General features: G+C 33.5%; 2 protein-coding genes across 2 annotated transcripts; one reads left to right on the top strand and one right to left on the bottom strand.

The window, feature by feature from the left end:
* Positions 1-22,044: 22,044 nt before the first annotated feature.
* LOC139863327 (uncharacterized) lies at positions 22,045-61,578 on the bottom strand. Its single transcript, XM_071851962.1, has 2 exons — positions 61,341-61,578; positions 22,045-22,310 (listed from the first exon to the last, which is right to left on the bottom strand). The coding sequence occupies exons 1-2, from the start codon at positions 61,576-61,578 to the stop codon at positions 22,045-22,047; spliced, it is 504 nt and encodes a 167-aa protein (XP_071708063.1).
* A 2,614-nt stretch (positions 61,579-64,192) lies between these two features.
* On the top strand, positions 64,193-71,384 carry LOC139863326 (uncharacterized). Its single transcript, XM_071851961.1, has 19 exons — positions 64,193-64,569; positions 65,041-65,110; positions 65,187-65,654; positions 65,733-65,906; positions 65,996-66,109; positions 66,215-66,273; positions 66,366-66,432; positions 66,550-66,601; positions 66,696-66,788; positions 66,903-66,986; positions 67,110-67,459; positions 67,639-67,700; positions 68,245-68,314; positions 68,428-68,508; positions 68,611-68,712; positions 68,836-68,960; positions 69,093-69,213; positions 69,298-69,457; positions 71,224-71,384. The coding sequence occupies exons 1-19, from the start codon at positions 64,511-64,513 to the stop codon at positions 71,382-71,384; spliced, it is 2,472 nt and encodes an 823-aa protein (XP_071708062.1). The 5' UTR covers positions 64,193-64,510.
* Positions 71,385-72,089: the final 705 nt, after the last annotated feature.

Here is a 72,089-nt window from a genome sequence, read left to right as displayed (position 1 = left end):
TGAGGGTTGTAGGGGTTGTTGAAGTTCCGGTTAAACTGGGCTCTTCCTTGAAATTGAGTATTATTTCTTTGGCTTATGAAAACCACTTCTTCTTTTTGAGCCATTGTTAAACCGGCATCACAATCTTTTCCTAAATGGAGACCACCACAGTATTCACAACCTACTTTCATACTATGAATTTCCTTGGTGATTTTGTCCATGTTTCGAGCAACACCGTATATTTTCACACTTAGGGAACTAAGGTCATCATAAGAACCGGCGCTTTGGACTTAAGCATTACGAGTAATTGGTCGTTCTTGATGCCACTCATGAGAATAATCGGCTAGCTTCTCGATTATCTCATAAGCCTCTTGCTCAGTTTTGTCCATAAGTGAACCTCCGGCCGATTGATCAATGGAAATTCGGGTTGCAACATCACAACCCTTGTAAAAGATTTGGACTTTTTGGAAGGTATCCAAACCATGGTTTGGACAACCTCTTAGCATTTTGAAAAATCGATTCCATGCTTCGTACAAGGTTTCCATCTGCTTTTGACAGAATTGGGTAATTTTGTGTTGGAGTCTCGCGGACTTAGAAGCTGGAAAATATTTCTTAAGAAATTTTTCCAACATACCATCCCAAGTTTCTATAGTAGCCTTGGCCAATGAATCTAACCAACTTCGTGCTTCCCCGTGGAGTGTCCATGGGAAAAGTCTTAAAAATATGGCTTGGTCAGTGTCTGGTTTAAGTTTGAAAAGAAGACATATCTCTTGAAAAAGACGAATATGTTCGTTTGCATCTTCATTCGGACCACCACCAAATTGACACCTGTTATTAATCATTTGAAGAATAGGTCCGTTTATTTCAAAATTTACCTCACCAGTGGGCGAAGTAATAGCACTACCTTGTCCGGTTCGGGTTGCCTTCATCTTGGCTGCCATTGATTATCTTGGTACCACCGGTCTTGCTTCTCCTTCCATTTCAAATTTTGGAGGAGGAGCGGGCTCACTAAATTCAGAATATCTCGGCTTGGTTGTACTTGATTCTTTCCTGCTTTGATGAAGATTCAAAAAGTTCAAGTACTTCTTTTGGGATCCTACCAAGCCTTCTATCAGGTTCTGTAAGCGGTGTAAGTAATGGAGAATCTGAACTTCGGGTATGTGGCATATGCAACCTAAAATCTGTCAATCACACAACTAACAAAACTATTAAATGCACCGATTCTATAAAATTAAAATCAAAGACTATTAATAATTTAAAATTATTAAGAAACTACTTAATCACAAATTAGTTAACAATTCTATTTTGACACAAAACTGTCCCCGACAGCGGCGCCAAAAACTTGATGTGCAAAACGTGGTATATGAATTGTTATATGAAATAGTATGAAAAAATACCGATTAAAGATTGTTACACACTAACGAGCAGTGTACCCGATCGTGTAGTAGTATAAATAATGGTTTAGTTCCGTGTATTGTTCCAAGGACAGTTGGATTAGTCAAACTAAAATTAGAAACTATATTGTGATTAACTAAGTAAATGAAACTTGAAGGTACAAGATATTATGTTTTTTGTGGCTATTTAACGATTTAGCCAAATCAGAGAAGATTTAAAAGTAAAAACAATATTTTTGGTCTTTTAAGTTTATATAATGAAAACAAGTGCAAAGAAAGCAAACAAGATAGTTTGATTAAGATCAAAGATACGAAATGTTCATCTAGATATTTTACCCTCGGTATTGGATGTAAGTTTTATTGTTAAGACCCGATTGAATGACTATGTGTGTGAGTTACCTAATAGATTTACCAAGAGTTCTCTTTAGTAAACACGCAAACTCGATTACAAGATCAAGGGTTCCCTTTTCTCTATAGTTCTCGTGTTTGTAACCAAATAACTATTATATATATGCTAATCACCCAAATCGACTTGCCAAGAGTTCTCTTTAGCAAGTATTCAAACTAGAATTACTAAGTGGAGGGTTCCCTATCACCTAGACCTTTTCGTTTGTGACTAGTTGATTAGCTAGATCAAAGACTCGAATAACAATTATCTTTTACGTTCGCTCTACACAATTCATTCCTATATCATCTAATCATTTTGATCTAATTTACCCCCTTGGTCCGGTTTAGTAAACAATCAATCTAAGACAAGTTGATTGTAAATCAATATGATACATCAACAAGAGTTCTCTTTATCAACAACATATCAATTAACTAGATACAAATGATTTAACATTAATAAGCATGGCTCTTTAATTCAAGCTTTAAACTATCACACATAACACATTCAATCGATAAGATTACATCCAATACCTCAGTTATTAATCTAGACAAACATTATAGCGTTTAGCCAACAATCATATTAATAAACAAAATAACAATCAATTGATAAGTAGAATTCATTGTGAAGAACAAGAAATCAACCTAATAGAGAATGAATCTTGAATGGAGAAGGTGTTGAATCTTGATTCTTGGATGTTAAGCCTCTTCCAAGAGCTTGGAATTTTCCAATTTTGCTCCTAAAATCGTCTTGGAACTCCTCTGTTTCGTAACTGTTAGAATCTGATCATATCTCTCTTTTTTAAAGTGGTGAAAGTTGGTCAACAGTAAAAAGTAGGCTGAAACCTACTTCTGGACGACATCCAGATTTCTGGACGGCGTCCAGTAAAGAAGGGTTGGACGGCGTCCAGATTTCTGGACGGCGTCCAGTTGTGCTGAATTGTTCTGTCTCGTTTTTTTGTAATCTCCCTTCATTTGGACGGCGTCCCAATCATTTTGGACGGCGTCCAACATACCTGAAGCCTTGTTTTATCATTTTAGAGCGCTAATTTGACCATAACTTGTATCGGGATCAACTATGATGAAATCACAACTTATAGAATGGTCATAATTCATCAAAACTCTTTATAAACCACTTTCCGATACACTTTTCATACCTTTGTGTATTACTTGTAGAAACTGCCTTAACTATCCTTGATTCGAGAGTATTTTACACGATATTGCAAGATATATATATGATGTAATTGAGCAATATCAAGGATCTAGAAACCACTTTTTGCTTTTTGGATTGCCAGGAAATAAGACAATTTCCTAAGAAAATACAGTACCCTGTGATTGATCTTCTAGAGATAGGACAGTTTGCCCAGTCACTCTCACAGAATGCCTTGAGTTGTAGTTGATTATCAGATGGGAAATGGAGCCCTTGACCTGGACAAAGTTTGACATATCTGAGGACCTTATAAAGAGCTGTGAGATGACTTGTTCTTGGTTGTTGACCAAATTGACTGAGAGCTTGAGCAGCATAAGAAAGATATGGCCTTGTAACTGTCAGGTAAATAAGTTTGCCAACTAAGGTCCTATAAAGAGAAGGATCTTCAAGTGGTGTACCCTCATCTGCTGACAGCTTTGTGTTTGGGTCAAGAGGAACATTGAAGGGTTTTTGATCTAAAATGCCAGCCATGTTCAAAAGTTCCAATGCATATTTTCTTTGGGACATGGTTATGCCATCTTTGTGTTTAAGAAATTCTATGCCAAGATAGTAATTAATGGTACCAAGGTCTTTGATGCTAAAAGTTGTGTGAAGATTGTCTTTGAGTTAAAGAATCGTGTTTGGATTGTTGCCGGTGATCAAGAGGGCATCTACATAGATGATAATGGCTAGAAAGGTGGAATCTTTATTGTATGTTAGCAGAGATGTATCAGAATAACTCTGTGTGAAACCTTGACCTATGAGGTAAGTGGTGAGTTTTGTAAACCATTGTCTGTTGGCTTGTTCAAGGGGTAGTGATATTTCCAAACACAAATTTGATAAATCCACTTCAATGTACTAACATGACCTTAAATGATAACCTACACAAATTTTATGTTTGAAATTATTTGAGGTTATTTTGGGAAGTTAACATCAAATTGGTGTGGATCTATCAAATATCAATTTGGAAGTATCATCTCCCTTGTTCAAGCCATATAGGGACTTGAGAAGTTTGCAGACTGAATTAGGTAGATGATTATGCTTGTAACCTGGTGGTAGGGTCATGTAAACCTCCTCATGGAGATCACCATGAAGGAAAGCATTGTTGATGTCTAGTTGAGCAATGTCCCATTGATTATGAACATCAATGGATAGAAAAACCCTAACAGTCACCATTTTTGCAACTGGTGCAAAAGTCTCATTATAGTCTATACCCTCTTGTTGTGTGAAGCCCTTAGCAACCAATCTGGCTTTATACCTTTCTATGGTACCATCTGCTTTGAGTTTGACTTTGTAGACCCATTTGCATCCAATGGCTTGCTTGTTTGGTGGTATTGTGGTGATCAGCAAAGTGTTGTTTGCTTCAAGGGCTTGAATTTTTGTGTTCATAGCCTCAGACCATTTCTCATTTTTGCATGCTTGTGTATATGAATGTGGTTCCAGGGATGTGTTAATGGAATGGATAAGATATCTTGTAGTGGGAGTCTTTATGTTTGAGTAATTGATGTATTTTGAAAAATGATATTTGGAGACAGAATTGATTGTGGGTATGGAGTGTTGATATTCTTTGAATTTAGTTGGAATGAAACGTGTTCTTTGTGATTTTATTTGTGGTGGTGGAGTATTAGATGGTGAGGTGAAGGTAGTGGATGGAGTAGATTAGACAGGAGTGGGTGCAGGGATAGAAGATGGGCTGTGAGGACAGGATAAGGGTTGGTCAGAGGTAGGATTAGTATGTATATTGGAGTGTGTTGAGGATGTAGGAGTTGTGGAAGGAGTGGCAGAAGAATGTTGAGTAGATTGAGGAGAATGTGAGTATGTTTCAGAATGTGTGATATTGACAGGAGGTGAGATTTCATAGGGCATAGTGGAATGTGTGGAAGTGGTGTTGAGTTGTTTGAAAGGAAAGATATGCTCATTGAAAGTCACATGTCTGCTGATAATGATTTTGTGAGTATGTAAGTCATAGAGGATGTATCCTTTTTGAGTGGTTGGGTATCCAAGGAGAACTGAAGGTATGGATCTTGGATGAAATTTATCAGGAGTATGTGTATGAACATTTGCTTGGCAACCAATAACTTTAGGGTGTGTGAGGTCAGGAGGATGATGATAAAGTAGTTCATAGGGACTAAGATTTTGAAGAGGCTTGGATGGGAGTCTATTGATGATGTATGTGGCAGCCAAAATGCAGTAGCCCCACAAGTGAATAGGAATGTGAGATTGAAACCTAATAGCTCTTGCTATTTCTAAAAGCTGTTTGTGTTTTCTTTCCACTCTGGAATTTTGTTGTGGTGTGTATGGACAAGAAGATTGATGAAGGATACCATTTGTTGTAAAGAAATCTGTGAGAGATTGATTCATGAACTCAGATCCATTGTCAGATCTGATGGTTTTTATGGTGATATTGAAGTGATTTTTGATATAGTTGTGAAATGATTTAATATGTGAAGTGACATGTTGTTTGCTTGGAATAATAAATGTCCAGATGGCCCTAGAGAAATCATCTACTATGGTTAGGAAATATTTGCATTTGTTCATGGTTGTGTGTTTGTAAGGCCCCCATACATCAACATGTACAAGATCAAAAGGTAAGATAGCATGTGATTGACTGGTAGAAAAAGGTAAAGCATGTTGCTTAGCTAATGGACAGATATTACAATTGTGTATGACAGAGTTATGACAGTTTATTACATCAGAAATTGACTGAATTTGTTTTAACACATTAAATGATGAGTGACCAAGTCTTGAATGCCATAGAAGAGCAGAGTTTGAAGTTGATTGAGTTGAGCTAGCTTGATTGATTGAATGAAGAGGTTGACTTGTGAGACGATCCGTCCTAATTCACCAGGACGAAGTCTTCAACAGATGGTCCCATTGCGAGGTTCTGACCTCTATATGCCATGAATGACTTCAAGTAATATCTCTAGAATGAGCAAATGCACATCGGAAGATTTCTTTCGTACATGAGAATAAACATACTTTAAAGTGTCAACCAAAAGGTTGGTGAGTTCATAGGTTTATCATAAACAATAAAATTCATCATTTTGATAGACCACAAGATTTAAATACAATACACCTATCTCGTGTACAAAACCATTTTTCATAATGCTTGGTAGAGTAGGTTCGTATCCTTTTCTCTTCCGTAGGTTGCCTCGCAATTTTTAAATAACCGTACACATATCTCGTGTACAAAATATAATACACATAACCTGTGTATAAAAATCATTCTCTCGATACATAACATTCATTTTACATTCATTGCTTGGCTTGGTAACCGACCTTAACATATAATGCGCATCAATAATATCCCCAAAACAGAACATCTCGTCTGTATAATATATAAACTTCGAAGTACTAAACACCACGCCCACTAGCTCTTCCGTCTAGTGAACATTCTGGGTGGGGGTGTTAAACCCGGTAGCTACCTTTAGGATTTGCGTGAATTAGGGCCATACCCGATTCTAATTCTTAGGTTACCAAGCAATAATAATCAGGGGAAAATATATTCATCAATTGGTGGCAATTATCATGTCCACCTAATTCAATAATAATCAACAGAACTTCTGTCTGTATAATAATTCATTCGAGGAATGTTTTGATTGTGTCTATCTCGTCAAACATTTATAAAAGCATCTCAGTCCAAAAATATAGATTTCAAAGGCATTTAATAAAGCAGTTGTAAAACAGTTATAAAGCAGCGCATGTATTCTCAGTCCCAAAAATGTAAAGAGTAAAAGGGAATCAAATGAACTCACAATACGATATTTTGTAGTAACAATATGCATACGACGGAACTGAACAATGCAAGGTTGGCCTCAGATTCACGAACCTAAATCAAGTATATATATTAACACATATAATCACATAATTCCTTCTATATAATATATATATATATACTTTTATTTATACTTTATATCTTTAGTTATATTTTGTATATAGTTATTTTGTAAAATAATCAATATTCATACATATAGTTATATTACGATATATATATATATATATATATATATATATATATATATATATATATATTCTTGTAGTTGGTATTATATCAAAATCAGTAATTTGTTATAAAAATAATACTAATGATAATAATAAAAATAATGATTCTAGTAATAATAAAAATGATGATAATAATAATAATAATAATAATAATAATAATAATAATAATAATAATAATAATAATAATAATAATAATAATAATAATAATAATAATAAGAACTACCTTAAGTAACAAGCTTTAAAAAGATATACGCTCCAGCCCGGGCTTGAACTCGCGACCACACACTAATCCGACATCTTCCCTAACCATTGAACCGTTGTTACTTTCCTTGTATTAATTCGCATCATTAATTACTTAGTTATTATTGTCATACCATCGTATATCATCATTATCTTTATGATTATATTATCATTATTAACGTATCATCATGTAACCCATCTTATCTTCATCATGTAACACATATCATCATCACGAACTAACATCGAGTCATCACCATCTTTGTCATTTGTTTCATGACTGCTCGACAGAATAGAATAAAACGCGTCAGTAGTAGCAGCTCAGCAGCTGCAATAGTGGAGTTCGAACAAGGAAATAGGATTGCGAAGTTGTAGTGGTAGTAGATCGTCAAGTAAAACAGCTCACTAGATAGACTAATTCTCGGTCCACTCAGAAAAATTGGAGCTCAGCCCAACAATGAATTAGAAGCCCACGATCAATATATTAATCCAATAGCAATTGTTTATTATTTCTATAGACCTCCCCGCCACATCATAACCATTACAGCAATAATACCATATATATTTAAACTTAAAGGGATCCTAGACGTCCCATTAATGTATCCTTTTTCATCATCATCTTTGCTTTTCATTCAGTACCATTATTTACGAATCAGGTGCTATTATTATAAACCTACACTAATTAATATTGTCGGCCCTCAACAATTCTTATTGCAATTCTATTTAAATGACCCAATCTAAAATGTCTAGATCACATATGACCCAACAACAAGGAATGGTATGTGGTCCATATTATTGTTTTTGATAGAAAGCATAAACCGAAAAATCTACTCACTTTATCATGTGGGGTTTTACGTACATAATTGAACGATTATTGGCTCCACAAACACTCGATTTCCTCCACCACAAAAAGACAGTGACACATTTTCGGCCATTTTGCAAAAAGATACAAACCTCTCTTAATCACATAAGACATTATCGATACCTTTCCTTTTTGTTATTAATTCTATTACTATAATAACAACATGTGGTAGTGCTTCGGCCCACCATAGGAGAAAGCATACACTTGGATATCATTAACGCATTATCTCATTATATGTCATCATTTTCTTCACCATTTTAATAGAAACAATCGGTGCAGCAGAAATTTCAGGTTATAGTAAGGAGTTGTGGTGGTGTTTAATCGAGGTGGAAGGTGGTTTTGTGTGTTCATGAAGTAAAAAAAAATGAAGAGAGAGAAGAAAGATAGAGAGATATGTTATGTACTGATAGTGGCGGTTTGATTATGGCTGCAACAAACGGCAGTAAACAGAGAAACAATAGTTGTTGTAGTAGTTCCTTCGTTGTTGTGGTGTTCGAATTCAAAATAGGAAGAAGTAAGAGTGGTGTCTTCGGTGACAAGAATTAAGAGAGGGAGAGAGAATGTTACCATGATGAGCTATGGTGATGGAGGTTGTTTGATCAAGATAATGAAGGTGATGATTGTTTCATAATCATAAAGAGAAATAGAACTAAAATACCAAGTGGTGGTTCAAAGTGTCTCCCATTTGAAGGTGATCGAGTTTAGTCGAGCATGTAAGGTGTATATATATGTGCATACATATAAGTTTATATATAGATTTTACAATATCATAAATTATATATCATTATCACATATAATGTTAACAAGAAAATAGTACTAGTGCAGAGACAATGAAATGAAGCAGGTTCGTACGCTATATACATCACAAGATTCGATTACAGTTTGTTTCGTAGCTTTGATTGGGTCGACAGAAGAATCAATCGGGTACAGATAAAAAATATATATATATACAAGTTGAATATGACTGGTAACAAATTCGTACACCTATTTGATATTTATTTCTAACAAATTTTGTTTTGTATCTGTGATTGAATTCGACGTGTTTATTCTTATCAGACAAGAAGGACAATTGAATCGTTGTAAAACATATTCCCTAATTTTTATTGATTTTTCTTCTTCTGTCTCTTTCTGAATTGTATCAATTATAGAATGTAAAAGAGAGAGTAATACAGTATCAAGATTCGATTTCAGTTGTATATCACTTTCTATACACAGTAATTGATTGTTTTAGTAGGTTGTTTTCTAGTAGCAATTGGAGTCAACAGAATATCACTCAGGAAAGAAAAAATATAGAAAGAGATTGCAATTTCATTCGTACGATTCTTGACTTTGATATTTAACAAACTGAAGACAGAAAACAAAAATGGATAAAGCTTGATAGGGATTCGATTGCATTGTACTGAGAATAGAGGCAGGAATCAATCTGTATAAAAGAAGAAACAATAAAAATGAAAAGCAGATAGAGACCCTAAACTGATTTTGCTTAAGTCTGTATCATTTTTTTTTATAAATAATATTATTAATTAATGACTATAATTACATTAATAATAATCAAAATACTAATAATAATAGAACTAATAATAATAATATTAATAATAATAATATCCAAATAATACTAATAATAATAATAAGAATAATGATTAGAAGTATTAGAAATAGTGATAATAATAATTTTTGAATAAAAATGATAATTTTTAGTAATAATCATGATATAACAAATTACATGTGTTAACTTTCATATATTATATATTGAAAATAATAAAATAACTAATACTAATTTTTATATTAATAATGAAAGTAAAAATAATATTAGTATAACAATTATATTTTAACTTGTAACTACATTTAATATATTAATATTACAATTTATTAATTATGTAATTGTATCATTCATTATATGATAACATTCTTTGAATATTTGATACTTATACATTTTATATATATATATATACATACATACATATACATATTTATTTACAAGTACATGTTTGTGAATCGTCGGGAATGGTCGAAGATCAATTGAATATATGAAACAGTTTAAAAATTTTGAGACTCGACCTAACAGACTTTACTTATCGTGTCGAAATCATATAAAGATTAAGTTTAAATTTGGTCAAAAATTTCCAGGTCGTCACAACTTGTGGTTTGTTGGATGATGTATAGACCATTACAAAGGGTGCCATGAGCAATCCTCTTGTTGTTGTGGTCCTGAAAATAGCAAGATAAGGGAGTAAATAGAACAGAGAGTGGTAGATGATTAGACATCTTGCTAACATATAACAGATTGTATGAGAAGGTTGGGATGTAAAGAACATCATGCAGAGTTATTTCAGAATTTATTGAGACAGATCCACATTTTGTTACTTTGGTGTTATGGCCATCAGGTAGTGTGACATAAATTGATGTGTTATAGGGTTGGATGCTGTGCATATAGTTAAGGGAGCTAGAGACATGATCTGTGGCCCCACTATCAACAACCCAAGCATGTGTTAAATGAGAAACAATGTTGGCTATGAACCTGTATTTCTGCACAGAAATATGAGATGCTATGACTTTGTGATTACCTGCAGATGAGGTAGAAGGCATGTCATTAGCTGCATAGGTAGTTTGGGATGATTTCATCATGAGAAGGACTTGATTCAATTGATTTTGGAGTTGATCCATTCTTGCATTCATGGCCATGTCTGAAAATTCATTGCTTGTGGTAAGTGAGTTTATTGCTTTGGGGAATTGTGGTTTTGGTTGAGGCTTGAATTTTCCATGTAATGGATGTCCTATACGGTATCCCACTATGATGACCCGGAAAATTTCGACTAATTTAAACCAATTCTCTATATGATTCAATATTATGTGTGTGTATATATATATATATATATATATATATATATATATATATATATATATATATATATATATATATATATATATATATATATATATATATATATTATAAGATGTACAAGTAAAACACTAGTTGCTACTGTAAAAATGACTTTGCTACATTAAAACACTATTTGCTACAGTAAAACACTATTCGCTACAGTGAAACCGTATTTTGCTACAGTGATTTGCTACAGTAAACACTATTTGCTACAGTAACACTATTTGCTACAGTAACACTATTTGCTACGGTAACACACTATTTGCTACAGTAGCACACTATTTGATGTATACGAACTAGCAAACAAAAACAGAAAAGGCGGCCATGCGATCGCATGGAAAAAACACTGAAAACTCATGCGATCGCATGAGCTACAGTAAATGGAAAAGTATTATAAATACGCCAGTTTTCTGCTCGTATCAACACATCATTTTTCTTCTTCTGTAATTAAATTTTATATTTATAATTATAATTTTAATTTTAAGTTTAATAATAATAAAGTATATTCGAGGGTATTTTTAAATCGGGTTTCAAACCGCTTTAAGCTAAGGAAATATTGGGTATTGTTCGGGGTATTGTTCTTGAATCCAAGGCCAACCATACAGTCGTCTACCATCATTACATCTACGCAATTTGCCTACAATATTGAGTCTCAATATTGAACTGTGAGTTTATAGTCTCCCTTTTTAAATACTTTAATTTTTTTTGGGCTGAGAATACATGCAATTTATTTTAAACGCAATAAGACACAAGTACATACTAAATTCTACACTGAGTTAAACCGAAAATCCCTTAGCTTTGGTAACTAGTAGCTGCCAGTACATAGGATATGGACTGGTGGATGCGAATAATTGTATATGGATCCATAGGGCTTGACATCCCCGTCCGAGCTAGAGCGCTAGCCTTTTAACGGACGTATGTTATTTGAGTTTATGACACGTTGGTTTGCGTGTATTAAAACGAATGGGGTAATTATCCTTATAGCGTTAAGTTTAGTTACCAGGGTGCTCTGTTACGTAGAATCTATTGATAAACTTTTGATGAAATCTTGTGGTCTATCTTTATATATATTTATGACTCGAGCAATTAAACCTATAACTCACCAACATTCGTGTTGACCTTTTTAGCATGTTTTATTCTCAGGTCCTTAGACTGCTTCCGCTGTGATGTGCTTGTTGCCTGCATGGAGTCTCTCATGCTTTGTACAAAGTTTATTGCATTCAAAATAAAACTGCGTTATGTAATAAATAATTGGACTGTGATGTCAACCTGTAAATTAAAGATTTATGTATTTTGGGGTTTTGCTTATACCTAAACACTCGCCCACATGTTTATAACTTTCTATGTTTAGAAAGTCACTTATTTTAATGAATGCAATATTTTATCAAAACGTATCATATAGAGGTAAAAACCTCACTGTGGAATCAATGATTAACGTGCCGTGTCAATAGTGATTTTGACAGGTCATTACAGTTGGTATCAGAGCTTGAGGTCACAGGGAACCATAAATTACATTAGTGTGTTTAACTGGTAATTGTTAGGATGCATTAGTGAGTCTGGACTATTACCATATATGTTTTTACTATTTTTACTTATCATTTGGTCAAAAACATTATATGTGATATATTTATATGCTAACATAATTGTTGTTTCAATTATGTGATAGATGACTTCTTCTAATCCTATCATTTTGTACGACTCGGAATCGGACACTGAATCTATTATATCCACAACTGAAAAGGGCATTCCAATACCTATTAAAGAAGAAATTGTGTTAGCCGGGGAATCTCAACTTCAGGTTAACCCAGAGGAGATCCCAGCTCCACCCAGCTTTAGTTTTCCGGAGGCACAGTATCGTTGGCATGGACCCATGATCCCTGGAGTAAACGAGGATCGTCCATTTCTAAACGAACATGGACATTGGGCCAGATACACCACCGACGGGCGGGTTGTGAATATTACGCCTGGCAGATTTCGGTTCATGACCATCGGTACATATTCTCGTACACATGATGCAAACAGTTCGTCATCATATTCTCCTACACATGACTCAGATAGTTTTTCATCAGACGAGATCAGTGAAGAGGAGGATTTCGCTAATGAAATAAAAGAAGTCACTAAGGAGAAATTCCAACTTGCTATAGATAATAAAAACAACCACAGTAATAAAAAGACCTTAATTATTAAAAAGGAACAGGACCATTCGATCCGTAACCACCCTTATTGTATTAAACCCACTGAGGCAACAGGTACCTCAAAACCCCAACCAAAAATTAAATACACTGCCAGAATGTCTGTCGGACCATGTGCACACAAACAATTGGCAGAGAGAACCAAATGGGAAGAAGTTTCTGATAGTTCTGAATAAACGACCTCGCAACCATAAATCTTCCATGCGCTATTCTATTGCTTATGTGTGCTACTCTATCTTGTTATGTAAAATAAGCATATGTAAAATATCGGTATTGTATGGTATTGTATTATTTTGGTTTATTAATAATAAATGCATGGAATGATTATTTGTATTATTACTACTTCTTATTATTATTATTACATAATAACGTAGTAACTCACTATAATTTTTCATAGTGGAATATTATTAGGATTTTAGTAGTTAATTCCTTGTACTAGCTATTATGTATGAACTTAACGGGTAGGTAATACCCTAGAAATAATTATAAAATGCTAATAAGAAGAAAAAGCTTTTATAATAATTGGTTCATATTATTAATATGCTACGATTAACTATTGACAACTCATTTTACCTATAATATTCTATATGATTAAATTATCTCCGTTGTGTTTATTAAAGAAACATGTCTCAAATGTCGGATGCTGAGTTTGAAGAACTAGTCGAGAAACGTGTGAATGAAAGAATTGCTGCAGCTGAGGCAGCAAAAGCAACAGCCGAAGCATCAGCCAAAGCAGCAGCCGTAAACACAAACTCATGAAACGGATGCTCATACAAAACTTTTCAAGGATGCAAACCACAGACGTTTAGTGGAACCGAGGGACCAGTCGGTCTAACCCGATGGTTTGAAAAGATGGAGTCCGTTTTCAAAATCAGTAATTGTGCGGACGGAGACAAGTCAAAGTATGCTTCGTGCACGTTGCAAGACGGTGCACTTACTTGGTGGAACAATTATGCTAAAGCAGAAGGAGTAGATACGGCATATGATATCTCTTGGGAAGAACTGAAAAAGATGCTAATCGAGGAGTACTGTCCTCGAAACGAGATCAGAAAAATGGAATCTGAGTTACGTAATCTGAAGGTTTTCGGCGCGAATCTCAATAACTATGAAAAGCGTTTCATGGAACTAGCCTTATTGTGTCCCGAATTGGTGCCAAATGAGAAACGAAAGATAGAAATGTATATTGATGGTTTATCGATCAATATCAAAGGAAATGTTACATCGTCCAAACCGAATACGATGCAGGAAGTCATGAAAATGGCATACCAACTCATGGACCAAATCACAGAGAGTTCGATTAAGGCACCAATTACCGAAGTCAAGACAACTGAAGGAAAGAGGAAATGGGAAGACTATAAGGGAAAAAGTACTCACCTGAAGAAACAAGAAACTTTTAAAGGTAAACAAGATGGGGAAACTGCAAGTCCAAACTATAAGGGACCCCATCTGTTCTGCAAAAGATGTTACACACATCATGCAGGTTATTGCCAAGTGGTCTGTGATAAGTGCAACAAGAAAGGACATGTGGAGAAAGATTGTTATGCCACCGTTTCTGAAGTAAAGACAAAACCGACCGATGTCAAGAAATGTTTTGGATGCGGGAAGTCTGGTCACTTTATAAATCAATGCCCTGATAAGGACAAGAACAAAGAACCCGCACGTGGGAGGGCATTTAATGTTAGTACCAGTGAAGCACGTGAGGATCCTAGTCTTGTCACGGGTACGTTTATCGTTAATAATCAACTAGCTTCTATTATGTTTGATACGGGTGCTGATAGAAGTTATATGTGTAAAGACTTTAGTTCTAAACTAAAATGTGCATCATTATCTCTAGATGATAAATATACTATTGAATTAGCTAATGGTAAACTGATAAAAGCCGATAAAATTTGCCACGGTTGCGAAATAAATGTCGCTGGTGAAACCTTCAAAATCGATTTGATACCGTAGAATTAGAAAGTTTTGACGTAATCGTTGGCATGGACTGGATGTCCAAAATAAGAGCGGAAATTGTTTGCGCTGAGAAAGCGATCCGCATCCCTCGAAAGGATGAAACGTCATTAATGATTTATGGGGAGAAAAGCAACTCGAAGCTGAACCTTATCAGCTGTATGAAGGCCCAGAAACTTATAAGAAAAGGTTGTTATGCTATTCTAGCACATGTAAAGAAGATCGATACTGAAGAAAGAAGCATTGATGACATGCCGGTTGTAAGAGAATATTCCGGAGTATTTCCAGAAGAATTATCGGGGCTACCTCCACACAGATGTGTAGAATTCCAGATTGATCTCATACCATGAGCTGCACCTATAGCCCGATCTCCATATAGACTTGCACCTTCAGAAATGCAAGAATTACAAGACCAGTTGCAAGAATTATCGGACCGTAGATTTATTCGTCCCAGTTTTTCACCTTGGGGTGCTCCTATTCTGTTCGTCAAGAAGAAGGATGGATCTATGAGAATGTGCATAGATTACCGAGAATTAAATAAATTAACGATCAAGAATCGGTACCCATTACCGAGGATTGATGATTTGTTTGATCAATTGCAAGGATCAAGTGTTTATTCTAAGATTGATCTACTCTCCGGATATCATCAGCTGAGAGTGAAGGAAGAAGATGTTCCTAAAACTGCGTTCAGAACCCGTTACGGTCACTATGAATTTTTAGTCATGCCTTTTGGATTAACTAATGCTCCAGCAGTATTCATGGATATAATGAATCACATCTGTAGACCGTATTTATACAAATTTGTCATTGTTTTTATCGACGACATATTGATTTACTCGAAGAACAAGGAAGAACATGAGCAACACTTAAGATTGGTACTAGAGATACTCAAGAAAGAAGAATTGTACGCAAAATTTTCGAAGTGTGATTTCTGGTTACAAGAAGTACAATTTTTGGGCCATGTTGTCAGTAAACATGGAATTAAAATCGACCATGCCAAGATCGAAGCCATTAGTAAATGGGAAACACCGAAGACTCCAACACAAATCCGCCAATTCTTAGGTCTTGATGGTTACTACCGAAGATTCATCCAAGATTTCTCTAGAATCGCCAAACCCTTAACTGCATTGACTCAAAAGGGAAAGAAGTATGATTGGTCCATGGAACAGGAATCCTCATTCCAGTTATTAAAGAAGAAGTTAACGTCTGCACCCATTTTGTCATTACCAGAAGGAAATGATGATTTCGTGATCTATTGTGACGCTTCGCGCCAAGGTTTAGGATGTGTATTAATGCAACGCACCGAAGTTATCGCATATGCCTCACGACAACTAAAAATTCATGAAAAGAACTATACGACGCACGATTTGGAACTTGGAGCAGTAGTTTTTGCACTCAAAATATGGAGACACTATCTATATGGCACCAAGTGTACAGTGTACACTGACCATAAGAGTCTTTAGCATATTTTTGATCAAAAACAACTCAATATGAGGCAACGTCGCTGGGTAGAGTTGTTAAACGATTACGATTGTGAAATACGTTACCACCCCGGAAAGGCTAATGTTGTAGCTGATGCCCTAAGTCGAAAAGAAAGAGTAAAACCTCTTAGGGTCCGAGCTTTGAATATTACAATTCGTACTGATCTCACAAAGCAAATTCAAGCAGCACATTTAGAATCTTTAAAAGAAGAAAACAAAAAAGGCAAAATGAGCAAAGGGTTAGAAAAACAACTTGAAGTAAAAGCCAATGGAACCCTGTATTTTGCTGGTAGGATATGGGTACCAAAACATGGTAACCTAAGACAACTAGTACTGGATGAAGCACACAAAACGAGGTACTCAATTCACCCAGGAAATGGGAAAATGTACCACGATCTCAAAGAGTTCTATTGGTGGCCTAATATGAAGACAAAAATTGCTACTTATGTAAGCAAATGTTTGACGTGTGCAAAGGTCAAAGCTGAGCACCAAAAGCCGTCAGGATTACTGCAACAACCGGAAATTCCACAGTGGAAATGGGAAAGAATAACCATGGATTTCATTACGAAATTGTCAAGGACTGCAAGTAGTCATGATACTATTTGGGTGATAGTTGATCGTCTAACTAAATCAGCTCACTTTCTACCAATAAAGGAGACAGACAGTATGGAGAAATTAGCACACCTATATTTGAAGGAAGTAGTTTCCAGGAATGGTGTACCATCTCCATAATATCTGATCGCGACACCCGATTCACATCATGTTTTTGGCGGTCATTACAAAAAGCATTAGGAACTCGATTAGATATGAGCACCGCTTATCACCCACAGACAGATGGTCAAAGTGAAAGAATAATACAAACATTGGAAGACATGTTACGGGCATGCATGATTGACTTTGGAACCAGTTGGGATCGACACTTACCGTTGGCAGAATTTTCATACAATAACAGCTATCATACGAGCATCAACGCAGCGCCATTTGAAGCACTTTATGGTAGAAAGTGCAGATCTCCTATATGTTGGAGTGAAGTAGGAGAAAGACAACTTACTGGACCAGAAATTATTCATGAAACCACCAAAAAGATCATTCAAATACAACAGCGATTGAAAACGGCCATGAGTCGCCAAAAGAGTTATGCTGATGTAAGAAGAAAACCGCTAGAATTTCAAGTGGGCGACAAAGTCATGTTGAAAGTGTCACCCTGAAAAGTCATAGAACGATTCGGTAAACGAGGAAAGTTAAGTCCTAGGTACGTAGGACCCTTTGAAATCACCGAAAGAATTGGAGCAGTTGCTTATCGATTAAAGCTACCGCAAGAACTTAGTAGTGTTCATGACACATTTCACGTGTCAAATTTAAAGAAATATTTAGCTGAAGAGGATGTCGTAATTCCTCTTGACGAAATACGAATCAATGATAAACTCCATTTTGTCGAAGAACCTGTTGAAATCATGGACCGTGAGGTCAAACAATTAAAACAAAGCAAAATACCGATAGTTAGGGTTCGTTGGAACGATAGACGAGGACCCGAGTTTACTTGGGAACGTGAGGATCAAATGAAGCAAAAGTATCCACATTTGTTCACTGATATCGCTCATAAAACAGGTACAACTCAAAATTTCGGGACGAAATTTTCTTTAACGGGGAGGTTATGTGATGACCCGGAAAATCTTGACTAATTTAAACCAATTCTCTATATGATTTAATATTATGTAAATATATATATATATATATATATATATATATATATATATATATATATATATATATATATATATATATATATATATATATTATAAGATGTACAAGTAAAACACTAATTGCTACTGTAAAAACGACTTTGCTACATTAAAACACTATTTGCTACAGTAAAACACTATTTGCTACAGTAAAACACTATTGCTACAGTGAAACCGTATTTTGCTACAGTGCTACAAAAATATAGAAAGAGATTGCAATTTCATTCGTACGATTCTTGACTTTGATATTTAACAAACTGAAGACAGAAAACAAAAATGGATAAAGCTTGATAGGGATTCGATTGCATTGTACTGAGAATAGAGGCAGGAATCAATCTGTATAAAAGAAGAAACAATAAAAATGAAAAGCAGATAGAGACCCTAAACTGATTTTGCTTAAGTCTGTATCATTTTTTTTTATAAATAATATTATTAATTAATGACTATAATTACATTAATAATAATCAAAATACTAATACTAATAATAATAATAATAGAACTAATAATAATAATATTAATAATAATAATAATATCCAAATAATACTAATAATAATAATAAGAATAATGATTAGAAGTATTAGAAATAGTGATAATAATAATTTTTGAATAAAAATGATAATTTTTAGTAATAATCATGATATAACAAATTACATGTGTTAACTTTCATATATTATATATTGAAAATAATAAAATAACTAATACTAATTTTTATATTAATAATGAAAGTAATAATAATATTAGTATAACAATTATATTTTAACTTGTAACTACATTTAATATATTAATATTACAATTTATTAATTATGTAATTGTATCATTCATTATATGATAACATTCTTTGAATATTTGATACTTATACATTTTATATATATATATATATATATATATATATATATATATATATATATATATATATATATATATATATATATATATATATATATATATATATATATATATATATATTACATTTATATATATATATACATATTTATTTACAAGTACATGTTCGTGAATCGTCGGGAATGGTCGAAGATCAATTGAATATATGAAACAGTTTAAAAATTTTGAGACTCGACCTAACAGACTTTACTTATCATGTCGAAATCATATAAAGATTAAGTTTAAATTTGGTCGAAAATTTCCGGGTCGTCACAACTTGTGGTTTGTTGGATGATGTATAGACCATTACAAAGGGTGCCATGAGCAATCCTCTTGTTGTTGTGGTCCTGAAAATAGCAAGATAAGGGAGTAAATAGAACAGAGAGTGGTAGATGATTAGACATCTTGCTAATAGATAACAGATTGTATGAGAAGGTTGAGATGTAAAGAACATCATGTAGAGTTATTTCGGAATTTATTGAGACAGATCCACATTTTGTTACTTTGGTGTTATGGCCATCAGGTAGTGTGACATAAATTGGTGTGTTATAGGGTTGGATGTTGTGCATATAGTCAAGGGAGGTAGAGACATGATCTGTGGCCCCACTATCAACAACCCAAGCATGTGTTAAATGAGAAATAATGTTGGCTATGAACTTGTATTTCTGCACAAAAATATGAGATGCTATGACTTTGTGATTACCTGCAGATGAGGTAGAAGGCATGTCATTAGCTGCATAGGTAGTTTGGGATGATTGCATCATGAGAAGGACTTGATTCAATTGATTTTGGAGTTGATCCATTCTTGCATTCATGGCCATGTCTGAAGATTCATTGCTTGTGGTAAGTGAGTTTATTGCTTTGGGGAATTGTGGTTTTGGTTGAGGCTTGAATTTTCCATGTAATGGATGTCCTATACGGTATCCCACTGTGATGACCCGGAAAATTTTGACTAATTTAAACTAATTCTCTATATGATTCAATATTATATAAATATACATACATATATATATTTATATATATATATATATATATATATATATATATATATATATATATATATATATATATATATATATATATATATATATATATATATTATAAGATGTACAAGTAAAACACTAATTGCTACTGTAAAAACGACCTTGCTACATTAAAACACTATTTGCTACAGTAAAACACTATTTGCTACAGTAAAACACTATTTGGTACAGTGAAACCGTACTTTGCTACAGTACTACAGTGAAACCGTATTTTGCTACAGTGATTTGCTACAGTAACACTATTTACTACAGTACACTATTTGCTACAGTAAACACTATTTGCTATAGTGAACACTATTTGATGTCGACGAACTAGCAAACAAAAACGGAAAAGGCGGCCATGCGATCGCATGGAAAAAACACTGAAAACTCATGCGATCGCATGAGCTACAGTAAATGGAAAATTATTATAAATACGCCAGTTTTCTGCTCGTATCAACACATCATTTTTCTTCTTCTGTAATTAAATTTTATATTTATAATTATAATTTTAATTTTAAGTTTAATAATAATAAAGTATATTCGAGGGTATTTTTAATTCGGGTTTCAAACCGCTTTAAGCTAAGGAAATATTGGGTATTGTTCGGGGTATTGTTCTTGAATCCAAGGCCAACCATACAGTCGTCTACCATCATTACGTCTACGCAATTTGCCTACAATATTGAGTCTCAATATTGAACTGTGAGTTTATAGTCTCCCTTTTTAAATACTTTAAATATTTTTGGGCTGAGAATACATGCAATTTATTTTAAATGCAATAAGACACAAGTTCATACTAAATTCTACACTGAGTTAAACCGAAAATCCCTTAGCTTTGGTAACTAGTAGCTGCCAGTACATAGGATATGGACTGGTGGACGCGAATAATTGTATATGGATCCATAGGGCTTGACATCCCCGTCCGAGCTAGAGCGCTAGCCTTTTAACGGACGTATGTTATTTGAGTTTATGACAAGTTGGTTTGCGTGTATTAAAACGAATGGGGTAATTATCCTTATAGCGTTAAGTTTAGTTACCAGGGTGCTCTGTTACGTAGAATCTATTGATAAACTTTTGATGAAATCTTGTGGTCTATATTTATATATATTTATGACTCGAGCAATTAAACATATAACTCACCAACATTCGTGTTGACCTTTTTAGCATGTTTTATTCTCAGGTCCTTAGACTGTTTCCGCTGTGATGTGCTTGTTGCCTGCATGGAGTCTCTCATGCTTTGTACAAAGTTTATTGCATTCAAAATAAAACTGCGTTGTGTAATAAATAATTGGACTGTGATGTCAACCTGTAAATTAAAGACTTATGTATTTTGGGGTTTTGCTTATACCTAAGCACTCGCCCACATGTTTATAACTTTCTATGTTTAGAAAGTCACTTATTTTAATGAATGTAATATTTTATCAAAACGTATCATATAGAGGTCAAAACCTCACTGTGGAATCAATGATTAACGTGTCGCGTCAATAGCGATTTTGACGGGTCGTTACACCCACAATTTTGTAGCATTCTTCTTTATTGTGACCTTCTAGACCACAATTTCCACAGAAAATGCCTTTTTTGAATGGACTTCTCCTTTCATATGTGCTAGCAGTTTTGTTTGAGGTCCATCTGTTTGCAGAAGAGTTGTAGTTTCTGTTGTTGGTGTAACTTGAGAGAGCTACTAAGTTGGTTGCTTTGATTGAATGATTTTCTCTTTGTTTCTCTTCTTGCCCAATCATCCTATAAGCCTTGGCAACAGTTGGAAGAGGTTGTAGTAGCAGTAGTTGCCCTCTTATGTTAGCATAGCATTCATCTAGTACCATTAAGAATTGCATGAGGCATTTTCTTTAATCTCTTTCACCATTAGTTCTGCCATTTTCACAGTTGCATTGACATGTACAAGCATAAGGTGATTCTAAGGCATCAAGTTCATCCCAAATACCTTTAAGTTTCTGGTAGTATATCTCTACAGTACAATCAGTTTGTTTCAATTGAGCTATGTCATTAGTTAATTGATAAATTCTGTGACCATCAAGTTGAGAATAATTCTCTTGCAGTTCCTTCCATAAGGCAGTAGCAGAGTTCACAAAGCTTAAAGAGTTACCTATCTGATCTGATATGGTGTTTAGAATCCAAGAGATGATCATGTCATTTGTACGATCCCAGAGTGCCTTGTTGAAATGCCCCGTCCTAATCCATCTGGACGAAGTCTTCAACAGTTGGTCCCATTGCGAGATTCTGACCTCTATATGCCATAAACAACTCCATGTAATATGAGCAAATACACAGCGGGAGATTACTTTCATACCTGAGAATAAACATGCTTTAAAGTGTCAACCAAAAGGTTGGTGAGTTCATTAGTTTAACATAAATAGTCATTTCATAATTTTAATAGACCACAAGATTTCATATTTCCATTCCTCATAAACATACGTCCCATGCATAGAGACAAAAATATCATTCATATGGATTGAACACCTGGTAACCGACATTCACAATATGCATATAAGAATATCCCCATCATTCCGGGATCCTCCTTCGGACATGATATAAACTTCGAAGTACTAAAGCATCCGGTACTTTGGATGGGGCTTGTTGGGCCCGATAGATCTATCTTTAGAGTTCGCGTCAATTAGGGTGTCTGTTCCCTAATTCTTAGATTACCAGACTTTATAAAAAGGGGCATATTCGATTTCGATAATTCAACCACAGAATGCGGTTTCGATTACTTGTGTCTATTTCGTAAAACATTTATAAAAACAGCGCATGTATTCTCAGCCCAAAAATATATAATGCAAAAGTAATTAAAAAGGGAGTAATGAAACTCACCATAATGTATTTTGTAGTAAAAATACATATGACGTCATTTAACAAGTGCAGGGTTGACCTCGGATTCACGAACCTATTATTCAATCATGTATATTAATACATGTAATGGTAATCAAACAATTTTATATATTATTAGAGATTTAATTGTCATTTTAATTAGGTTTTTCATTAATAACCATATTAATTATATTTATCAATATTTATTATAAAAGTATTAATATAGTTATATTATGTGTAGTAAATATAGTTTTATATAACTAATAGTTAGTTGATAAAATAATATTGATAGTGATAATAAATAAAAGTTGTCTTATTTTTACAATAATAATAATGGTAATTATGATAATGATATTGATAATATAAACAAAATAATAATATTAATGTCAAAATAATAATAAGGATAGTAATAATAATAATTTTGATAAAAATGATAATTTCTCTAATAATGATAATAATAATAATAGTAAAAATGATACTTTTAATATAAATGATAGTTTTTAATAAAAATGATACTAATAATAATATTAATGATATTATTAATAATAATTTTAATAATAATAATAATAATAATAATAACAATAATAATAATAATAATAATAATAATAATAATAATAATAATAATAATAATAATAATAATAATAATAATAATAATAATAATAATAATAATAATAATAATAATAAAAATAATAATAATAATAATAAATAGATAAATAACTACCTTAAGGAAGTAGCCCTAAAAATAATGCCCAAGTCCGGGTTTGAACCCGCGACGTCCCGCTAACCCAAAAACATCCTTAAACAATCTTTCTCGTTCATCGCCATTAACATAACCTGATCATCATCATTTTATAACTATATCATCATCGTGATCATTATCAACTTTATCATATCGTTCTCATCATCATCACTACATTACCACAACCTCATAACTTCATTATCATACTAAACCATTATCATCTTTTCTGTCTTCGCTAATCCTTATCTTAATCACGTTACTATTGATTTTTAATATCCTAACAAGCATGCCATGAAAAACAAATACGAATGCTTATGATATCACAGAATCCCATTTATTTAAAGAGTCAGTTACTTTATATTTTCCTTAGCTACTAACACCATTTATTATTGAATAATTATACTTTTTGAAACCCACTAACCAAAATAAAGGTAAGTGGGGTATTTCCACTTGTTAAATAACGTCAATAAAGTAAAAATCACAGCTATTATTTCGGTTTAAAAAAATATGCAGGAGCCCACAAGCAATATCATAAATCTTACTTTGTTGACAAAATGCATCATCAATATCATTTTTCCACCGTCATCATCCATTAATCGAGTTTCTCATCATCATCGTGTACTTTCATTGTTTAATCACCATTCTTATTAACTAATAATCATAATCATCTAAACTATCATCATCATCTTTGTACTACCATCATCGTCATACCGTATCCCTAGTCATCATCATATATTATTTAAACGTGCATCATTAATATGCGTTTTTTCATCATCATCGCGTCATACTCATATCGTTGTCTTTATATTATCGTATCCATCATCTCAACATACTCTTGAATACCCATCACCGTTATCATACATCTCGGCCCACACAGAAGAAAAGGATTCGGCCCAATATCAACATATCCATATTGTAAAACCACTTAAATATAAATGGCCCAACACCCTGACAACCCAATAACCAACTAATTCACGGTCCAGTGTATGTTTTAGAATTGTAACAAAATCATAAACGCCAAACTCATGTTTATCAATATAATACCTTTAATAAAACAAGTGGGGTTATCGTTTGGTAGTTGTCCGCCATAAAGAAAAAGAATTACATAATCAGTCTTTCCTGGCTCATGATTCGATCTAAAAACAGAAGTACTAAAGTGTAATTACAGCTTGGATGAACTGGAAGGAAACAGAAAAAAAAAAATAAACAGTTTGTTCGGTTTCTTTTTCTTTTAAAATAGTACAGCAACTTGTTCTATGGTATGATAATGGTTGTTGTTTGCGATATAAATGGAAACAGAAAAATAGCAATTACCAGTTGCAGCGAATTGCAGAATATTTTCGATGGCTTTGGTGTCTGTTGAGCAGCGAACAATAATAGAATAAAAAGAAGTTGTTGTAGGGGGTTCGGTGGTGGTGCATTTAAAGAGGATAGTGATTTCAATGTGATGATTGTATGTATTTATGATGGAAATAGAGGTAGTAGGGTGGCTATGGTGTAGGTGAACCGTAAGTGGTGATGAGGTGAGGGTAGTGGTAGCCGTGAGATGAAGGTGGTGTTAATGGAGTTTGATGGGTTCTCGATGGCGGTGACTTGTGGTGATGGGTTAATGGTGATGTGGTGGAGATCACAAAGGTGGTGAGTTTCGAGTAACATACAAACAGAAAGCATTAAACATCATACAGTTATGCAGTAGCAACATAATAGTAGTAATTCAATGGGTTCCTCGTTTTGGGTTTCCATAGAAAATAAAAGTGGAAACAGTAATTATGAAAACAACTGCAATAGCGTTTAACCACAGTGTTTTGTGGTGTAGCAGGTGATGGAAGGTGATTCATGATGATAGTGGGTCTTGATGATCTTGAGTGAGTATTGATCAAGGGTGATGGTGGTGTATGGTTTTCGTTGAGTTTGTCTAAAACAGGAAGGAAAAGAACTCAAGAAGAAGAGGATGATTCAGTTGGTCATAGTTGGTGGTTATGGGGAAGAGAGGTGATATGGGTGGGGTTATATATATATATATATATATATATATATATATATATATATATATATATATATATATATATATATATATATATATATATATATATATATCTATGTCACTCCATTGTATCTAAATATGTATTATGTATATTAATATATAGATTAGATATTGATTAAAGTAAAGTATTATCAATCATCAATCACCTAAATTTACGGATGCATTTAATTGAAAGTAAGTGGGTGATTTGGTTGTTTGTACACTCATGTACCTTCTAATATATATATATAATATACATTATCATAATTGATAGGATAAAGTGGAAGAAAAGAAAACGTGTAGAATAATTTCAACAATTAAGCAGCCTCAAATTTGGATAATTCTACTGACAGTTTATATGGACTGCATTATCGTACTCCGTTGATGAATTGGTGGCGAATTAAAAGTGTTCAGAAAAATTCCAAATTTGTAAATTAACTATATTTATTTATTTTGGTCATTATGATATAAAATTCGATCATTAACTATTAAATAAAAAGTAACTCACTATCCACTCCCAATCCCAGCTAAAATATAAAAAGATTTAATACTTAACAAATAGTTCCCAAATACATATTGAATAAACCTATAAATTATATAACTCATTTTCGAATCGCCGTTTACTGTAAAATCATGTAAGTTCGTATTAAACTTGTTTAATATTCATCAAATGGCATTTGAGTGTTACTGCCATTTACTAAATAGATTTGAAATTACAAAATATATATTTAATATACTTTATTTATATATAGATATGTTTTAAATAATTATTATTATATTATCCTATTTTTATTTTATTTTACATAATTAATTTTAATAACAATAACATATAATATTTCAAATTATATTTTCAATTACTACTATATATTCACATATTTAAATATACATGTATCTATTTATAAATAGTTGTTCGTGAATCGTCGAGAATGGTCGAAGTTAATTGAACATATGAAATAGTTCAAAAAAAATTTTGAGGTTCAGTTTAATAGACTTTGCTTATCGTGTCGAAACCATATAAAGAGTAAGCTTAAATTTTGTCGGAAATTCCCGGGTTGTCACAGTACCTACCCGTTAAAGAAATTTCGTCCCGAAATTTGATCGAGGTGGTAATGGCTAACAATAAGAATGTTTTCCTGACGTATGAGAGTTGATAAATAGAGTTTCATCATTATTATTTAATATAGATAAAACGATTCGATTATTCGAAAAGTACGAATGAAGCTATCACAAAAGAGTGAACTGAAGAAATAGAGATTCTTCTTAACTTTTGACGGAGTCACGTTTGAATTTAGAAAATAAGGTGCATCTAATCTTTTGACGTTGTCTTCGTTAAATTTCCGGAATTGAAGGGATTAAGGAAATCTTCTAATCAGAAAGGAAATGTAATAGTACGATTAATTAGCAACTATTGGAATTACGGGAAAACAGAAATACCAAGGAAATATTTCCATGATACACTTAGAGATTAAGTAGAATGAAAGAGTTATGTAACATGGCACATGATGACGGTATTATCTGGGAATCATCACGTTCCATTAGAAATTCAGCATGACTTACTGTAATATAATCACGTTGGCCAAGCGTCGTTATATTATACTAACCCATGCTTCAATTCCCAACACTTCTCCATAATTCATTCATAATTTATATTTAGATTTTACAGAGGTTTTCAATATAATGGAATACAGAAAACACGAAGAGGTAGATAATTTCAGACAAGAATATTTATGAAAATATCCTCAGAAATATCGAAGATATTTATGATGATATTTTGGAATTTCTAAGTTCGAAGGTTGATGAAGAAAAATTTTCCGCAAGATTTTAACATGACTTCGGAGCAAGATATTCTCTAAAGATTTCGTCGGATCCAGATGTACCTGGATTCTTTGAATATAGGGTTTGGTCCTTGTATTTGTCCGCATTCTCTTTCGTGGTTAGCTCAATCCGTTTTTCAGTACCAAATTTTCTATCGAGTGTTCCCAACACTCCATTCTTTATAATCAAACCCTTGGCCATTTAGGCCATCTACAATTTTACTATTTCCTCTGCATTTAATGCAGCCATATCTGAATGGTCGGTTATCAATTCGAGGTGTTTTCAGGAGAATTGTGTTTTTTTAGATGATTAAACGCTGATGGTAATATGGTGGAATATAAAAGGTTCCCCGGTAACAATAAAAGAGCACGCATATATATCAAGATTATAATAAGGTTGTTTCGAACGAAAAGTCGAAGTTGACTTGCTGGAGCTGTGACAAAATTTGCTACTTTGAAAGGGATTATCAAGTTGTTTTGGGTAATAATAACACTAAGGAATTAGCACAACTACGTGTTAAACGTTCACTCAGTTTTCGAGAGTTTTTCAGGTGCATAATTATATGCATCAATCTTTTCTTCCATGGATGAAGTGTGGTTGGTTCATCCTCTCGATTGAGGTGTTTTCAAGGATCATGAAAGGTTTGAACGTAGATTGTAATCATCAAGATACAAATGAGGTTTAAGATGATATCAAGTGGCAAGCTTGAAGAATTATTTAGTTTCATATGTTATAATTAATATTTTAATTTATTTTAATCGTCCAATATGATTAGTCCATAGTCGATAGTCCACAGTTAACAGTCCAATAATTCATATATAATTTAATATATAATATTCGAATTAATTTATACGTATTGTGACCCGTGTACATGTCCCAGACTCGATCACAACTCAAAGTATATATATTATTGTAGAATCAACCTCAACCCAGTATAGAGAACTCGATCATTACTGCATATAGAGTGTCTATGGTGATTCCATATAATATATATAGATGCGTCGATATGATATGTCAAAACCTTGTATATGTGTCCCGATATTTAAAATGCGTAAATAACAGTATTTAAATAACGATAAATAAAGTGCGTAAAGTAAATAACAGAAATTAAATGACGATAAATAAAATTACGATAATTAAATTGCGATAAATAAAATGTAATCAGTTAGCTAGGAACAGTTAGCTAGGAACAGTTAGCGTGGATTCTTAACAAAATTTCTCATAGTTAATTTGTTTGTTTCTAACAAATTTTATTTTTGTCAAATGTTTTCTTCATTATGCCACTTGTTGGATTCTGATAAATCAAAATCCAGATATGAAATTGGATGAATATGGTTATTCTGTGGTGAACGGATTTGTATGTAAGTAGGATAGTAAATGACTGTTGAATCAAATTCGAAGAATGTACAGTGTAACTTAATAATGTGAAATCTATAATTCCTCGGGTATTACCTACACTTTAAAATATTTTCACCATTAACAGTTTGTACGAAAGAATTTTTAATTACAATCTTTATGAAAAAATATATATATACATATATATTTTCTTCAGATATAATCATGGATTTAATGAGTTAATGTGATATTAATCTCATTTGATTTATTATTAGAACAAGAATATATAATCTCTAAAACATTAGAGATTACATAATTGCCATACCGAACGAAGATAATTGATGTAGAACGATACGTAGAACGATGACTATACTTGAGGTACAGAATGAGATGTTGAGGCATAGATTGTTGATGGTACTGGTGATGTTATTGATGGTACTGTTGGTGCCGGTGATGTTGTTGAAGCTGGTAAATTTTGCACCATATTCTCCAGATTGATTACTCGAGCGCGATGTTCGTTGACTTCTTCTATTATTCCAGGATGATTGTCGGTCGGAACGAGCGGATGAATAAGGTTTAGAATTTGAGATAGTATATAATCGTGGCGAGATATTCAGGAAATGAGGATGAAAATGGTGTTGCGGATAGGTTCGCCGGTAAGTGCTTTAGGTTCATCGTCAAGAGGTAAATTCGGTTGGTGAAAAAGATCGCCTTCTTTGCGTCTCCATTGATTAGGTCGACTACGAACTCATCAGATGAATTGGGGATGGCTGATTGGTTGCTCCATTCCGGTTACACTGCTTTCAGAGTTCGAGTGAAAATCCATATCGGAATAGCTGTCGGAATAACTATTGGAATAGCTATCGTAATCTAAGGGACTCGAACCGATTGAGGGATTCATCTCATACAATCAGATGAAGGATTTTCGATAAGAAATAGATTAAAGTATATAGATTATTACCCTGCAATACATAATTTACATATGCATATATAATACTAAAATCCCATAAATTACGGAGGAATCTTCAGAAGCTGTCAGGCAAAGGTAACAATAACAGATACGTTAAGATATGAATTTATCTATACACTGTCTATGCAATAGAGGCAGTAAGGTGTGTCTAGACTTTAAGGATGATAAGCAAATAATTTTCGACACTAATGATAAGCAAAACTTTTGACATGTAGACACGGTCGAAGTCCAGACTCACTAATGCATCCTAACGACTTATCAGTTATACACCCTAATGCAGACCTGGTTCGCTAAGACCACCGCTCTGATACCAACTGAAATGCCCCGTCCTAATCCATCTGGACGAAGTCTTCAACAGTTGTGTAGTGACCCGAACTTTTCTATGTTTATATATATTAATTGAGATTGATATTTACATAATTAAATGTTTCCAACATGTTAAGCAATCAAACTTGTTAAGACTTGATTAATTGAAATATGTTTCATATAGACAATTGACCACCCAAGTTGACCGGCGATTCACGAACGTTAAAACTTGTAAAAATGACATGACGATATATATATGGATATACATATGGTTAACATGAGATTATGATAAGTAAGTATCTCCATAAGTATATTAACAATGAGTTATATACATATAAACAAGACAACTAACTTAAGGATTTCGAAACGAGACATATATGTAACGATTATCGTTGTAACAACATTTAAATGTATATATATCATATTAAGATATATTAATATATCATAATATCATGATAATATAATAATTTAACATCTCATTAGATATAATAAACAATGGGTTAACAACATTAATTGAGATCGTTAACTTAAAGGTTTCAAAACAACACTTACATGTAACGACTAACGATGACTTAACGACTCATTTAAAATGTATATACATGTAGTATATTTAGATGTATTAAAATACTTTTGGAAGACTTCAAGACATATATCAAAACACTCATACTTAACGAAAATGGTTACAGTTACTTTTCCATTCTTTTCTTTCATCAAGAATTCTAGTCGTATTCTTACCCGTATTATACACAGCTTCAAAACATACTTACTATGAGTATATACTAATAGGAACTAGCATGGGATTCCACTCTTGATTATGTCATGTATGACTAATCAATTTTAACTTCTACCATAAGCTAGTCAACTAATTAGAACTCCTTTTAACCCCACTCACCACTCACCAATTACCACTCATCATTCACTCCATTTCACTTCCAATTCTCTTTCTAATTCTCTCTCAACACACACACACACACTATTATAAACGTATTTTTCCAGTAGTTAATCATCATCTTCATCAAAAATCACTTTAAGAATCAAGCTATAATCATCATAGGAAGAACACTTCAAAAATCCCTTCAAGTTTACTAATTTACTTCCAAGCTTTCTAATCCATTCCAAGTAATCATCTAAGATCAAGAAACCTTTGTTATATACAGTAGGTTATCTTTCTTATTCAAGGTAATATTCATATTCAAACTTTGATTCAATTTCTATAACTATAAACTATCTTAATTCGAGTAAAAATCTTACTTGAACTTGTTTTTGTGTCATGATCCTACTTCAAGAACTTTCAAGCCATCCAAGATCCTTTGAAGCTAGATCATTTCTTGTCACTTCCAGTAGGTTTACCTACTAAACTTGAGGTAGTAATGATGTTCATAACATCATTCGATTCATATATATAAAACTATCTTATTCGAAGGTTTAAACTCGTAATCACTAGAACATAGTTTAGTTAATTCTAAACTTGTTTGCAAACAAAAGTTAATCCTTCTAACTTGACTTTTAAAATTAACTACACACATGTTCTATATCTATATGATATGATAACTTAATGATTTAAAACCTGGAAACACGAAAAACACCGTAAAACCGGATTTACGCCGTCGTAGTAACACCGCGGGCTGTTTTGGGTTAGTTAATTAAAAACTATGATAAACTTTGATTTAAAAGTTGTTATTCTGAGAAAATGATTTTTATTATGAACATGAAACTATATCCAAAAATTATGGTTAAACTCAAAGTGGAAGTATGTTTTCTAAAATGGTCATCTAGACGTCGTTCTTTCGACTGAAATGACTACCTTTACAAAAATGACTTGTAACTTATTTTTCCGACTATAAACCTATACTTTTCTGTTTAGATTCATAAAATAGAGTTCAATATGAAACCATAGCAATTTGATTCACTCAAAACGGATTTAAAATCAAGAAGTTATGGGTAAAACAAGATTGGATAATTTTTCTCATTTTAGCTACGTGAAAATTGGTAACAAATCTATTCCAACCATAACTTAATCAACTTGTATTGTATATTATGTAATTTTGAGATACCATAGACACGTATACAATGTTTCGACCTATCATGTCGACACATCTATATATATTTCGGAACAACCATAGACACTCTATATGTGAATGTTGGAGTTAGCTATACAGGGTTGAGGTTGATTATAAAATATATATAGTTTGAGTTGTGATCAATACTGAGATACGTATACACTGGGTCGTGGATTGATTCAAGATAATATTTATCGATTTATTTCTGTACATCTAACTGTGGACAACTAGTTGTAGGTTACTAACGAGGACAGCTGACTTAATAAACTTAAAACATCAAAATATATTAAAAGTGTTGTAAATATATTTTAAACATACTTTGATATATATGTATATATTGTTATAGGTTCGTGAATCAACTAGTGGCCAAGTCTTACTTCCCGACGAAGTAAAAATCTGTGAAAGTGAGTTATAGTCCCACTTTTAAAATCTAATATTTTTGGGATGAGAATACATGCAGGTTTTATAAATGATTTACAAAATAGACACAAGTACGTGAAACTACATTCTATGGTTGAATTATCGAAATCGAATATGCCCCTTTTTATTAAGTCTGGTAATCTAAGAATTAGGGAACAGACACCCTAATTGACGCGAATCCTAAAGATAGATCTATTGGGCCTAACAAACCCCATCCAAAGTACCGGATGCTTTAGTACTTCGAAATTTATATCATATCCGAAGGGTGTCCAGGAATGATGGGGATATTCTTATAAATATGCATCTTGTTAATGTCGGTTACCAGGTGTTCACCATATGAATGATTTTTATCTCTATGTATGGGATGTGTATTGAAATATGAAATCTTGTGGTCTATTGTTACGATTTGATACATATAAGTTAAACCTATAACTCACCAACATTTTTGTTGACGTTTAAAGCATGTTTATTCTCAGGTGAATACTAAGAGCTTCCGTTGTTGCATACTAAAATAAGGACAAGATTTGGAGTCCATGTTTGTATGAAATTGTGTAAAAACTGCATTCAAGAAACTGATTTCGATGTAACATATTTGTATTGTAAACCATTATGTAATGGTCGTGTGTAAACAGGATATTTTAGATTATCATTATTTGATAATCTACGTAAAGCTTTTAAACCTTTATTTATGAAATAAAGGTTATGGTTTGTTTTAAAAATGAATGCAGTCTTTGAAAAACGTCTCATATAGAGGTCAAAACCTCGCAACGAAATCAATTAATATGGAACGTTTTTAATCAATAAGAACGGGACATTTCAGTTGGTATCCGAGCGTTGGTCTTAGAGAACCAGAAAATTTGCATTAGTGTGTCTTATCGAGTTTGTTAGGATGCATTAGTGAGTCTGGACTTCGACCGTGTTTTCTTTAAAAATGATTGCTTAACATTTTGTTGGAAACTATATATTTTTAACATATGAATATTATGTGATATATTAATCTCTTATCGTGTTTGATATTATGTGATAGAGGTCTACCTCTAGAACAAGTCCCATTGACTCACCTAATAATAATGAAGAGTCAAATGTAAATTGGAATGATTCGTGGACTGATTCACAAGTTCCCGAAGAGGAACCGGAAGAAGAGTCGGAACCCGAAGAAGAGTCGGAACCGGAAGAAGAATCGGAACCGGAAGAAGAATCGGAACCGGAAGAAGAAATAGAACCGGTGGGGGAAATAATAAAACGGTTAAGTAAAAGAGAATCCTCAACCAACCGACCAAGGTTAATTATGGTCAATGGTGTTTCCGCCAAGGAAGCAAAATATTGGGAGGATTACCAATTCTCCGATGAATCAGATTCCGACGAGAATTCCGATGATGTTATAGAAATTACCCCAACTGAATTTAAAAAGGCAAAAGAAAATAATAAGGGAAAGGGCATAAAAATAGAGAAATCTAATTCCAACCCCGATGAACTTTATATGTATCGTCAACCCCCGAAGTCCTTAAGTTGTAACAATGACCCGGAAACCTCTAAACCACCAGGTTTTTCTAAACCAATGTGGACAACGACGGCTCGTATTAGGGGAACATCATATATCCCTAGAAACTTGGCAAAACGAACCAAAACCGAACAAGAAGAAATGAGCGAGTCAGAATAAGATAGTTATATTCGTGTGGTGTAATATATGTAATATAGTGTGCTTATGCTTTATGATATATGTAAAAATTGCTTGTATTAATAAGTATTTTTTTTTATGAATCTAACTCTTGTCTATTTTACAGTATAAAAACACAAAATGTATAGACAACCCAATATTTTAAGAGACCTACCCGGAAACATGATTGATGAAATCTTGTCTAGAGTCGATCAGAATTCCTCGGCACAACTATTTAAGGCGAGATCAGTTTGTAAGACATTCGAAGAACGTTCCAAGAATGCCTTGGTTTATAAAAGGCTTTCGTTCGGAAGATGGGGGATATCACATTGGGAAATCCATAAGTTACGATGTGTTTACTTTGACGCATATATTGCGGGGAACCCAAATGCTATTTTACGCAACGGGTTAAGAAATTATTTTGACTCAGTATATCCGAATATAGGACTTCGTGATTTAGAAAAAGCGGCTAACATGCAACATAAAGAAGCATGTTATGCTTACAGGTTATTAATGTTCGCTTCTCACCAAAGTGAGAACAAGAACATCAGGCTACAACTATTAAACAAAACGTTCCCACAAGTGACGGAGTCGGTAATTGGGGTAAGAAATGTGGTTTTTAGGTTATTACGAGACTGTTGGTCATTACGTAACCCTCGTCCCTTTGACGACGTTACAACATGCTGTCTTATCAACGGCCATAACGGTTATGTTCCACAAGACCAAGGATGGGAAGTAGTCCTAGTAAAACCAGAATGCATGACTTGTTTCTGGACGTATGAATTACGTGTCTTTATTGCCTTTGCTGAACGACTTGTGTACTAGCTAGAATTATCTTCACAACTATCTTGTATCAAAGTTATTGTGTGCTATATTTCATGCTTTATGTAAAATAAGCGGTATTGTAAGTTTGTAAAATATTGTATAAAAGTTTGAACGCGAAATATTATTACAATCAGTTTTTCATATAGAATTGTAGTAGTTGAATTGTATATTAGCTACTAAGTATGAACTTAACGGGTAGGTACTACCCAAATTTAAACTTATAAAACGCTAATATGAAGAAAAAGCTTTTATAAATGAGTTCATATTATGCTACGAAATACTATTAACTACTCTTAATATTCTGTATGATTAACTTGTTCCATTTGACTATTTTGAAGGAAATGGCACCGACTACTCGACACACCGTGAATATGAATGAAGAGGAATTCCGTACTTTTCTAGCTTCAAACATAGCCGCAGTACAGGCTGCACTACATACCAACAATAACCTTGGATCTGGCAGTACAGGAAATCGTGTAGGATGCACCTACAAAGAATTCACTGCCTGCAAACCTTTGGAATTTGATGGAACCAAAGGACCGATCGGATTGAAACGGTGGACCGAGAAGGTCGAATCGGTGTTTGCCATAAGTAAGTGTACTGAAGAGGACAAAGTGAAGTACGCTACGCATACCTTCACAGGTTCTGCGTTAACATGGTGGAATACCTATCTAGAGCAAGTGGGACAAGATGATGCGTACGCACTACCGTGGTCAGCATTCAAGCACTTAATGAACGAGAAGTACCGTTTCAGAATCGAGGTCAATAAGCTCAAGACAGAACTTAGAGGGTTACGAACCCAAGGATTTGATATTACCACGTACGAAAGACGATTCACAGAATTGTGCCTATTGTGTCCGGGAGCATTCGAAGATGAGGAAGAGAAGATCGATGCGTTTGTGAAAGGATTACCGGAAAGAATCTAAGAAGATATAAGTTCACACGAGCCCGCCTCCATACAACAGGCATGTAGAATGGCTCACAAACAAGTGAACCAGATTGAAGAAAGAATTAAAGAACAGACTACTGAAGAGGCCAATGTGAAGCAAGTTAAAAGAAAGTGGGAGGAAAACGGTGATAAGAATCACCAATACAACAACAACAGCAATTACAACAATAATCGCAACAATTATCCCAACAATCGCAACATCAATCGCAACTACAACAAACGGCCCAATAACAACAACAACAACAAAAACAACAGCAACTACAACAATCATCCCAACAACAATAATAACCGCAACAACAACAACAATCAGAAGCAGCTATGCCAAAGGTGTAAAAAGTATCACTCGGGGTCCTGCACCAAATTTTGCAACAAGTGTAAAAGAAATGGTCATAGCACGGCGAAGTGTGAGGTCTACGGACCAGGGGTTAATAGAACGAAAGGAACAAATGGTGTCGGAACGAGTAATGGCGGAGCAAGTAGTGTCGGAGCAAGTTATGCCAATGTAGTTTGTTATAAATGTGGAAAACTGGGCCACATTATTAGTAATTGCCCGAACCAGGAGAACACGAATGGACAAGGCCGCGGAAGAGTTTTCAATATTAATGCGGCAGAGGCACAGGAAGACCCGGAGCTTGTTACGGGTACGTTTCTTATTGACAATAAATCTGCTTACGTTTTATTTGATTCGGGTGCGGATAGAAGCTATATGAGTAGAGATTTTTGTGCTAAATTAAGTTGTCCATTGACGCCTTTGGATAGTAAATTTTTACTCGAATTAGCAAATGGTAAATTAATTTCAGCAGATAATATATGTCGGAATCGAGAAATTAAACTGGTTAGCGAAACATTTAAGATTGATTTGATACCAGTAGAGTTAGGGAGTTTTGATGTGATAATCGGTATGGACTGGTTGAAAGAAGTGAAAGCAGAGATCGTTTGTTACAAAAATGCAATTCGCATTATACGAGAAAAAGGAAAACCCTTAATGGTGTACGGAGAAAAGGGCAACACGAAGCTACATATTATTATTAATTTGAAGGCACAAAAACTAATAAGAAAAGGTTGCTATGCTGTTCTAGCACACGTCGAGAAAGTACAAACTGAAGAAAAGAGCATCAATGATGTTCCCATTGCAAAAGAATTTCCCGATGTATTTCTGAAAGAATTACCGGGATTACCCCCACAGCGATCCGTTGAATTTCAAATAGATCTTGTACCAGGAGCTGCACCAATAGCTCGTGCTCCTTACAGACTCGCACCCAACGAGATGAAAGAACTGCAAAGCCAATTACAAGAACTTTTAGAGCGTGGTTTCATTCGACCAAGCACATCACCGTGGGGAGCTCCTGTTTTGTTTGTCAAGAAGAAAGATGGTACATTCAGGTTGTGTATCGACTACCGAGAGTTGAACAAACTTACCATCAAGAACCGCTACCCACTACCGAGAATCGACGACTTATTTGATCAACTACAAGGCTCGTCTATTTATTCAAAGATTGACTTACGTTCCGAGTATCATCAAATGCAGGTGAAAGAAGATGATATTTCAAAGACTGCTTTCAGAACACGTTACGGTCATTACGAGTTTATGGTCATGCCGTTTGGTTTAACTAATGCACCAGCTGTGTTCATGGACCTTATGAACCGAGTGTGTGGACCATACCTTGACAAGTTTGTCATTGTTTTCATTGATGACATACTTATTTACTCAAAGAATGACCAAGAACACGGTGAACACTTGAGAAAGGTGTTAGAAGTATTGAGGAAGGAAGAATTGTACGCTAAGTTTTCAAAATGTGCATTTTGGTTGGAAGAAGTTCAATTCCTCGGTCACATAGTGAACAAAGAAGGTATTAAGGTGGACCCGGCAAAGATAGAAACTGTTAAAAAGTGGGAAACCCCGAAAACTCCGAAACGCATACGCCAGTTTTTAGGACTAGCTGGTTACTACAGAAGGTTCATCCAAGACTTTTCCAGAATAGCAAAACCCTTGACTGCATTAACGCATAAAGGGAAGAAATTTGAATGGAATGATGAACAAGAGAAAGTGTTTCAGTTATTGAAGAAAAAGCTAACTACGGCACCTATATTGTCATTGCCTGAAGGGAATGATGATTTTGTGATTTATTGTGACGCATCAAAGCAAGGTCTCGGTTGTGTATTAATGCAACGAACGAAGGTGATTGCTTATGCGTCTAGACAATTGAAGATTCACGAACAAAATTATACGACGCATGATTTGGAATTAGGCGCGGTTGTTTTTGCATTAAAGACTTGGAGGCACTACTTATATGGGGTCAAAAGTATTATATATACCGGCCATAAAAGTCTTCAACACATATTTAATCAGAAACAACTAAATATGAGGCAGCGTAGGTGGATTGAATTATTGAATGATTACGACTTTGAGATTCGTTACCACCCGGGGAAGGCAAATGTGGTAGCCGATGCCTTGAGCAGGAAGGACAGAGAACTCATTCGAGTAAAATCTATGAATATAATGATTCATAATAACCTTACTACTCAAATAAAGGAGGCGCAACAAGGAGTTTTAAAAGAGGGAAATTTAAAGGATGAAATACCCAAAGGATCGGAGAAACATCTTAATATTCGGGAAGACGGAACCCGGTATAGGGCTGAAAGGATTTGGGTACCAAAATTTGGAGATATGAGAGAAATGGTACTTAGAGAAGCTCATAAAACCAGATACTCAATACATCCTGGAACGGGGAAGATGTACAAGGATCTCAGGAAATATTTTTGGTGGCCGGGTATGAAAGCCGATGTTGCTAAATACGTAGGAGAATGTTTGACGTGTTCTAAGGTCAAAGCTGAGCATCAGAAACCATCAGGTCTACTTCAACAACCCGAAATCCCGGAATGGAAATGGGAAAACAATATCATGGATTTCATCACTAAATTGCCAAGGACTGCAAGTGGTTTTGATACTATTTGGGTAATAGTTGATCGTCTCACCAAATCAGCACATTTCCTGCCAATAAGAGAAGATGACAAGATGGAGAAGTTAGCACGACTGTATTTGAAGGAAGTCGTCTCCAGACATGGAATACCAATCTCTATTATCTCTGATAGGGATGGCAGATTTATTTCAAGATTCTGGCAGACATTACAGCAAGCATTAGGAACTCGTCTATACATGAGTACTGCCTATCATCCACAAACTGATGGGCAGAGCGAAAGGACGATACAAACGCTTGAAGACATGCTACGAGCATGTGTTATTGATTTCGAAAACAGTTGGGATCGACATCTACCATTAGCAGAATTTTCCTACAACAACAGCTACCATTCAAGCATTGAGATGGCGCCGTTTGAAGCACTTTATGGTAGAAAGTGCAGGTCTCCGATTTGTTGGAGTGAAGTGGGGGATAGACAGATTACGGGTCCAGAGATTATACAAGAAACTACCGAGAAGATCATCCAAATTCAACAACGGTTGAAAACCGCCCAAAGTCGACAAAAGAGCTACGCTGACATTAAAAGAAAAGATATAGAATTTGAAATTGGAGAGATGGTCATGCTTAAAGTTGCACCTTGGAAAGGCGTTGTTCGATTTGGTAAACGAGGGAAATTAAATCCAAGGTATATTGGACCATTCAAGATTATTGATCGTGTTGGACCAGTAGCTTACCGACTTGAGTTACCTCAACAACTCGCGGCTGTACATAACACTTTCCACGTCTCGAATTTGAAGAAATGTTTTGCTAAAGAAGATCTCACTATTCCGTTAGATGAAATCCAAATCAACGAAAAACTCCAATTCATCGAAGAACCCGTCGAAATAATGGATCGTGAGGTTAAAAGACTTAAGCAAAACAAGATACCAATTGTTAAGGTTTGATGGAATACTCGTAGAGGACCCGAGTTCACCTGGGAGCGTGAAGATCAGATGAAGAAGAAATACCCACATCTATTTCCAGAAGATTCGTCAACACCTTCAACAGCTTAAAATTTCGGGACGAAATTTATTTAACGGGTAGGTACTGTAGTGACCCGAACTTTTCCATGTTTATATATATTAATTGAGATTGATATTTACATGATTAAATGTTTCCAACATGTTAAGCAATCAAACTTGTTAAGACTTGATTAATTGAAATATGTTTCATATAGACAATTGACCACCCAAGTTGACCGGCGATTCACGAACGTTAAAACTTGTAAAAATGACATGACGATATATATATGGATATACATATGGTTAACATGAGATTATATAAGTAAGTATCTCTATAAGTATATTAACAATGAGTTATATACATATAAACAAGACTACTAACTTAAGGATTTCGAAACGAGACATATATGTAACGATTATCGTTGTAACGACATTTAAATGTATATATATCATATTAAGATATATTAATATATCATAATATCATGATAATATAATAATTTAACATCTCATTAGATATAATAAACAATGGATTAACAACATTAATTGAGATCGTTAACTTAAAGGTTTCAAAACAACACTTACATGTAACGACTAACGATGACTTAACGACTCAGTTAAAATGTATATACATGTAGTGTATTTAGATGTATTAAAATACTTTTGGAAGACTTCAATACATATATCAAAACACTCATACTTAACGAAAATGGTTACAGTTACTTTTCCATTCTTTTCTTTCATCAAGAATTCTAGTCGTATTCTTACCCGTATTATACACAGCTTCAAAACGTACTTACTATGAGTATATACCAATAGGAACTAGCATGGGATTCCACTCTTGATTATGTCATGTATGACTAATCAATTTTAACTTCTACCATGAGCTAGTCAACTAACTAGAACTCTTTTTAACCCCACTCACCACTCACCAATTACCACTCATCATTCACTCCATTTCACTTCCAATTCTCTTTCTAATTCTCTCTCAACACACACACTATTATGAACGTATTTTTCCAGTAGTTAATAATCATCTTCATCAAAAATCACTTCAAGAATCAAGCTATAATCATCATAGGAAGAACACTTCAAGAACACTTCAAAAATCCCTTCAAGTTTACTAATTTACTTCCAAGCTTTCTAATCCATTCCAAGTAATCATCTAAGATCAAGAAACCTTTGTTATATACAGTAGGTTATCTTTCTTATTCAAGGTAATATTCATATTCAAACTTTGATTCAATTTCTATAACTATAAACTATCTTAATTCGAGTAAAAATCTTACTTGAACTTGTTTTTGTGTCATGATCCTACTTCAAGAACTTTCAAGCCATCCAAGATCCTTTGAAGCTAGATCATTTCTTGTCACTTCCAGTAGGTTTACCTACTAAACTTGAGGTAGTAATGATGTTCATAACATCATTCGATTCATATATAAAAAACTATCTTATTCGAAGGTTTAAACTCGTAATCACTAGAACATAGTTTAGTTAATTCTAAACTTGTTTGCAAACAAAAGTTAATCCTTCTAACTTGACTTTTAAAATTAACTACACACATGTTCTATATCTATATGATATGATAACTTAATGATTTAAAACCTGGAAACACGAAAAACACCGTAAAACCGGATTTACGCCGTCGTAGTAACACCGCGGGCTGTTTTGGGTTAGTTAATTAAAAACTATGATAAACTTTGATTTAAAAGTTGTTATTCTGAGAAAATGATTTTTATTATGAACATGAAACTATATCCAAAAATTATGGTTAAACTCAAAGTGGAAGTATGTTTTCTAAAATGGTCATCTAGACGTCGTTCTTTCGACTGAAATGACTACCTTTACAAAAATGACTTGTAACTTATTTTTCCGACTATAAACCTATACTTTTCTGTTTAGATTCATAAAATAGAGTTCAATATGAAACCATAGCAATTTGATTCACTCAAAACGGATTTAAAATGAAGAAGTTATGGGTAAAACAAGATTGGATAATTTTTCTCATTTTAGCTACGTGAAAATTGGTAACAAATCTATTCCTACCATAACTTAATCAACTTGTATTGTATATTATGTAATCTTGAGATACCATAGACACGTATACAATGTTTCGACCTATCATGTCGACACATCTATATATATTTCGGAACAACCATAGACACTCTATATGTGAATGTTGGAGTTAGCTATACAGGGTTGAGGTTGATTCTAAAATATATATAGTTTGAGTTGTGATCAATACTGAGATACGTATACACTGGGTCGTGGATTGATTCAAGATAATATTTATCGATTTATTTCTGTACATCTAACTGTGGACAACTAGTTGTAGGTTACTAACGAGGACAGCTGACTTAATAAACTTAAAACATCAAAATATATTAAAAGTGTTGTAAATATATTTTAAACATACTTTGATATATATGTATATATTGTTATAGGTTCGTGAATCAACTAGTGGCCAAGTCTTACTTCCCGACGAAGTAAAAATCTGTGAAAGTGAGTTATAGTCCCACTTTTAAAATCTAATATTTTTGGGATGAGAATACATGCAGGTTTTATAAATGATTTACAAAATAGACACAAGTACGTGAAACTACATTCTATGGTTGAATTATCGAAATCGAATATGCCCCTTTTTATTAAGTCTGGTAATCTAAGAATTAGGGAACAGACACCCTAATTGACGCGAATCCTAAAGATAGATCTATTGGGCCTAACAAACCCCATCCAAAGTACCGGATGCTTTAGTACTTCGAAATTTATATCATATCCGAAGGGTGTCCCGGAATGATGGGGATATTCTTATAAATATGCATCTTGTTAATGTCGGTTACCAGGTGTTCACCATATGAATGATTTTTATCTCTATGTATGGGATGTGTATTGAAATATGAAATCTTGTGGTCTATTGTTACGATTTGATACATATAAGTTAAACCTATAACTCACCAACATTTTTGTTGACGTTTAAAGCATGTTTATTCTCAGGTGAATACTAAGAGCTTCCGTTGTTGCATACTAAAATAAGGACAAGATTTGGAGTCCATGTTTGTATGAAATTGTGTAAAAACTGCATTCAAGAAACTGATTTCGATGTAACATATTTGTATTGTAAACCATTATGTAATGGTCGTGTGTAAACAGGATATTTTAGATTATCATTATTTGATAATCTACGTAAAGCTTTTAAACCTTTATTTATGAAATAAAGGTTATGGTTTGTTTTAAAAATGAATGCAGTCTTTGAAAAACGTCTCATATAGAGGTCAAAACCTCGCAACGAAATCAATTAATATGGAACGTTTTTAATCAATAAGAACGGGACATTTCAAGTTGGTCCCATTGCGAGATTCTGACCTCTATATGCCATAAACAACTCCATGTAATATGAGCAAATACACAGCGGGAGATTTCTTTCATACCTGAGAATAAACATGCTTTAAAGTGTCAACCAAAAGGTTGGTGAGTTCATTAGTTTAACATAAATAGTCATTTCATAATTTTAATAGACCACAAGATTTCATATTTCCATTCCTCATAAACATACGTCCCATGCATAGAGACAAAAATATCATTCATATGGATTGAACGCCTGGTAACCAACATTCACAATATGCATATAAGAATATCTCCATCATTCCGGGATCCTCCTTCGGACATGATATAAACTTCGAAGTACTAAAGCATCCGGTACTTTGGATGGGGCTTGTTGGGCCCGATAGATCTATCTTTAGAGTTCGCGTCAATTAGGGTGTCTGTTCCCTAATTCTTAGATTACCAGACTTTATAAAAAGGGGCATATTCGATTTCGATAATTCAACCACAGAATGCGGTTTCGATTACTTGTGTCTATTTCGTAAAACATTTATAAAAACAGCGCATGTATTCTCAGCCCAAAAATATATAATGCAAAAGTAATTAAAAAGGGAGTAATGAAACTCACCATAATGTATTTTGTAGTAAAAATACATATGACGTCATTTAACAAGTGCAGGGTTGACCTCGGATTCACGAACCTATTATTCAATCATGTATATTAATACATGTAATGGTAATCAAACAATTTTATATATTATTAGAGATTTAATTGTCATTTTAATTAGGTTTTTCATTAATAACCATATTAATTATATTTATCAATATTTATTATAAAAGTATTAATATAGTTATATTATGTGTAGTAAATATAGTTTTATATAACTAATAGTTAGTTGATAAAATAATATTGATAGTGATAATAAATAAAAGTTGTCTTATTTTTACAATAATAATAATGGTAATTATGATAATGTTATTGATAATATAAACAAAATAATAATATTAATGTCAAAATAATAATAAGGATAGTAATAATAATAATTTTGATAAAAATGATAATTTCTCTAATAATGATAATAATAATAGTAAAAATGATACTTTTAATAAAAATGATAGTTTTTAATAAAAATGATACTAATAATAATATTAATGATATTATTAATAATAATTTTAATAATAATAATAATAATAATAATAATAATAATAACAATAACAATAATAATAATAATAATAATAATAATAATAATAATAATAATAATAATAATAATAATAATAATAATAATAATAATAATAATAATAATAATAATAATAAATAGATAAATAACTACCTTAAGGAAGTAGCCCTAAAAATAATGCCCAAGTCCGGGTTTGAACCCGCGACGTCCCGCTAACCCAAAAACATCCTTAAACAATCTTTCTCGTTCATCGCCATTAACATAACCTGATCATCATCCTTTTCTAACTATATCATCATCGTGATCATTATCAACTTTATCATATCGTTCTCATCATCATCACTACATTACCACAACCTCATAACTTCATTATCATACTAAACCATTATCATCTTTTCTGTCTTCGCTAATCCTTATCTTAATCACGTTACTATTGATTTTTAATATCCTAACAAGCACGCCATGAAAAACAAATACGAATGCTTATGATATCACAGAATCCCATTTATTTAAAGAGTCAATTACTTTATATTTTCCTTAGCTACTAACACCATTTATTATTGAATAATTATACTTTTTGAAACCCACTAACCAAAATAAAGGTAAGTGGGGTATTTCCACTTGTTAAATAACGTCCATAAAGTAAAAATCACAGCTATTGTTTCGGTTTAAAAAAATATGCAGGAGCCCACAAGCAATATCCTAAATCTTACTTTGTTGACAAAACGCATCATCAATATCATTTTTCCACCGTCATCACCCATTAATCGAGTTTCTCATCATCATCGTGTACTTTCATTGTTTAATCACCATTCTTATTAACTAATAATCATAATCATCTAAACTATCATCATCATCTTTATACTACCATCATCGTCATACCGTATCCCTAGTCATCATCATATATTATTTAAACGTGCATCATTAATATGCGTTTTTTCATCATCATCGCGTCATACTCATATCGTTGTCTTTATATTATCGTATCCATCATCTCAACATACTCTTGAATACCCATCACCGTTATCATACATCTCGGCCCACACAGAAGAAAAGGATTCGGCCCAATATCAACATATCCATATTGTAAAACCACTTAAATATAAATGGCCCAACACCCTGACAACCCAATAACCAACTAATTCACGGTCTAGTGTATGTTTTAGAATTGTAACAAAATCATAAACGCCAAACTCATGTTTATCAATATAATACCTTTAATAAAACAAGTGGGGTTATCGTTTGGTAGTTGTCCGCCATAAAGAAAAAGAATTACATAATCAGTCTTTCCTGGCTCATGATTCGATCTAAAAACAGAAGTACTAAAGTGTAATTACAGCTTGGATGAACTGGAAGGAAACAGAAAAAAAAAAATAAACAGTTTGTTCGGTTTCTTTTTCTTTTAAAATAGTACAGCAACTTGTTCTATGGTATGATGATGGTTGTTGTTTGCGATATAAATGGAAACAGAAAAATAGCAATTACCAGTTGCAGCGAATTGCAGAATATTTTCGATGGCTTTGGTGTCTGTTGAGCAGCGAACAACAATCGAATAAAAAGAAGTTGTTGTAGGGGTTCGGTGGTGGTGCATTTAAAGAGGATAGTGATTTCAATGTGATGATTGTATGTATTTATGATGGAAATAGAGGTAGTAGGGTGGCTATGGTGTAGGTGAACCGTAAGTGGTGATGAGGTGAGGGTGGTGGTTGTAGTGACCCGAACTTTTCCATGTTTATATATATTAATTGAGATTGATATTTACATGATTAAATGTTTCCAACATGTTAAACAATCAAACTTGTTAAGACTTGATTAATTGAAATATGTTTCATATAGACAATTGACCACCCAAGTTGACCGGTGATTCACGAACGTTAAAACTTGTAAAAACTATACGATGACATATATATGGTTATATATATAGTTAACATGTTTTTATTATGAGTATGTATCTCATTAGGTATTTTAACAATGAGTTATATACATAAAAATGAGACTATTAATTTAAGAAACTCGAAAACGATATATATAACGATTATCGTTATAACAACGTCTTACTAGGTACATATGAATCATATTAAGATATTGATACACTTGGTTAATTATGTTAAATGATAAGTAAATATATTATTAAGTGTATTAACAATGAAATACATATGTAAAAATAAGACTACTAACTTAATGATTTCGAAACGAGACATATATGTAACGATTATCGTTGTAACGACATTTAACTGTATATACATCATACTGAGATATATTATATATCATAATATCATGATAATATAACAATTTCATATCTCATTTGTTATAATAAACAATGGGTTAACAACATTCAACAAGATCGTTAACCTAAAGGTTTCAAAACAACATTTACATGTAACGACTAACGATGACTTAACGACTCAGTTAAAATGTATATACATGTAGTGTTTTAATATGTATTCATACACTTTTGAAAGACTTCAAGACACTTATCAAAATACTTCTACTTAACAAAAATGCTTACAATTACATCCTCGTTCAGTTTCATCAACAATTCTACTCGTATGCACCCGTATTCGTACTCGTACAATACACAGCTTTTAGATGTATGTACTATTGGTATATACACTCCAATTATCAGCTCTTAGCAGCCCATGTGAGTCACCTAACACATGTGGGAACCATCATTTGGCAACTAGCATGAAATATCTCATAAAATTACAAAAATATGAGTAATCATTCATGACTTATTTACATGAAAACAAAATTACATATCCTTTATATTTAATCCATACACCAACGACCAAAAACACCTACAAACAATTTCATTCTTCAATTTTCTTCATCTAATTGATCTCTCTCAAGTTCTATCTTCAAGTTCTAAGTGTTCTTCATAAATTCCAAAAGTTCTAGTTTCATAAAATCAAGAATACTTTCAAGTTTGCTAGCTCACTTCCAATCTTGTAAGGTGATCATCCAACCTCAAGAAATCTTTGTTTCTTATAGTAGGTTATCATTCTAATACAAGGTAATAATCATATTCAAACTTTGGTTCAATTTCTATAACTATAACAATCTTATTTCAAGTGATGATCTTACTTGAACTTGTTTTCGTGTCATGATTCTGCTTCAAGAACTTCGAGCCATCCAAGGATCCATTGAAGCTAGATCCATTTTTATCTTTTCCAGTAGGTTTATCCAAGGAACTTAAGGTAGTAATGATGTTCATAACATCATTCGATTCATACATATAAAGCTATCTTATTCGAAGGTTTAAACTTGTAATCACTAGAACATAGTTTAGTTAATTCTAAACTTGTTCGCAAACAAAAGTTAATCCTTCTAACTTGACTTTTAAAATCAACTAAACACATGTTCTATATCTATATGATATGCTAACTTAATGATTTAAAACCTGGAAACACGAAAAACACCGTAAAACCGGATTTACGCCGTCGTAGTAACACCGCGGGCTGTTTTGGGTTAGTTAATTAAAAACTATGATAAACTTTGATTTTAAAGTTGTTATTCTGAGAAAATGATTTTTATTATGAACATGAAACTATATCCAAAAATTATGATTAAACTCAAAGTGGAAGTATGTTTTCTAAAATGGTCATCTAGACGTCGTTCTTTCGACTGAAATGACTACCTTTACAAAAACGACTTGTAACTTATTTTTCCGACTATAAACCTATACTTTTCTGTTTAGATTCATAAAATAGAGTTCAATATGAAACCATAGCAATTTGATTCACTCAAAACGGATTTAAAATGAAGAAGTTATGGGTAAAACAAGATTGGATAATTTTTCTCATTTTAGCTACGTGAAAATTGGTAACAAATCTATTCCAACCATAACTTAATCAACTTGTATTGTATATTATGTAATCTTGAGATACCATAGACACGTATACAATGTTTCGACCTATCATGTCGACACATCTATATATATTTCGGAACAACCATAGACACTCTATATGTGAATGTTGGAGTTAGCTATACAGGGTTGAGGTTGATTCCAAAATATATATAGTTTGAGTTGTGATCAATACTGAGATACGTATACACTGGGTCGTGGATTGATTCAAGATAATATTTATCGATTTATTTCTGTACATCTAACTGTGGACAACTAGTTATAGGTTACTAACGAGGACAGCTGACTTAATAAACTTAAAACATCAAAATATATTAAAAGTGTTGTAAATATATTTTGAACATACTTTGATATATATGTATATATTGTTATAGGTTCGTGAATCAACCAGTGGCCAAGTCTTACTTCCCGACGAAGTAAAAATCTGTGAAAGTGAGTTATAGTCCCACTTTTAAAATCTAATATTTTTGGGATGAGAATACATGCAGGTTTTATAAATGATTTACAAAATAGACACAAGTACGTGAAACTACATTCTATGGTTGAATTATCGAAATCGAATATGCCCCTTTTTATTAAGTCTGGTAATCTATGAATTAGGGAACAGACACCCTAATTGACGCGAATCCTAAAGATAGATCTATTGGGCCTAACAAACCCCATCCAAAGTACTGGATGCTTTAGTACTTCGAAATTTATATCATATCCGAAGGGTGTCCCGGAATGATGGGGATATTCTTATATATGCATCTTGTTAATGTCGGTTACCAGGTGTTCACCAAATGAATGATTTTTATCTCTATGTATGGGATGTGTATTGAAATATGAAATCTTGTGGTCTATTATTATGATTTGATATATATAGGTTAAACCTATAACTCACCAACATTTTTGTTGACGTTTTAAGCATGTTTATTCTCAGGTGATTATTAAGAGCTTCCGCTGTCGCATACTTAAATAAGGACGAGATTTGGAGTCCATGCTTGTATGATATTGTGTAAAAACTGCATTCAAGAAACTTATTTTGTTGTAACATATTTGTATTGTAAACCATTATGTAATGGTCGTGTGTAAACAGGATATTTTAGATTATCATTATTTGATAATCTACGTAAAGCTTTTTAAAACCTTTATCTATGAAATAAAGGTTATGGTTTGTTTTAAAAATGAATGCAGTCTTTGAAAAACGTCTCATATAGAGGTCAAAACCTCGCAACGAAATCAATTAATATGGAACGTTTTTAGTCAATAAGAACGGGACATTTCAGTTGGTATCCGAGCGTTGGTCTTAGAGAACCAGAAAATTTGCATTAGTGTGTCTTATCGAGTTTGTTAGGATGCATTAGTGAGTCTGGACTTCGACCGTGTTTTCTTTAAAAATGATTGCTTAACATTTTTGTTGGAAACTATATATTTTTAACATATGAATATTATGTGATATATTAATCTCTTAACGTGTTTGATATTATGTGATAGATGTCTACCTCTAGAACAAGTCCCATTGACTCACCTAATAATAATGAAGAGTCAAATGTAAATTGGAATGATTTGTGGACTGATTCACAAGTTCCCGAAGAGGAACCGGAAGAAGAGTCGGAACCGGAAGAAGAATCGGAACCGGAAGAAGAATCGGAACCGGATGAAGAAATAGAACCGGTGGGGGAAATAATAAAACGGTTAAGTAAAAGAAAATCCTCAACCAACCGACCAAAGTTAATTATGGTCAATGGTGTTTCCGCCAAGGAAGCAAAATATTGGGAGGATTACCAATTCTCCGATGAATCGGATTCCGACGAGAATTCCGATGATGTTATAGAAATTACCCCAACTGAATTTAAAAAGGCAAAAGAAAATAATAAGGGAAAGGGCATAAAAATAGAGAAATCTAATTCCAACCCCGATGAACTTTATATGTATCGTCAACCCCCGAAGTCCTTAAGTTGTAACAATGACCCGGGAACCTCTAAACCACCAGGTTTTTCTAAACCAATGTGGACAACGACGGCTCGTATTAGGGGAACATCATATATCCCTAGAAACTTGGCAAAACGAACCAAAACCGAAGAAGAAGAAACGAGCGAGTCGGAATAAGATAGTTGTATTCGTGTGGTGTAATATATGTAATATAGTGTTCTTATGCTTTATGATATATGTAAAAATTGCTTGTATTAATAAGTATTTTTTTATGAATCTAACTCTTGTCTATTTTACAGTTTAAAAACACAAAATGGATAGACAACCCAATATTTTAAGAGACCTACCCGGAGACATGATTGATGAAATCTTGTCTAGAGTCGGCCAGAATTCCTCGGCACAACTATTTAAGGCGAGATCAGTTTGTAAGACATTCGAAGAACGTTCCAAGAATGTCTTGGTTTATAAGAGACTTTCGTTTGAAAGATGGGGGATATCACATTGGGAAACCCATAAGTTACGATGTGTTTACTTTGACGCATATATTGCGGGGAACCCAAATGCTATTTTACGCAACGGGCTAAGAAATTATTTTGACTCAATATATCCGAATATTGGACTTCGTGATTTAGAAAAAGCGGCTAACATGCAACATAAAGAAGCATGTTATGCTTACGGATTAGTAATGTTCGCTTCTCACCAAAGTGAGAACAAGAACATCGGGCTACAACTATTAAACAAAACGTTTCCACAAGTGACGGAGTCGGTAATTGGGGTAAGAAATGAGGTTTTTAGATTATTAAGGGACTGTTGGACATTACGTAACCCTCGTCCCTTTGACGACGTTACAACACGCTGTCTTATCAACGGCCATAACGGTTATGTTGCACAAGACCAAGGATGGGAAGTAGTCCTAGTAAAACCAGAATGCATGACTTGTTTCTGGACGTATGAATTACGTGTCTTTATTGCCTTTGCTGAACGACTTGTGTACTAGCTAGAATTATCTTCACAACTATCTTGTATCAAAGTTATTGTGTGCTATATTTCATGCTTTATGTAAAATAAGCGGTATTGTAAGTTTGTAAAATATTGTATAAAAGTTTGAACACGAAATATTATTATAATCAGTTTTTCATATAGAATTGTAGTAGTTGAATTGTATATTAGCTACTAAGTATGAACTTAACGGGTAGGTACTACCCGAATTTAAACTTATAAAACGCTAATATGAAGAAAAAGCTTTTATAAATGAGTTCATATTATGCTACGAAATACTATTAACTACTCTTAATATTCTGTATGATTAACTTGTTCCATTTAACTATTTTGAAGGAAATGGCACCGACTACTCGACACACCGTGAATATGAATGAAGAGGAATTCCGTACTTTTCTAGCTTCAAACATAGCCGCAGTACAGGCTGCGCTACATACCAACAATAACCTTGGATCTAGCAGTACAGGAAATCGTGTAGGATGCACCTACAAAGAATTCACTGCCTGCAAACCTTTGGAATTTGATGGAACCGAAGGACCGATCGGATTGAAACGGTGGACCGAGAAGGTCGAATCGGTGTTTGCCATAAGTAAGTGTACTGAAGAGGACAAAGTGAAGTATGCTACGCATACCTTCACAGGTTCTGCGTTAACATGGTGGAATACCTATCTAGAGCAGGTGGGACAAGACGGTGCGTACGCACTACCGTGGTCAGCATTCAAGCACTTGATGAACGAGAAGTACCGTCCCAGAACCGAGGTCAATAAGCTCAAGACAGAACTTAGAGGGTTACGAACCCAAGGATTTGATATTACCACGTACGAAAGACGATTCACAGAATTGTGCCTATTGTGTCCGGGAGCATTCGAAGATGAGGAAGAGAAGATCGACGCGTTTGTGAAAGGATTACCGGAAAGAATCCAAGAAGATATAAGTTCACACGAGCCCGCCTCCATACAACAGGCATGTAGAATGGCTCACAAACTAGTGAACCAGATTGAAGAAAGAATTAAAGAACAGACTGCTGAAGAGGCCAATGTGAAGCAAGTCAAAAGAAAGTGGGAGGAAAACGGTGATAAGAATCACCAATACAACAACAACAGCAATTACAACAATAATCGCAACAATTATCCCAACAATCGCAACATCAATCGCAACTACAACAAACGGCCCAACAACAACAACAACAACAACAACAGCAACTACAACAATCATCCCAACAACAATAATAACCGCAACAATAACAACAATCAGAAGCAGCTATGCCAAAGGTGTGAAAATAATCACTCGGGGTTCTGCACCAAATTTTGCAACAAGTGTAAAAGAAATGGTCATAGCGCGGCGAAGTGTGAGGTCTACGGACCAGGGGTTAATAGAACGAAAGGAACAAATGGTGTCGGAACGAGTAATGGCGGAGCAAGTAGTGTCGGAGCAAGTTATGCCAATGTAGTTTGTTATAAATGTGGAAAACCAGGCCACATTATTAGAAATTGCCCGAACCAGGAGAACACGAATGGACAAGGCCGTGGACGAGTTTTCAATATTAATGCGGTAGAGGCACAGGAAGACCCGGAGCTTGTTACGGGTACGTTTCTTATTGACAATAAATCTGCTTACGTTTTATTTGATTCGGGTGCGGATAGAAGCTATATGAGTAGAGATTTTTGTGCTAAATTAAGTTGTCCATTGACGCCTTTGGATAGTAAATTTTTACTCGAATTAGCAAATGGTAAATTAATTTCAGCAGATAATATATGTCGGAATCGAGAAATTAAACTGGTTAGCGAAACATTTAAGATTGATTTGATACCAGTAGAGTTAGGGAGTTTTGATGTGATAATCGGTATGGACTGGTTGAAAGAAGTGAAAGCGGAGATCGTTTGTTACAAAAATGCAATTCGCATTATACGAGAAAAAGGAAAACCCTTAATGGTGTACGGAGAAAAGGGCAACACGAAGCTACATCTTATTAGTAATTTGAAGGCACAAAAACTAATAAGAAAAGGTTGCTATGCTGTTCTAGCACACGTCGAGAAAGTACAAACTGAAGAAAAGAGCATCAATGATGTTCCCATTGCAAAAGAATTTCCCGATGTATTTCCGAAAGAATTACCGGGATTACCCCCACATCGATCCGTTGAATTTCAAATAGATCTTGTACCAGGAGCTGCACCAATAGCTCGTGCTCCTTACAGACTAGCACCCAGCGAGATGAAAGAACTGCAAAGCCAATTACAAGAACTTTTAGAGCGTGGTTTCATTCGACCAAGCACATCACCGTGGGGAGCTCCTGTTTTGTTTGTCAAGAAGAAAGATGGTACATTCAGGTTGTGTATCGACTACCGAGAGTTGAACAAACTTACCATCAAGAACCGCTACCCACTACCGAGAATCGACGACTTATTTGATCAACTACAAGGCTCGTCTGTTTATTCAAAGATTGACTTACGTTCCGGGTATCATCAAATGCGGGTGAAAGAAGATGATATTCCAAAGACTGCTTTCAGAACACGTTACGGTCATTACGAGTTTATGGTCATGCCGTTTGGTTTAACTAATGCACCAGCTGTGTTCATGGACCTTATGAACCGAGTGTGTGGACCATACCTTGACAAGTTTGTCATTGTTTTCATTGATGACATATTTATTTACTCAAAGAATGACCAAGAACACGGTGAACATTTGAGAAAGGTGTTAGAAGTATTGAGGAAGGAAGAATTGTACGCTAAGTTTTCAAAGTGTGCATTTTGGTTGGAAGAAGTTCAATTCCTCGGTCACATAGTGAACAAAGAAGGTATTAAGGTGGATCCAGCAAAGATAGAAACTGTTGAAAAGTGGGAAACCCCGAAAACTCCGAAACACGTACGCCAGTTTTTAGGACTAGCTGGTTACTACAGAAGGTTCATCCAAGACTTTTCCAGAATAGCAAAACCCTTGACTGCATTAACGCATAAAGGGAAGAAATTTGAATGGAATGATGAACAAGAGAAAGCGTTTCAGTTATTGAAGAAAAAGCTAACTACGGCACCTGTATTGTCATTGCCTGAAGGGAATGATGATTTTGTGATTTATTGTGACGCATCAAAGCAAGGTCTCGGTTGTGTATTAATGCAACGAACGAAGGTGATTGCTTATGCGTCTAGACAATTGAAGATTCACGAACAAAATTATACGACGCATGATTTGGAATTAGGCGCGGTTGTTTTTGCATTAAAGACTTGGAGGCACTACTTATATGGGGTCAAAAGTATTATATATACCGACCACAAAAGTCTTCAACACATATTTAATCAGAAACAGCTGAATATGAGGCAGCGTAGGTGGATTGAATTATTGAATGATTACGACTTTGAGATTCGTTACCACCCGGGGAAGGCAAATGTGGTAGCCGATGCCTTGAGCAGGAAGGACAGAGAACCCATTCGAGTAAAATCTATGAATATAATGATTCATAATAACCTTACTACTCAAATAAAGGAGGCGCAACAAGGAGTTTTAAAAGAGGGAAATTTAAAGGATGAAATACCCAAAGGATCGGAGAAGCATCTTAATATTCGGGAAGACGGAACCCGGTATAGGGCTGAAAGGATTTGGGTACCAAAATTTGGAGATATGAGAGAAATGGTACTTAGAGAAGCTCATAAAACCAGATACTCAATACATCCTGGAACGGGGAAGATGTACAAGGATCTCAAGAAACATTTTTGGTGGCCGGGTATGAAAGCCGATGTTGCTAAATACGTAGGAGAATGTTTGACGTGTTCTAAGGTCAAAGCTGAGCATCAGAAACCATCAGGTCTACTTCAACAACCCGAAATCCCGGAATGGAAATGGGAAAACATTACCATGGATTTCATCACTAAATTGCCAAGGACTGCAAGTGGTTTTGATACTATTTGGGTAATAGTTGATCGTCTCACCAAATCAGCACACTATCTGCCAATAAGAGAAGATGACAAGATGGAGAAGTTAGCACGACTGTATTTGAAGGAATTCGTCTCCAGACATGGAATACCAATCTCTATTATCTCTGATAGGGATGGCAGATTTATTTCAAGATTCTGGCAGACATTACAGCAAGCATTAGGAACTCGTCTAGACATGAGTACTGCCTATCATCTACAAACTGATGGACAGAGCGAAAGGACGATACAAACGCTTGAAGACATGCTACGAGCATGTGTTATTGATTTCGGAAAAGTTGGGATCGACATCTACCGTTAGCAGAATTTTCCTACAACAACAGCTACCATTCAAGCATTGAGATGGCGCCGTTTGAAGCACTTTATGGTAGAAAGTGCAGGTCTCCGATTTGTTGGAGTGAAGTGGGGGATAGACAGATTACGGGTCCGGAGATTATACAAGAAACTACCGAGAAGATCATCCAAATTCAACAACGGTTGAAAACCGCCCAAAGTCGACAAAAGAGCTACGCTGACATTAAAAGAAAAGATATAGAATTTGAAATTGGAGAGATGGTCATGCTTAAGGTTGCACCTTTGAAAGGCGTTGTTCGATTTGGTAAACGAGGGAAATTAAATCCAAGGTATATTGGACCATTCAAGATTATTGATCGTGTCGGACCAGTAGCTTACCGACTTGAGTTACCTCAACAACTCGCGGCTGTACATAACACTTTCCACGTCTCGAATTTGAAGAAATGTTTTGCTAAAGAAGATCTCACTATTCCGTTAGATGAAATCCAAATCAACGAAAAACTTCAATTCATCGAAGAACCCGTCGAAATAATGGATCGTGAGGTTAAAAGACTTAAGCAAAACAAGATACCAATTGTTAAGGTTTAATGGAATGCTCGTAGAGGACCCGAGTTCACCTGGGAGCGTGAAGATCAGATGAAGAAGAAATACCCGCATCTATTTCCAGAAGATTCGTCAACACCTTCAACAGCTTAAAATTTCGGGACGAAATTTATTTAACGGGTAGGTACTGTAGTGACCCGAACTTTTCCATGTTTATATATATTAATTGAGATTGATATTTACATGATTAAATGTTTCCAACATGTTAAACAATCAAACTTGTTAAGACTTGATTAATTGAAATATGTTTCATATAGACAATTGACCACCCAAGTTGACCGGTGATTCACGAACGTTAAAACTTGTAAAAACTATACGATGACATATATATGGTTATATATATAGTTAACATGTTTTTATTATAAGTATGTATCTCATTAGGTATTTTAACAATGAGTTATATACATAAAAATGAGACTATTAATTTAAGAAACTCGAAAACGATATATATAACGATTATCGTTATAACAACGTCTTACTAGGTACATATGAATCATATTAAGATATTGATACACTTGGTTAATTATGTTAAATGATAAGTAAATATATTATTAAGTGTATTAACAATGAAATACATATGTAAAAATAAGACTACTAACTTAATGATTTCGAAACGAGACATATATGTAACGATTATCGTTGTAACGACATTTAACTGTATATACATCATACTGAGATATATTATATATCATAATATCATGATAATATAACAATTTCATATCTCATTTGTTATAATAAACAATGGGTTAACAACATTCAACAAGATCGTTAACCTAAAGGTTTCAAAACAACATTTACATGTAACGACTAACGATGACTTAACGACTCAGTTAAAATGTATATACATGTAGTGTTTTAATATGTATTCATACACTTTTGAAAGACTTCAAGACACTTATCAAAATACTTCTACTTAACAAAAATGCTTACAATTACATCCTCGTTCAGTTTCATCAACAATTCTACTCGTATGCACCCGTATTCGTACTCGTACAATACACAGCTTTTAGATGTATGTACTATTGGTATATACACTCCAATTATCAGCTCTTAGCAGCCCATGTGAGTCACCTAACACATGTGGGAACCATCATTTGGCAACTAGCATGAAATATCTCATAAAATTACAAAAATATGAGTAATCATTCATGACTTATTTACATGAAAACAAAATTACATATCCTTTATATCTAATCCATACACCAACGACCAAAAACACCTACAAACACTTTCATTCTTCAATTTTCTTCATCTAATTGATCTCTCTCAAGTTCTATCTTCAAGTTCTAAGTGTTCTTCATAAATTCCAAAAGTTCTAGTTTCATAAAATCAAGAATACTTTCAAGTTTGCTAGCTCACTTCCAATCTTGTAAGGTGATCATCCAACCTCAAGAAATCTTTGTTTCTTACAGTAGGTTATCATTCTAATACAAGGTAATAATCATATTCAAACTTTGGTTCAATTTCTATAACTATAACAATCTTATTTCAAGTGATGATCTTACTTGAACTTGTTTGCGTGTCATGATTCTGCTTCAAGAACTTCGAGCCATCCAAGGATCCATTGAAGCTAGATCCATTTTTCTCTTTTCCAGTAGGTTTATCCAAGGAACTTAAGGTAGTAATGATGTTCATAACATCATTCGATTCATACATATAAAGCTATCTTATTCGAAGGTTTAAACTTGTAATCACTAGAACATAGTTTAGTTAATTCTAAACTTGTTCGCAAACAAAAGTTAATCCTTCTAACTTGACTTTTAAAATCAACTAAACACATGTTCTATATCTATATGATATGCTAACTTAATGATTTAAAACCTGGAAACACGAAAAACACCGTAAAACCGGATTTACGCCGTCGTAGTAACACCGCGGGCTGTTTTGGGTTAGTTAATTAAAAACTATGATAAACTTTGATTTTAAAGTTGTTATTCTGAGAAAATGATTTTTATTATGAACATGAAACTATATCCAAAAATTATGATTAAACTCAAAGTGGAAGTATGTTTTCTAAAATGGTCATCTAGACGTCGTTCTTTCGACTGAAATGACTACCTTTACAAAAACGACTTGTAACTTATTTTTCCGACTATAAACCTATACTTTTCTGTTTAGATTCATAAAATAGAGTTCAATATGAAACCATAGCAATTTGATTCACTCAAAACGGATTTAAAATGAAGAAGTTATGGGTAAAACAAGATTGGATAATTTTTCTCATTTTAGCTACGTGAAAATTGGTAACAAATCTATTCCAACCATAACTTAATCAACTTGTATTGTATATTATGTAATCTTGAGATACCATAGACACGTATACAATGTTTCGACCTATCATGTCGACACATCTATATATATTTCGGAACAACCATAGACACTCTATATGTGAATGTTGGAGTTAGCTATACAGGGTTGAGGTTGATTCCAAAATATATATAGTTTGAGTTGTGATCAATACTGAGATACGTATACACTGGGTCGTGGATTGATTCAAGATAATATTTATCGATTTATTTCTGTACATCTAACTGTGGACAACTAGTTATAGGTTACTAACGAGGACAGCTGACTTAATAAACTTAAAACATCAAAATATATTAAAAGTGTTGTAAATATATTTTGAACATACTTTGATATATATGTATATATTGTTATAGGTTCGTGAATCAACCAGTGGCCAAGTCTTACTTCCCGACGAAGTAAAAATCTGTGAAAGTGAGTTATAGTCCCACTTTTAAAATCTAATATTTTTGGGATGAGAATACATGCAGGTTTTATAAATGATTTACAAAATAGACACAAGTACGTGAAACTACATTCTATGGTTGAATTATCAAAATCGAATATGCCCCTTTTTATTAAGTCTGGTAATCTATGAATTAGGGAACAGACACCCTAATTGACGCGAATCCTAAAGATAGATCTATTGGGCCTAACAAACCCCATCCAAAGTACTGGATGCTTTAGTACTTCGAAATTTATATCATATCCGAAGGGTGTCCCGGAATGATGGGGATATTCTTATATATGCATCTTGTTAATGTCGGTTACCAGGTGTTCACCAAATGAATGATTTTTATCTCTATGTATGGGATGTGTATTGAAATATGAAATCTTGTGGTCTATTATTATGATTTGATATATATAGGTTAAACCTATAACTCACCAACATTTTTGTTGACGTTTTAAGCATGTTTATTCTCAGGTGATTATTAAGAGCTTCCGCTGTCGCATACTTAAATAAGGACGAGATTTGGAGTCCATGCTTGTATGATATTGTGTAAAAACTGCATTCAAGAAACTTATTTTGTTGTAACATATTTGTATTGTAAACCATTATGTAATGGTCGTGTGTAAACAGAATATTTTAGATTATCATTATTTGATAATCTACGTAAAGCTTTTTAAAACCTTTATCTATGAAATAAAGGTTATGGTTTGTTTTAAAAATGAATGCAGTCTTTGAAAAACGTCTCATATAGAGGTCAAAACCTCGCAACGAAATCAATTAATATGGAACGTTTTTAGTCAATAAGAACGGGACATTTCAGTGGTAGCCGTGAGATGAAGGTGGTGTTAATGGAGTTTGATGGGTTCTCGATGGCGGTGACTTGTGGTGATGGGTTAATGGTGATGTGGTGGAGATTACAAAGGTGGTGAGTTTCGAGTAACATACAAACAGAAAGCATTAAACATCATACAGTTATGCAGTAGCAACATAATAGTAGTAATTCAATGGGTTCCTCGTTTTGGGTTTCCATAGAAAATAAAAGTGGAAACAGTAATTATGAAAACAACTGCAATAGCGTTTAACCACAGTGTTTTGTGGTGTAGCAGGTGATGGAAGGTGATTCATGATGATAGTGGGTCTTGATGATCTTAAGTGAGTATTGATCAAGGGTGATGGTGGTGTATGGTTTTCGTTGAGTTTGTCTAAAACAGGAAGGAAAAGAACACAAGAAGAAGAGGATGATTCAGTTGGTCATAGTTGGTGGTTATAGGGAAGAGAGGTGATATGGGTGGGGATATATATATATATATATATATATATATATATATATATATATATATATATATATATATATATATATATATATATATATATATATATATATATATATATATATGTCACTCCATTGTATCTAAATATGTATTATGTATATTAATATATAGATTAGATATTGATTAAAGTAAAGTATTATCAATCATCAATCACCTAAATTTACGGATGCATTTAATTGAAAGTAAGTGGGTGATTTGGTTATTTGTACACTCATGTACCTTCTAATATATATATATATATATATATATATATATATATATATATATATATATATATATATATATATATATATATATATATATATATATATATATATATATATATATATATAATATACATTATCATAATTGATAGGATAAAGTGGAAGAAAAGAAAACGTGTAGAATAATTTCAACAATTAAGCAGCCTCAAATTTGGATAATTCTACCGACAGTTTATATGGACTGCATTATCGTACTCCGTTGATGAATTGGTGGCGAATTAAAAGTGTTCAGAAAAATTCCAAATTTGTAAATTAACTATATTTATTTATTTTGGCCATTATGATATAAAATTCGATCATTAACTATTAAATAAAAAGTAACTCACTATCCACTCCCAATCCCAGCTAAAATATAAAAAGATTTAATACTTAACAAATAGTTCCCAAATACATATTGAATAAACCTATAAATTATATAACTCATTTTCGAATCGCCGTTTACTGTAAAATCATGTAAGTTCGTATTAAACTTGTTTAATATTCATCAAATGGCATTTGAGTGTTACTGCCATTTACTAAATAGATTTGAAATTACAAAATATATATTTAATATACTTTATTTATATATAGATATGTTTTAAATAATTATTATTATATTATCCTATTTTTATTTTATTTTACATAATTAATTTTAATAACAATAACATATAATATTTCAAATTATATTTTCAATTACTATTATATATTCACATATTTAAATATACATGTATCTATTTATAAATAGTTGTTCATGAATCATCAAGAATGGTCGAAGTTAATTGAACATATGAAATAGTTCAAAAAAATTTTTGAGGTTCAGTTTAATAGACTTTGCTTATCGTGTCGAAACCATATAAAGAGTAAGCTTAAATTTGGTCGGAAATTCCCGGGTTGTCACACTTGTTTCCTGAATCTGCAGATGGTTCAGTGTAGTCTCCAGTCACAATCTGCAATTTGTTCTTTGCATTGAGAGCAATAGTCATCGATCTCCTCCATGTACTGTAGTTTTTTGAGCCAGTTAACTTCTTCGAGATGAGAATCAGACTTGGATGATCATGTTGATGAAGGAAAAGAGGATGATTAGGTGAATTAGTGTCTTTAGCAGTGATCAGATTTGTTGTAGAGTTGATTGACATCTTGAATTTTGTTCGTAAGATGGAGAGATTAGGTTAAATTGAAGTAGATCTGAATTGTGTTATTTTTGAAATTAGGTAAAGTAGATGACAATCGAGTGATTGATTGAGTGATAATCGATTAGTGATTGATCGGAGAAGAGTGAAATGGTAACCTGAGATGTTTAGGTCACCGGAAAAAATGGCGGATCAGTGATTGAGTTGATTGATCGGAGAAAATGGCGGATCGATTGAATCAGTTGATGATTTGCTCTGATACCATAAGAGTAAAGTGAATTGAACACATAGCTTTCATTATGAACAACTGAGTAATACAATGGAGTAGCAAGGGTATATAAACCCTAAGATAATGTAATAGTGCTAACAGAATTCTAACAACCCTAACAATCAATATAAATTAGCTATATACAATCTAAGCTGATGAGATATTTTCTGCGTTTGCTATGTTGACTGGATATGTTATTGACTTGACCATTATCTGTAGCATTGACTTCGTTGACTCTGCAGTGTATACCATTATAATACCCTTAGCTCATAACTAAATACTCAAAAAGACAATGATAAATATGTTATTCCGCTTCAGGGACTTGCTGATTCTACTCCTTGTTAAACTTGACAAACCTTTTATCAAGTGGAAACAATATGTATAATTCGTTTAAGACATCTGTATATATTTAGTCTGTGACTAACCTTTGTTAAGTTTGTTGAACTATGGTACATAAAATGAGTCTTGTGGTGGAGTCTCTACGAGACTCTAATCGGGCTATTACAATATGTAGAAGTTACTCAAATCGTTCATGATTGGTATCAACTTTTAAACATTTTATACGAATGGGCTCAGAGTTAACTCTCGTGTCTTACTTAACTATGGAGACTAACGATCTGTTAACTATAACTCTAAGATCATTCATGTACAATATAAAAAACTTGTGACCAACCATGATCAAATTAAACTTGAGATCCCATCTTAATTTTTAGTACCAACTTTAAGACCCAACCATAAATTATCCTAATATACTAATTGAAAAACTGTCTACTGATGCTGCTTGAGTTACTATTCTCTTTGAACTGACTTGTTTTTTTTTTAAAAAGTTCACAATTATTATTACAGAGTACTATTCATATTCAAAAAAAAAAAACAAAAAAAACAAAAATAAGGACTTCATATTCATAAAAACAAAAATAAGGATCCCATAGAGTTAGCTTTTTAGATCTGAAAGAAAAAGAAAAACGTAGTACCCGTCCTTTGACCCCCTAAAATAAAATGGAAAAATTGTTTGAAAATGCATTGAACTTTCACCAAATTCATATTGTATGCATCGAACTTTCAAATCTCCTATTGTATGCATTAAACTATTTTAATTGTTCTATTGTATGTAGTTAACCTGTTATAATAGGTAAACTTCATGTCACATGATGGAGAAAGTTACATTATTAGTCCCTTATGTTTATCAGATATTGCAAGCTAGTTATCTTTATTAGTTCTTAACGACATTAGTCCTTCATATACAAACCCTAATTTCTTTACACTTTCATGTTCAAATCCTGACCCTAATTAAACTAAAACAAAGACATATAAATACCATCGTTAAGCAGGCCTGATTTTTAAACCCATTGGAAACCCAGATCTGAAACTCATTCGAGATCTACCGTCATTCCAGACCTACCGTCAACAATGAAATTGAAGGAAAATTGGGTTCGGTGGTCGTTTATAAAGCGACGCCGGTGAAATCGAAGAACAAAGCTTGAAATTCATATCTTGGTTTTCGGTTTCTTGTTGGTGATGGATGTTGCAAACAGAATACTTGGCAGGATTGACCAGACGTGGTATATTACCTTTTATAAGTTTCCTTGCATTATACTTTTGAAGTGGGTCAGGGGTTGTAAACTCGTTTGCCACTTAATTTGGTAAGTTATGAACTACACTTGATTTTCAGAACTGAAAAATCAACACCAGCTATATTTGCAATTAAAGTTCCCTAATTTCTGTATATTATCTTCATTTATTTTTTTAGAGATTGGGGAGTGTAAATTCGTATATAAAGTTCCCTAATTGCTACACCTGATTTAAAGTTTCATAACTACTCGTTTGCAATTAGAGAATGAGTGATATAATGAGGTGGTTCTGAAAAATGGTAATGAGATTGGCCATGACAGTTTTGTTTTTTACTGTACGATGTAGTGTTTGTAGGGATTTAGAATTGATTTTGGATTATTCAAGTTTAAATGGATTTATGAAGTTCCTGAACATAAATGATTTGTGTTTTTGTGAAAGAAAGAAGAAGATTAAGGTAAAATGATTACTTTTTTATTAATGAAATTTATCTTTTTGAAAATGATGAAGGGAATGGTAGGATTAGATGAGAGTTAACGAAAAATTTAACGGACGTTAAGTTTATGGATTAATCATGAAATTTCTCTACATATTAACCTGATACCTTCTCAACAAGATACAATAGAATAATTAATATAGTTGAATGGATACAATAAGAGAATTAAAAGAATGGACTTCCTATTCATAAAAACAAAAATAAGGATCCCATAAAGTAAGCTTTTAAGATCTGAAAGAAAAAGAAAAACGTAGTACCCGTCCTTTGACCCCCTAAAATAAAATTCACACTACAAAAAAACTCGGTTTCGTGTGAAGAACTCATGAGCACATGTCTCTCTTCCTATACATGCATCAATCACATACTCAATTACAGTTCGTGATTTAGTGGAATGCATAACGTGATTCGCTAATTTCGGCTTTATCACGTGATTATATATATTTATTTATTTAATTTTTTATTTTCGTTATTATGCATCAACCAAAACTATACAGACTACTCTGAAGAAGCAGTTGTGCTGCGTAGCTTTATATATCTTTCTATGCATACATATATGTATCTATATCTATAGGTTCATCGGAAGTTAGATCGAACACCGGTAACTAATGAAGACGGCTAAACTTCAAATATTGAATCCTTCTATTGTTACTTTCGAACATAAGAGGTACTTGTTTCAACTCATACTTAAATTCTGACCTCTTTTCTTAGGGTTTTCAATTTTACAATCATTTCACCCCTTTTTTTCGATGTGTAATACTTGATCAGTTTAACCTATTTTTACGGTTGATTTAATTTATGCTGTTTTTGGTATTATATGATGCTGTAACTGTAATTTAATGCTGTTGTGTCATTGTAACTTACTAAATTTATCAGAAGAGTTACTAATTTTGGCTAAGGAATTAGTGATTCGCTACATTTTAGGATCAAACTAATATCATATACATTTAGTATAGTACGGATTAGTATTTACATTATTTTTTTATTTCCTGTCAAATATCTGATACAGTGTAATACGGAGCATCATGTAAACTCTGTTTGCGTTCTAATTTATATGTGATTTGAGCTGATACTTAATAATTACATTTGATTGGAAATTGAATTTTGCTTGAAATTGATAATATTATTTGTTGTGCAGAGACGCCTACGGTTTTGCAGTGAGGCCTCAACATGTACAACGATTTCGTGAATATTCAAATATCTACCAGGTTATATTCTTTCTACATTAATTATATGCAAATAAATATGTCTTGAAAGTAACTTTACGCCAGTGTATGGTTTTAGGAAGAAGAGGAAGAACGGTCAGATCGGTGGAAGGATTTTCTAGAACGGCAGTCTGAGTCTGCTCAGTTGCCTGTAAATGGCTCGATTGAAGAGGAAGACAAACCATCGTTACTTAATGGTGACATTATCAAGGTGGCGTCAGAAGGAGATGACAAGAATGATCCAAAAACTCGTGAGGCCCAAATATGGACTCAAATTAGGCCGTCGCTTCGAGCCATTGAGGATATGATGAATGCTCGTGTTAAGAAAACTGTTACTGAAACAAAAACAGAAGAAGATGTCGTAGCTGAAGAGGATTCAGACGATGAGTTTTATGACTTGGATAGGGACCTGGTTTCAGAGGTTTTGTCAAGTGATGGGTCAAGTAACCCGATTCCAGGTGTGACATCATCAGAATCTTCGATTCATTGGAAAGAAGAATTGGAGTTTCTTGTTCAAGGGGGAGTTCCAATGGCTCTTAGGGGAGAGGTAACTTTTTGTTCTCAAGCTGATGTTGCGTTTTATGAATATTAGATTTTGTGTTTAATATACAACTTGTGATTTCAGTTGTGGCAAGCTTTTGTGGGCGTGAAGGGTCGCCACGTGAAGAATTATTATCAGAATCTTTTATATCCTGATAACAAGAATGATAACAGTTCGGATCAAGTAGACGAAGCAAGTGAAAAGTTGCAAACTGAATTGGTAGACGTACCTGAAAAATGGAAAGGGCAGATTGAGAAGGTAATTTTCCAAAGCATTCGATTCTATTTATCATAAAACCACATCCTTTTAATGTTTTTTCGGTTATATATATTATTTTATGTATACAGGATTTGCCTCGAACTTTTCCAGGTCATCCTGCTCTGGATGAGGGTGGTAGAAATGCTTTAAGACGATTACTCACGGCTTATGCTCGGCATAATCCTTCTGTTGGTTACTGCCAGGTTTGATATTTGGACATGTTTTTACATGTGTTTTATAAATTATGTAAGAAAATGTTATAAAGATTTAAGTACATTTATCTATGTAATCTGTTGGATTATATGTAGGCCATGAATTTCTTTGCTGGCTTATTACTGCTTCTGATGCCAGAAGAAAATGCTTTTTGGTGCGTTTGAGCCTTAATCAAACGTTTTAACTTTTTATCACTACTAAAACTCAATTTGAATATAAAATGCTCATATTATATTCCAATCTCAGGGCTTTGTTGGGTATTCTTGATGACTATTTCGAGGGATACTATTCAGAGGAAATGATTGAGTCCCAGGTACATAATGTCTTTTTTAACTATACACTTACTAAACATGTTTAAACCCCATCCATAGTCTTGAAGATGATTAAAAAAAACGAGCTTTTTATATATTGCAATCTGGTTTATTTTTAGGTTGATCAACTTGTTTTCGAGGAATTGGTGCGTGAGAGGTTTCCTAAATTGGGTTCGTTTTCATTCTTCCACCAATGTTTCTGCATTGCACATCTGCGCGTGACATACTCTCTTAGTTTCTTATGTTTCTTGATTATTTGATGCAGTAAACCATTTAGATTACCTTGGAGTCCAGATAGCCTGGATCTCGGGACCATGGTTCCTTTCGATATTTATGAATATGCTTCCCTGGGAAAGTGGTTAGTTCTTTCGTTTCATAAATTTATCTACTTTATTACTCAACAAAAAATTACAAAATAGTCCCTGCTTAAGTGCTTATATATCTTTTCATAACTGGTGTCTTTTCGCTCCAGTTCTCAGAGTCTGGGATGTACTTTTATTTCAAGGAAATCGTGTTATGCTCTTTCGAACAGCCCTTGCATTGATGGAATTATATGGTACTGTGTTTTCTTTCTTTTTGTCATTGCTCTTGATATGTGTGATGTGTCAAGGAGATATGCATTTACTTGTGTTTATACGTTTTTTTACAATTTTATTTAAGTTTCTATAGTTTTGTGTAGGACCTGCATTAGTAACAACAAAAGATGCTGGAGATGCTGTTACGCTTTTGCAATCATTAGCTGGGTCAACATTCGATAGTAGTCAACTTGTGTTGACCGCTTGCATGGGTTATCAAAATGTCAATGAGGACAGACTACAAGAATTGAGAAACAAATATCGACCGGCTGTAGAAGCTGCTATTGAGGAAAGATCAAAGGGACTAAATAAGGGTTTGGCATCTAAGTTATATGGTCTTAATGAAAATAAAACAGAAAATATAACGACAAATGGTGGATTATCGCGAGTGAATTCCGAGTCTTCTAATACGGATGATGCTGAAATTGATTCTGTACCAGATCTTCAAGAACAGGTTAGTCAGACTTAAAAGACTTATTGATCTCATTTCAAATAAGAGTCATAACTCATATGTACCTACAAAAATTAAATTACTCATTGATCAACTGAAAAAGAGAATTAGGAATAGGATAAAAGTAAATATCATACCCCGTAGTAGTTTCTAATGACTTATTGATTTTGAAATGTTTCTAGGTGGCATGGTTAAAGAATGAGCTGTGCAGAGTACTAGAAGAAAAAAGATCTGCGATACTCAGGTCGCTATAAAATATTGTTTTTGGCAGATTGTTTAGCATAATATATTTGTTGTTGCCTATGAAAGCCTATTTTCTTGTTCACATATATATTATGAACTTTTTTGACATTATTTGAATTTAGTATTTAGTATATTACTGTATAATTAGTTTCCACTTAATAGCACACTGATACATAACTTATACTATTTGTTAAATTCATATTTAGCCTTCACAACTTCAACTTCAACTTCAACTTCAACTTCAGTTGCTTAAATATGTTTCTTTTAAGGGTTTATAGTTTGGAAATGTATGCAACTTTACACCTTTTACTATTTTATGTTTCTTCAACACATCCTATTGTATCTATGCAAGTTTCAAACCCGTCTTTTTTTAGCATCTAACTTACTACTGTATGTGTAGAATTTACAAAAAAAAAAAAACATCGATTTATGTAGCCAAAAATTGCAAAAATCATATAATAGGATGTTGTAAAAGGTGTAAAGTTTGATGCACTACCAAATTATAAACCCTTCTTGAAAATGATTCAATACTTTCTTCTCTCCAGAGCTGAAGAGTTGGAGATGGCCTTAATGGAGATGGTCAAGCAGGACAATCGTCGAGAATTAAGTGCAAAGGTATGCTACAAATAATTTCACCAAAATGTTATTCTTTCGAATAAAACAATAACAAATATCTGTTTCAACCATTAAGAATGTCACTTTGATATCTTACGCAACGATTTACTTAGGTTGAGCAATTAGAGCGAGACGTTGATGACCTGAAACATGCCCTTGCTGACAAACAGGAACAAGAGAATGCCATGCTTCAGGTTTTGATTTGAGGCTTGATATAAGAAACACCTTGACATATAATAATAATATAATAATTACAATAAATTTAGATGGTAATTATAAGTTGTTAATTTCTAAAGGTATTAATGCGGGTAGAGCAAGAACAAAAGGTAACAGAAGATGCTAGAAGATATGCCGAGCAAGATGCTGCAGCCCAGAGATATGCCACTGAAGTCCTGCAGGTTTAATCTATAACACATATACTTTTATCAAACTATTATGCAAATATTTGAATTAAGATTATACTTTTACTAATTACCATTATAAAAATAATTGAATAGCAAATTTAAATTTCGTCTATTCAGGAAAAATATGAAGCAGCAACTAATTCCCTTGCTGAAATGGAGAAGAGGGTGGTTATGGCAGAATCAATGTTGGAGGCAACTTTGCAATATCAGTCTGGCCAGACTAAAGCCCAACCTTCTCCAAGGTACCACCCATGTAACCCTTATGTAGATATGGCAAAACAGTCGGGTTGAGTCAGGCTGACCCACATACATTTTGTTCTTTTCTTTTATTGGTAGTTAAAAAAAAAAGTTTGCTTTATCACTTTATCCTGTAGATCTGTGAATCAAGATTCATCAGCAATAAAAACAAGTCAAGAACTTTCTCAAGAAATACCTGCAAGAAAGATAAGTCTGTTATCTAGACCATTTGGGCTCGGCTGGCGTGACAAAAACAAGGTTAAATCTCGACTCCAGTGGCCACTTAGTTCATTCTATGTTGCAACCTGTTAACGAAGCTAATAAATTTTATTATAACTGCAGGCAAAGCCAACAGAAGAGCATATTGATGTAAAGGTTGTTAGTGATGATCAAACCCCAATAGTTGTGCAAAGTGTAAGGACTACTGATGACGTAAAAAGACTAAAAGCTGTGCAGGAAGATGATGGTGATCAAATGGAGCAGGTATCGTTGGCTGATGATGGTAAGTAGATGAAAATGATGTCTAAATATAAAGTTCAGGAGAAAATATCAGCATCTTGTGTTCATGTTAGTTATTAAAGAGATAATCTTAGAAGAGTAATATTTTATGTAATTATTTTTTCTTTGATACAGTATACATAAATTACATATAGTTCATTAGCCATTTGTTTGTTTAGTTAATAAAACTCTTTGAAAATGTAAAAAGATGGTAATAGCATGATGTTTGTTTACAGTGTTCCTAAGTCCTAACAATATGTTCATCCTTTGCAAGACTCAAACAAACAGCTTGACTGCTAATCTTTTGTATATAGAGCCTAATTACGAGAATCTTCAATCCTTTGGTAAATAGACACAAAATTCAAGTAAAATATGAATGGTGAGACGATGAAAGTTGAAAAGAATAACCAAATATGTTTCCCACGTGTTATATAAGCACATATAGGATATGAGATTCGCCATTTCTTGTTAGATGATATCAACACAAAAGAGTCGCCATTTCTTGTGGATACTCGTAACATAGTATTGAGCTTCATCTGGTGAGTGGTGACACCACCATCACTACTTCGAACAATTAATCTAGTGGTAGAAGAGCTGAACGTGTGGAACGAGGCTGGTCGGCCGGTGGGATCCTATTTTTGAGAAGCAATATATGTCAGGGTTATAAGACCACTACCTATGATCTCATTACCACTCGTTACCAGCTGATGTGGCACTCGTTAAAGGCTTGGTGCCATAGGCACCGCCTCGTTAAGGGTGTTCGTTAACTGGGTTCACCATCAACTTAACGAATGTTTTGTTTTAACCAAATTGGAGCCCACATGTGACTCTCTTTGTACTCGCATCTTGAAATTTGGAGCAAAATACACCCCACCCCCCCCCCCCCCCCCCCCCCCCCCCCACCTCATTATTAAATTTTAATTTCATAATATATTTAGCCTTCTGTCTTCTTTTCATAAAAAACATCGGCTCTTGGAAAAAAAAAAAAAAAAACACAGGCTTCATATTTATAAATTTGAAATGCATATAATTTCTTCATTTAAAAATCGTGGGTGAGTCTATGGGTGTTCATTAAATGGTTCAACTTGAAAAATGGACCAATCTAAATAACTTTTGATGAAATGGGTTCGGCCAATCTGGATTTGATTCAGATTTTTTGTACCACCCGAATTATAAAATGGTTTATGGATAAGTTTTGGGTTTAAAACTACAATTATGATTTTAACTCGAGAAATTGAATTCTTAAAATAATTATGTATTATTTATTTTTAATTTTTTAATTACTATTTTCTATCGATGTGAGCTCTGAGGCCTCAGATGCTTGTTCGTGAGAATACTCATTCCTCTCGTGGCTTTGGCGAGCTTAGAGCACGTGAAACTCATCAATCAATATAGCATATATGAAAACCTTTAACAAATATTTACAATAGGAAAGCTATTTAATATTGTATGTATAAAGAATATCTCAATGATGAATTATCAACGATAGAATGATATGTATGTATATGTGTGCAACAAGTGAAAAAGATAGCAATCGCGTTGCCGCAGAAAATGATTTGGCTCAATATCTTAATAATTATAATTTGCACATTAATAACTGATACAAACCTTTTATTAAAATAATACAAATAGTCTCTACTAAAGCATATGAAAAAAATTGAAACAAATTATACATTAAAAATCGAAATATTTCAAATGATGCTACGATTGATTGAGTGGTAAAAAGCCTCAGATGGTTCTGGATCCATATCTTTGAAAAAATATGTGCAGGTTCAAATCCTAGGGGAAGGGGAGATGAGTTTTCTCCAAAGTTGTGCCTCTGGTATCCTTCACTCTGTACGGGCCAAGAAGTTAACCTAAAGCATTCTGGGTACGCGTTGCGCGATGGGTGCATGGAGTTTCTTTCTAACGAGTATGTGGGTGACAAATGAGAGGATTCGATCTCTAAATTGTCGTTATAAAAAAAGTGATTTCGTTCCATATCAAGTTAGCGATTGTATTTTTCCAAATGATATAATAATAATAATAATAATAATAATAATAATAATAATAATAATAATAATAATTATTATTATTATTATTATTATTATTATTATTATTATTATTATTATTATTATTATTATTATTATTAAAAATGTAAAAGTAATATAAATAAAATGTACGGAGTATAAAAAAGGATGTGGGTGCATTGTCGTTTAAAATACACAACGACATGAAGTTGTAAGGAGGGTCCCCGTTTTATTATAATGATCTTATATGACAATAAAGTAATAATTAGTTAAAAATAAAATATAACCAACGCGATAAAAAAATAATATATTATATATATGATCGGTTATTTCTGTACAATAAATGATAATTGTTCAAAATGGTGTAACATAGCTTTTACATATACGATCAATTTCATTGTTAAATATAAATATATATTTTTTTATTGTACCAACTTAATTGTCCTAAGTCGTCTCAATTTTATTGCATATTTTTTGAAATTTATCAAATTAATTATTATTAATAGTTAGTATATAACTTGTAGCCGTGCGAGAATGAAAAAAATAAGATAGTTACCAAACTTTTAAAAAAAAAATACAAAGATGAAAGCCACTATCCATTACTATCTATAGTATTATACAGTATAA

The sequence above is a fragment of the Rutidosis leptorrhynchoides genome, chromosome 8 (assembly GCF_046630445.1).
Source record: "Rutidosis leptorrhynchoides isolate AG116_Rl617_1_P2 chromosome 8, CSIRO_AGI_Rlap_v1, whole genome shotgun sequence".
NCBI classification, from domain to species: Eukaryota; Viridiplantae; Streptophyta; class Magnoliopsida; order Asterales; family Asteraceae; genus Rutidosis; species Rutidosis leptorrhynchoides.
This window is presented reverse-complemented; position numbering and strand designations above follow the sequence as displayed.

Coding starts and splice junctions, on each gene's coding strand:
- LOC139863327 (XM_071851962.1), bottom strand. CDS start 61,578: ATGTCAATCAACTCTACAACAAATCTGATCACTGCTAAAGACACTAAT. Junction 22,311..61,340: donor TGCAGATTCAGGAAACAAGT/GTGACAACCCGG, acceptor ACACCATATCAG/ATCAGATAGGTAACTCTTTA.
- LOC139863326 (XM_071851961.1), top strand. CDS start 64,511: ATGAAGACGGCTAAACTTCAAATATTGAATCCTTCTATTGTTACTTTC. Junction 68,509..68,610: donor AAGAGAATGCCATGCTTCAG/GTTTTGATTTGA, acceptor TAATTTCTAAAG/GTATTAATGCGGGTAGAGCA. Junction 69,214..69,297: donor GCTGGCGTGACAAAAACAAG/GTTAAATCTCGA, acceptor TTATAACTGCAG/GCAAAGCCAACAGAAGAGCA.